Source organism: Leucopleurus acutus, assembly GCF_964270905.1.
Source record: "Leucopleurus acutus genome assembly, chromosome: X".
NCBI lineage: Eukaryota > Metazoa > Chordata > Mammalia > Artiodactyla > Delphinidae > Leucopleurus > Leucopleurus acutus.
This window is the reverse complement of record NC_139148.1, coordinates 80,470,189-80,542,277: the sequence shown is the minus strand read 5'-3', so window position 1 is coordinate 80,542,277 and position 72,089 is coordinate 80,470,189.

Below are 72,089 nucleotides of genomic sequence, written 5' to 3'. Positions count from 1 at the left end.
TCCTGGACTTCAGACTATACTACAAAGCTACAGTAATCAAGACAATATGGTACTGGCACAAACACAGAAACATAGATCAATGGAACAGGGTAGAAAGTCCAGAGATAAACCCCCACACCTGTGGTCACCTTAGTTTTGATATAGAAGGCAAGAATATGCAATGGAGAAAAGACAGCCTCTTCAATAAGTGGCGCTGGGAAAACTGGACAGCTACATGTAAAAGAATGAAATTAGAACACTCCCTAACACCACACACAAAAGTAAACTCAAAATGGATTAAAGACCTAAATGTAAGGCCAGACAGTATAAAACTCTTAGAGGAAAACATAAGAAGAACACTGTTTGACATAAATCACAGCAAGGTCCTTGTTGACCCACCCCCTAGAGAAATGGAAATAAAAACACAAATAAATGGGATCTAATGAAACTTAAAAGCTTTTGCACAACAAAGGAAAACATAAACAATGAAAAGACAACATTCAAAATTGGAGAAAATGTTTGCAAATGAAGCAACTGACAAAGGATTAATCTCCAAAACATACAAGCAGCTCATGAAGCTCAGTATCAAACGAACAAACAGCCCAATCCAAAAATGGGCAGAAGACCTAAATAGACATTTCTCCAAAGAAGATATACAGTTTGCCAGAAAACACATGAAAGGATTCTCAACATCACTCATCATTAGAGAAATGCAAATCAGAAGTACCATGAGGTATCACCTCACATCAATCAGAATGGCCGTCAGGAAATAATCTACAAACGATAAATGCTGGAGAGGTTGTTCAGAAAAGGGAACCCTCTTGCACTGTTGGTGGGAATGTAAGTTTATACTGCCACTATAGTGAACAGTATGGAGATTCTGTAAAAAACTAAAAATAGAATTACCATATAACCCAGCAATCCCACTACTGGGCATACATCCTGAGAAAACAATAATTCAAAAAGAGTCCAGTACAGCAATGTTCATTGCAGCTTTATTTAAAATGCCAGGACATGTATGCAACCTAAGTGTCCATCGACAGATGAATGGATAAAGAAGATGTGGCACAGATATACAATGGAATATTACTCAGCCATAAAAAGAAACACAGTTGATTTATATGTAGTGAGGTGGATAGACCTAGAGTCTGTCATACAGAGTGAAGTATGTCAGAAAGAGAAAAAGAAATACCATATGCTAACACATATATAAGGAATCTAAAAAAAGTAAGTGATTCTGGAGAACCTACAGTCAGGACAGGAATAAAGACACAGATGTAGAGAATGGAATTGAAGACACAGGGAGGGGGAAGTGTAAGCTGGCACAAAGTGATAGAGTAGAATTGACATATATACGCTACCAAATGTAAAATAGATAGCTAGTGAGAAGCAGCCACATCGTACAGGGAGATCAGCTGGGTGCTTTGTGACCACCTAGAGGGGTGGGATAGGGAGGGAGGGAGGGAGCAAGACACAAGAGGGAAGAGATATGGGGATATATGTATATGTATAACTGATTCACTTTGTTATAAAGCAGAAACTAAAACAATATTGTAAAGCAATTATACTCCAATAAAGATGTTAAAGAAAGAAGCTATAAAAAAACCTCACTATCATATTTGTCATGAGATATTATTGAGGATGCAGACTGCTATGGCAAACACTTTTCCCTTTATGTGGATCCATTGGGGAAATACCTCTTGGGTTCAAAGAATTTTAGCTTTCAGAAAATGCTGTGTCTCTCCTGAGCCATTGCTTTGACTCTATATTATAAAGTTGTTGAATCTGGTAATTATTTGCCTCTTTACTCAAAGAATAGACAATAGCGAGCTCAGAGCCAAATATTTGGCTCACTTCTCGCATTTCTAGAGGAATGTATGGTCTTTTAAATATAGACTGTATTGCTGGCTTTATCTCATTTTCCTACCGTGCTTTTCCTGTCATTTCTGTTTCTTCATTCATCTTATTTGTTTTTTTAATAATAAAAATAAGAGTAACGCTAACTTTTATCAACTGTTATGAAATAATATTTTTTAACATCTTTATTGGAGTATAATTGCTTTACAATGGTGTGTTAGTTTCTGCTTTATAACAAAGTGAATCAACTATACATATACATATATCCCCATACTCATTCCTCTTGCATCTCCCTGCCACCCTCCCTATCCCACCCCTCTAGGTGGTCACAAAGCACCAAGCTGTTCTCCCTGTGTGATGTGGCTGCTTCCCACTAACTATCTATATTATATTTGGTAGTGTATATATGTCCATGCCACTCTCTCACTTCGTCCCAGCTTACCTTTTCCCTTCCCCATGTCCTCAAGTCCATTCTGTAGGTCTACATCTTTATTCCTGTCCTGCCCATAGGTTTTTCAGGGCATTTTTTTTTTTTAGATTCCATATATATATATATATATATATATATATATATATATATATATATGTGTGTGTGTGTGTGTGTGTGTGTGTGTGTTAGCATACAGTATTTCTTTTTTCTCTGACTTACTGTTCTACATAGTGCCTGTATCAATTTACATTCTCACCAACAATGGAAGAGGTTACCCTTTTCTCAACACCCTCTCCAGGATTTATTGTTTGTCAATATTTTTGATGGTGGCCATTCTGACTGGTGTGAGGTGATACCTCATTGTAGTTTTGATTTGCATTTCTCTAATGATTAGTGGTGTTGAACATCCCTTCATGTATCTTCTGGCAATCTGTATATCTTCTTTGGAGAAATGTCTACTTAGGTCTTCTGCCCATTTTTGGATTAGGTTGTTTGTTTTTTTGATATTGAGCTGCTTGTAAATTTTGGAGATTAATCCTTTGTCCATTGCTTCATTTGCAAATATTTTCTCCCATTTTGAATGTTCTCTTTTCGTCTTCTTTATGGTTTCCTTTACTATGCAGAAGCTTTTAAGTTTCATTAGGTCCCATTTGTTTATTTTTGTTTTATTTCCATTTCTCTAGGAGGTGGGTCAAAGAGGATCTTGCTGTGATTTATGTCAAAGAGTGTTCTGCCTGTTTTACTCTAAGAGTTTTATAGTGTCTGGCCTTACATTTATGTCTTTAATCCATTTTGAGTTTATTTTCCTGTATGGTGTTAGGGAGTGTTCTAACTTTGTTCTTTTACATGCAGCTGTCCAGTTTTCCCAGCACCGCTTTTTGAATAGACTGTCTTTTCTCCATTGTATATTCTTGCCTCCTTTATCAAAAATAAGGGGACTTTATGTGCATGGGTTTATGTCTGGAATTTCTATCCTATTCCTTTGATCTATGTTTCTGTTTTTGTACCAGTACCTACTGTCTTGATTACTTTAACTTTGTAGTATAGTGTGATGTCCCGGAGCCTGATTCCTCCAGATCCGTTTTTCTTTCTGAAGATTGATTTGGCTCTTAAGGGTCTTTTTTGTTTCCAAGCAAATTGTGAAAATTTTTGTTCTAGTTCTGTGAAAAATGCCAGTGGTAGTTTGATAGGGATTGTGTTAAATCTGTAGATTGCTTTGGGTAGTACAGTCATTTTCACAATGTTGATTCTTCCAATCCAAGAACATGGTACATCTCTCCATCTGTTTGTATCATCTTTAATTTCTTTCATCAGTATCTTATAGTTTTCTGCATACAGGTCTTTTGACTCCTTAGGTAGGTTTATTCCTAGATATTTTATTCTTTTTGTAGCAATGGTAAATGGGAGTGTTTCTTAAATTCTCTTTGAGATTTTTCATCATTAGTGTATAGGAATGCAAGAGATTTCTGTGCATTCATTTTGTATCCTGCTATTTTACCAAAATCACTGTTTAGTGCTAGTAAGTTTTCTGATAGCATCTTTAGGATTCTGTAGGTATATTATCATGTGATCTGCAAACAGTGACAGCTTTACTCCTTTTTTCTGGTTTGGATTCCTTTTATTTCCTCCTCTTCTCTGATTGCTGAGGCTAAAACTTTGAAAACTGTGTTGAATAATAGTGGTGAGGGTGGGCAACCTTATCTTGTTCCTGAACTTAGAGAAAATGGTTTCAGTTTTTCACTGTTGAGAATGATGTTGGCTTTTGGTTTCTCATATATGGCCTTTATTATGTTGAGGTAAGTTCCCTCTATGCTTACTTTCTAGAGGGTTTTTATTACAAATGGGTGTTGAATTTTGTTGAAAGCTTTTTCTGCATCTGTTGAGATGATCATATGATTTTTCTCCTTCACTTTGTTAATATGGTTTATCACATTGATTGATTTCCGTATATTGAAGAATCCTTGCTTTCCTGGGAAAAACTGCACTTGATTATATTTTTCGATCCTTTAATGTGCTGTGGAATGTGTTTGTTTGTATATTGTTGAGGATTTTTGCATCTATGTTCATCAGTGATATTGGCCTGTAGTTTTCTTTCATTGTGACATCTTTCAGGGTGATGGTGGCCTCGTAGAATGAGTTTCGGAGTGTTCCTCCCTCTGCTGTATTTTGGAAGAGTTTGATAAGAATAAGTGTTAGCTATTCTGTAAATGTTTGATAGAATTTGCCTGTGAAACAATCTGGTCCTGGGCTTTGGTTTGTTAGAAGATTTTCAATCATAGTCTCAATGTCAGTGCTTGTGATTTGTCTGTTTATATTTTCCATTTCTTCCTGGTTCAGTCTCAGAAGGTTGTGCATTTCTAAGAATTTGTCCATTTCTTCCAGGTTGTACATTTTATTGGCATAGAGTTGCTTGTAGTAATCTCTCATGATCCTGTGTATTTCTGCAGTGTCAGTTGTTACTTCTCCTTTTTCATTTCTAATTCTATTGATTTGAGTCTTCTTCCTTTTTTCTCGATGAGCCTGGCTAATGGTTTTCATTGTGATATTTTTCTAGGTATTTTTTGATCTCCTCTTTGATTTCTTCAGTGATCTCTTGGTTATTTAGTCGTGTATTGTTTAGCCTCCATATGTTTGTATTTTTCACAGATTTTTATCCTGTATTTGATATCTAGTCTCATAGTTTTGTGGTCAGAAAAGATACTTGATATGATTTCAATTTTTTTAAATTTACCAAGGCTGATTTGTGACCCAAGATATAATCTGTCCTGGAGAATGTTCCATGAGCACTTGAGAAGGAAGTTTATTCTGTTGTTTTTGGATGGAATGTCCTATAAATGTCAATTAAGTTCATCTTGCTTAATGTATCATGTAAAGCTTGTGTTTCCTTATTTATTTCATTTTGGATGATATGTCCATTGGTGAAAGTGGGGTGTTAAAGTCCCCTACTATGATTGTGTTACTGTCGATTTCCCCTTTTATGGCTGTTAGTATTTGCCTTATGTATTGAGGTGCTCCTATGTTGGGTGCATAAATATTTACATTGTTGGGCTTCCCTGGTGGAGCAGTGGTTGAGAGTCTGCCTGCTGATGCAGGTGACATGGGTTCATGCCCCAGTTCAGGAAGATCCCACATGCTGCAGAGCTGCTGGACCCGTGAGCCATGGCTGCTGAGCCTGCGCGTCCGGACCTGTGCTCCGCAACGGGAGAGGCCACAACAGTGAGAGGCCCGCGTACTGAAAAACAAAACAAAACAAACAAACAAAAACAACGAAATATATTTTAGTGGTGTTAGTCTACCTCAGTAATGGTAATCTAGTGAAGGTAATTGATTCTTTGATGATTAAGCCTCTTACAGAGGCCTTAGGCCATTATTCTTCACATAAATGATTTGTGAATATAACTGTACCTGTAAATAAATATGTTTTGAGAGATTTGGTGAGAACATATACCTTTTAGATACCAGCATCTACTAGAGAAAGTACTTTATTGTGTTTTATACGTCTTATCTGCTAGTTACGAACTTACCTCTTCCTCCTAATAACCATGAGACGAAAATGTGATTATTAAGGATTGCAATTAGTTGAGTTTTGGCTAATCAATGTTTTGTTGTGTTATGGTTATTGTTATTTTTGTAGTGATGGAAGAACTGGTTTAGAACTGAACTCAGGTTCAGAAGACCTGTGTTATAGTCCCAATTTTGTATTTTACTAGCCACATGACCTGGGAAGATTACTTAAACTTGGTTAGTCTCAGTAAATGCTAACTAAGTAAACTTGGTTAGTTTAAAAAGTAAATAGATATATCTGGAAAATGGACAAAAATAAATGTATTAGTCTTCATTGCTTTACCTAAGAAGGTTGTTGAGAGGGTTAAATAAGATGATATATATAAAAACCCTATATAATTTATAAAGTATTATGCAATTATAAGGCACTAATTATTAACAATTAAAATAATGAAAATAATAAGATGCAAGTATTTTATCCACAACAGTTTCAAAGAGAATTCCAGGGCATTTGTTAATGTCTCTTTTCCTTCATATAAGCTCATGAGAATCAGCCAACAATATTTATATTCATTTAACTATTTTTTGAAATAAAAAAGCATTTAATTTTTATCTGTATTTTGCTTGGAGAAAATAAATGATGTTTTATTTAAAGAAATAAAATTCCAAGTATAGGTGTTGAGAAGGAGACGAGTTGACATTTCTACTTAATGTGCTTATATACCTGTAAGCACAAAAAGAAAATTAACTGCTCTCTTTTGCCTAATCACTGAACATATAGTACTGCAATTTGGAAATCTGGAAGCACTAGGAATGTGTAGAAACAGAAATCTGTTATCTGGCAATTTCAAAAAATGCTTTTTTTATTTCTTTTCTTTACACTTTGGACATAAAATAATACCTATTTATTAGATAATTTGAGTATTAGAAGGTCTCTGAAATTAGGAAAAATATCATATGGAAGCTAAATTTTCTATGTAGCTAAGTGGCTTATTAGTTTACATACTATGCCTGTAGATAGCATGAGAAGGAGTATTGCATAGGCTCTAGAGGGTAGAGAATCCAGTTGAGAAACTAGCTCCACCGCTTACAAACTGAATGAATTTGGGCAGAGGCTCTTATATTAGTTTCCTCTGGGTGCTTATAACAAATTACCACGAGCTCCATGGCTTAAAACAACATAAATTTATTCTCTCACACTTCTGGAGGCTGGTGGTCTGAAATCAGTGTCACTGGGCTGCAATCAAGGTGTTGGAGGGCTGTGTGCCTTCCTTGGCTGTGTCTGCATCACTCAGATCCCAGCCTCTGCGGCCACATTGCCTTCTCTTCTGTCTGTTCCAAATCTCCCTCTGCCTCCCTCTTATGAGGACACTTGTGATTAAATTTAGAGCCCACCTGGATATGCCAGGATATTCACCCCTTCTCAAGGTCATTGAGATCCTAATCACATCTTCAAAGATCCTGTTTCTGTATAAGGTAACACTTACATATAGCAGGACATCGTTGGGGAGATCATTTTTCAGACCACTACAGAACTTAAACCTGTCTGAGTTTCATTGTCTTCATCTCAACAATAGTGAAGTTAGTAAGCACCCACTCATAGGTCCATGGGGAATATTAAAATAATGGAACAATTTGTGTAAGTTGCCTAACCATGCATGCCATATATATATATATATATATATATATATATATATATATATATATACTATTATCATAGCACAAAGCCTCCATTCCACATAATTTCTAAAACAGAGCATATTCAGAACCAAGTCTGTATTCTTGTTATGGCTGAACACAGAAAAAGTAACAGGAAAAAGAGAGAGGAGGCAGTAAAATGGTATTTTCAGTATCCCTTAAATCCCTGAACATAGTTGCCTGTTCTCCCACAAATTATATTGAATTCAGTTGCTAATACTGAAGATAATGGACATAACATATCAAGACATGTTTTTCTTCTGGCTACAAATACCATTGACAAATGTACATCTCATTGGGTACAGAGTCTTGAATCTGTATTGTCTGCTTTTAAAAAAAAGTAATAAATATTGCAAATTTTTGAATAGCTTTAGATTTATAGAAAAGTTTAAACAATAGTACAAAGGGTCCCCATATATCTCATATTCTTTTCCCTCTATTGTTAACATCTTATAGTACTATTGATACATTTGTCAAAACTAAGGAAACTGTTTTGATATAATATTATTACCTAAAATCCCTACTTTATTTGAATTACTTAGGTTTTTCACTAGCATCCTTTTTGTTTCAGAAATCCATATAGGATATGATATTACATTTAGTCATCATATCACTTAGGCTTCTCTTGACTGTGATAGTTTCTCAGACTCTCCTTGTTGTGATGACATTGACAGTTTGAGTACTGGTCAGGTATTTTGTAGAATATTCATCAATTTGAGATTGTCTCATGTTTTTCTCATGATTAGACTAGGATTGTAGGTTTTGGAGAAGAAGACCACAGAGGTAAAGTACCATTTTTATCACATCATCTCAATGGTACATGCATCAACATGACTTATCACTGATGATAATCACCTCAGTCACCTGGTTCAGGCAGCATGTGTCAGGTTTGACCACTGTAAAGTTATTGTTATTCTTCCTGCCTTTTCATATTGTACTTTTTGAAGAAAAACACTATGTACCATCTACATTTTGAAAAATTGTGATAAAATACATATGACAGAATTTACCATCTTAAACATTTAAGTGTACAGCTGTGTTAAATATTTTCACAGTGTTGTGCAACCAATTTCCAGAAAATTTGCAAAACTGAAACTGTATAACCATTAAACAACAACTCCTCATTTCCCTCTCCTCTGAGCCTCTGGCATCGACGATTCTACTTTTTTTTTTTTTTTTACACAGCAGGTTTTTTAGTCATCAATTTTATACACATCAGTGGATACGTGTCACTCCCAATCACCCAATTCATCCCCCCACACCCCTACACCCCACCGCATTCCCCCCTTGGTGTCCATACGTTTGTTCTTTACATCTGTGTCTCAATTTCTCCCGGGAACCCGGTTCATCTGTACCATTTTTCTAGGTTCCACATACATGCGTTAATATACGATATTTGTTTTTTCTCTTTCTGACTTACTTCATTCTTTATGACAGTCTCTAGATCCATCCATGTCTCTATAAATGACCCAATTTCATTCCTTTTCATGGCTGAGTAATATTCCATTATATATATGTACCACATCTTCTTTAACCATTCATCTGTCAATGGGCATTTAGGTTGCTTCCATGACATGACTATTGTAAATAGTGCTGCAATGAACATTGGGGTGCATGCGTCTTTTTGAATTATGGTTTTCTCTGGGTATATGCCCAGTAGTGGGATTGCTGGGTTATATGGTGATTCTATTTTTAGTTTTTTAAGGAACCTCCATAGTGTTCTCCATAGTGGCTGTATCAATTTACATTCCCACCAACAGTGCAACAGGGTTCCCTTTTCTCCACACCCTCTCCAGCATTAGTTGTTTGTAGATTTTCTGATGATGCCCATTCTAACTGGTGTGAGGTGATACCTTATTGTAGTTTTGATTTGCATTTCTCTAATAATTAGTGATGTTGAGCAGCTTTTCATGTGCCTCTTGGCCATCTGTATGTCTTCTTTGGAGAAATGTCTATTTATATCTTCTGCGCATTTTTGGATTGGGTTGTTTGTTTTTTTTAAATATTGAGCTGCATGAGCTGTTTATATATTTTGGAGATTAATCCTTTGTCCATTGATTCGTTTGCAAATCGAGGGTTGTCTTTTCGTCTTATTTATGGTTTCCTTTGCTGTGCAAAAGCTTTTAAGTTTTATTAGGCCCCATTTATTTATTTTTGTTTTTATTTCCATTACTGTAGGAGGTGGATCAAAAAATATCTTGCTGTGATTTATGCCAAAGAGAGTTCTTCCTATGTTTTCCTCTCAGAGTTTTATAGCGTCCAGTCTTATATTTAGGTATCTAACCCATTTTGAGTTTATTTTTGTGTATGGTGTTAGGGAGTGTTCTAATTTCATTCTTTAACATGTAGCTGTCCAGTTTTCCCAGCACCATTTATTGAAGAGACTGTCTTTTCTCCATTGTATATCCTTGCCTCCTTTGTCATAGATTAGTTGACCATAGCTGTGTGGGTTTATCTCCGGGCTTTCTATCTTGTTCCATTGATCTATATTTCTGTTTTTGTGCCAGTACCATATTGTCTTGATTACTGTAGCTTTGTAGTATAGTCTGAAGTCAGGCAGTCTGATTTCTCCAGCTCCATTTCTTTCCCTGAAGACTGCTTTGGCTATTCAGGGTCTTTTGTCTCTCCATACGAATTTTAAGATTTTTTGTTCCAGTTCTGTAAAAAATGCCATTAGTAATTTGTTAGGGATTGCACTGAATCTGTAGATTGCTTTGGGTAGTATAGTCATTTTCAGAATATTGATTCTTCCAATCCAAGAACATGGTATATCTCTTCATCTGTTGGTATCATCTTTAATTTCTTTCATCAGTGTCTTATAGTTTTCTGCATACAGGTCTTTTGTCTCCCTTGGTAGGTTTATTCCTAGGTATTTTATTCTTTTTGTTGCAATGGTAAATGGGAGTGTTTCCTTAATTTCTCTTTCAGATATTACATCATTAGTGTATAGAAATGCAAGAGACTTCTGTGCATTAATTTTGTATCCTGCAACTTTACCAAATTCATTGATTAGCTCTAGTAGTTTTCTGGTGGCATCAGTAGGATTCTCTATGTATAGTATCATGTCATCTGCAAACAGTGACAGTTTTATTTCTTTTTTTCCTATTTGGATTCCTTTTATTTATTTTTCTTCTCTGATTGCCATGTCTAGGACTTACAAATCTATGTTGAATAATAGTGGTGAGAGTGGACATACTTGTCTTGTTCCTGATGTTAGAGGAAATGCTTTGTTTTTCACCATTGAGAATGATGTTTGCTGTGGTTTGTCATATATGGCCTTTATTATGTTGAGGTAGGTTCCCTCTATGCCCACTTTCTGGAGAGTTTTTATCATAATTGGGTGTTGAATTTTGTCAAAAGCTTTTTCTGCATCTATTGAGATGATCATATGGTTTTTATTCTTCAGTTTGTTAATATGGTATATTACATTGATTGATTTGCATATATTGAAGAATCCTTGCATCCCTGGGATAAATCCCAATTGATCATGGTGTATGATCCTTTTAATGTGTTGTTGGATTCTGTTTGCTAGTATTTTGCTGAGGATTTTTGCATATATATTCATCAGTGATATTGGTCTATAATTTTTTTTTTGTAGTATCTTTGTGTGGTTTTGGTATCAGGGTGATGGTGGCCTCCTAGAATGAGTTTGAGAGAGTTCCTTGCTCTGCAATTTTTGTGAAGAGTTTGAGAAGTCTGGGTGTTAGCTCTTCTCTAAATGTTTGATAAAATTCACCTGTGAAGCCATCTGGTCCTGGACTTCTGTTTGTTGGAAGAATTTGAATCACAGTTTCAATTTCATTACTTGTGATTGGTCTGTTCATATGTTCTATTAATTCCTGGTTCAGTTTTGGAACGTTATACCTTTCTAAGAATTTGTCCATTTCTTCCAGGTTGTCCATTTTATTGGCAAAGTGTTGCTTGTAGTAGTCTCTCAGGATGCTTTGTATTTCTGCGGTGTCTGTTGTAACTTCTTTTACATTTCTAATTTTATTGATTTGAGTCCTCTCCCTCCTTTTCTTGATGAGTCTGGCTAATGGTTTATCAAGTTTGTTTATCTTCTCAAAGAACCAGCTTTTAGTTTTATTGATCTTTGCTATTGTTTTCTTTGTTTCTATTTCATTTATTTCTGCTCTGATCTTTATGATTTCTTTCCTTCTGCTAACTTTGGGTTTTGTTTGTTCTTCTTTCTCTAGCTCCTTTAGGTGTAAGGTAAAATTATTTATTTGAGATTTTTCTTGTTTCTTGATGTAGGCTTGTATAGCTATAAACTTCCCCCTTTGAACTGCTTTTGCCGCATCCCATAGGTTTTGGGTCATTATGTTTTCATTGTCATTTGTCTCTAGGTATTTTTTGATTTCCTCTTTGATTCCTTCAGTGGTGTCTTAGTTATTTAGTAACATATTGTTTAGCCTCCATGTGTTTGTGTTTTTTACATTTTTTTCCCTGTAATTGATTTCTAATCTTATAGCATCGTGGTCATAAAAGATGCTTGATATGATATCAATGTTCTTAAATTTACTGAGGCTTGATTTGTGACCCATGATGTGATCTATCCTGGAGAATGTTCTTTGCGCACTTGAGAAGAAAGTTTAATCTGCTATTTTTGGATGGAATGTCCTATAAATATCAATTAAATCTATCAGGTCTATTGTGTTATTTAAAGCTCGTGTTTCCTTATTAATTTTCTCTTTGGAGGATCTGTCCATTGGTGTAAGTGAGGTGTTAAAGTCCCCCACTATTATTGTGTTACTATTGATTTCCTCTTTTATACCTGTCAGCAGTTGTATTATGTATTGAGGTGCTCCTATGTTGGGTGCATATATATTTATAATTGTTATATCTTCTTCTTGGATTGATCCCTTGATCATTATGTAGTGTCTTTCATTGTCTCTTGTAACATTCTTTATTTTAAAGTCTATTTTATCTGATATGAGTATTGCTACTCCAGCTTTCTTTTGATTTCCATTTGCATGGAATATCTTTTTCCATCCCCTCACTTTCAGTCTATATGTGTCCCTAGGTCTGAAGTTGGTCTCTTGTAGAGAACATATATGAGTTTTGTCGTCTTTTTTTTTTTTTTTCCGTATGCGGGCCTCTCACTGCTGTGGCCTCTCCTGTTGTGGAGCACAGGCTCCGGATGTGCAGGCTCAGAGGCCATGGCTCATGGACACAGCCGCTCCGCGGCATGTGGGATCTTCCCGGACCGGGGCACGAACCCACGTCCCCTGCATTGGCAGGCGGACTCTCAACCACTGCCCCACCAGGGAAGCCCTGAGTCTTGTTTTTGTATCCATTCAGCAAGCCTGTGTCTTTTTGTTGGAGCATTTAATCCATTCACGTTTGCAATAATTATCGATATGTATGTTCCTATTACCACTTTCTTAATTGCTTTGGGTTTGTTTTTGTAGGTCCTTTTCTTCTGTTGTGTTTCCCACTTATAAAAGTTCCTTTAGCATTTGTTGTAGAGTTGGTTTGGTGGTGCTGAATTCTCCTAGCTTTCGCTTGTCTGTAAAACTTCTGATTTCTCCATCAAATCTGAATGCAGTCCTTGCTGAGTAGAGTAATCTTGATTTTAGGTTCTTCCGTTTCATCACTTTGAGTATATCATGCCACTCCCTTCTGGCTTGTAGAGTTTCTGCTGAGAAATCAGCTGTTAACCTTATGGGAGTTCCCTTGTATGTTATTTGTCATTTTTCCCTTGCTGCTTTCAATAATTTTTCTTTGTCTTTAATTTTTGCCAGTTTGATTGCTATATGTCTCGGTATGTTTCTCCTTGGGTTTATCCTATATGGGACTCTCTGCACTTCCTGGACTTGGGTGGCTGTTTTCTTTCCCATGTTAGGGAAGTTTTTGACTATAATCTCTTCAAATATTTTCTCGGGTCCTTTCTCTCTCTCTTCTCCTTCTGGGTCCTCTATAATGTGAATGTTGTTGTGTTTAATTGTCCCAGAGGTTTCTTAGGCTGTCTTGTATTCTTTTCATTCTTTTTTCTTTATTCTATTCCACAGCAGTGAATTCCACCATTCTGTCTTGCAGGTCACTTATCTGTTCTTCTGTGTCAGTTATTCTGCTATTCATTACTTCTAATGTATTTTTCATTTCAGCTATTTTATTGTTCATCTCTGTTTGTTCTTTAATTCTTCTAGATCTTTGTTAAACATTTATTGCATCTTCTCCATCTTTGCCTTCATTCTTTTTCCAAGGTCCTGGATCATCTTCACTATCATTATTCTGAATTCTTTTTCTGGGAGGTTGCCTATCTCCACTACATTTAGTTGTTTTTTGGGGGTTATATCTTATTCCTTCATCTGGTACATAGCCCTCTGCCTTTTCATCTTGTCTATCTTTCTGTGAATGTGTTTTTTTTCCCCCCCACTGGCTGCACCATTTTACTTTCTGTTTATATGAGTTTGACTACACTTGACCCCTCACATAAGTGAAGTCATAGAATGTTTACCCTTTTGTGTGTGGCTTATTTCACTTAGCATAATGTCCTCTGGGTTTATCCACATTGTTGTGAATGGCAATATTTCCTTCCTTTTTAAAGCTGAATAATATTCCATTATATGGATTTACCACATTTTTTTTATCCATATATCTGTTGATAGACATTTGAGTTGCTTCTACCTTTTGGCTATTGTCAGTAGTGCTGCTTCTATGCCATAGGTTGTGCCACTCATATTTAAGGAGTGGGACGTTATGTTCACCCATCTTTATCACAAAATGTCTACATAAATGGTTTGGAATACTCCATTAAAGATTTTTTAAACTCAATTATTTAATCATTCATTTATATCAGTGTGGATTCATGGATATTAATTTTATACTTTGGGTTATAGTCCAGTATTTTCTTTTTTTTGGCTCAAATTGTTCTAGTTTTAGCCATTGAGCATCCTTTCAGTTGGCTTCTGCATTGATATGATGAACTCCTATTGTTTTATTTTTTGTGCACTTTTTTACTTCTGGCAGTATAAGGTGCTCTAAGTTCATTTTACATATTCCAGTCTCTAGTACTAGAATCAGCCTTTTCTCCAAGGAGTCTTGGTTCCTTTCATTGGATAATGGCATAGAAATTAGTATCTGGACACTAGGTATGCTTGTTGCTACTGGGGTGTTGTTGCTTCTAGGTCTTCTCAGTGTACAGAGAGAACTTGGAAATATATCTGTTTATACAAACCCCTTTATACACATGTACTGATAATTATTTGTAATTTATTGATCAGTATCTATAGTAATCTAAACATGAGCTTATTCTGTCTCTAACTCTATTTGAGTATAATATGATTCATTCTAGCTTTCCCCTTTGGTTTATCTGTAAACTGCCATTCCAACAGTGAAAAGCCTGACTTGCACCATCCACTGTTTACTTGTTTATGGAATCCCAGTATACACGTGTAGCAATTTCAGAATTGTTAACATGTATGCCTAAAGGAAATAACTTAATCAACTCAATCAAGAGTACAGTGCTGTGTCTTTTGCCTTTAGTCTTATTCTCTACTCATTTAAAAAGTTACTAAGGTAAGCACCTTTCCCCCATCTCCTTCAATGAGGTTTCATACATTCCATAATACACTTAGATTATTTTGTCACATTCTGCATTTCATCCTGGGATCTGCTGAATTCCTAGATGATATTTTAAATATCTACATACATTAATGTTTCTTCTTTGTATTGTAAATTTCTACAGGTTTTGACAAACATGTAGTGTCATGTATCTACCAGTACAATATCATACAAAATAGTTTCATTCTTTGGTTTCTGATCTTATGTAAGTTATAAACTAATGTCATTCTTTTTTTATGTTTCTTTTAAAATTTTTTTTAATTTATTTATTCTTTAATATACTTAAAATGTATTTTGTAATTTAATTTTTATGTTATATTGGGGTATAGTTGACTTACAATGTTGTTAGTTTCAGGTGTACAGCAAAGTGGTTCAGTTAAACATATACATATATCCATTCTTTTTCAGATTCTTTTCCCATATAGATTATTACAGAATATTGAGTAGAGATACCTGTGCTATACAATAGGTCCTTGTTGATTATCTATTTATATATAGTAGTGTGTATATGATAATCCCAAACTCCTAAATTATCCCCCACCTTTCCCCTTTGGTAAGCATAAGTTCATTTTTGCAGCCTGTGAGTTTGTTTCTGTTTCGTAAACCAGTTCATTTGTATCAGCTTTTCAGATTCCTCTAGGTCCATCCATGTTGCTTCACATGGTATTATTTCATTCTTTTTAATGGCTGAGTAATATTCCATTGTATATATGTACCACATCTTCTATATCCATTCCTCTGTTGATGACCATTTAGGTTCCTTCCATGTCTTGGCTATTGTAAATAGGGCTGCAATGAACATTGGGGTGCATGTATGTTTTTGAATTATGGTTTTCTCTGGATACGTACCCAGGAGTGGGATTGCTGAATCATATGGTAGTTTTATTTTAAGTTTTTTAAGGAACTTCCATACTGTTCTCCATAGTGGTTTTACCAATTTACATTCTCACCAACAGTGTAGTAGGGTTCACTTTTCTCCACACCCTCTCCAGCATTTATTATTTGTAGAGTTTTTGATGATGGGCATTCTGACTGGGGTGAGGTGATACCTCACTGTAGTTTTAATTTGCATTTCTCTAAAAATTAGCAATGTTGAGCATATTTTCATATGCTTTTTAGCCATCTGTATGTCTTCTTTGGAGAAATGTCTTTTTGGATCTTCTGCCCGTTTTTTGATTTTTTTTTTTACATAGAACTGCATGAGCTGTTTGAATATTTTGGAGGTTAATACCTTGTTGGTCACTTTCTTTGCAAATATTTTTCCCATTCTGTGGGTTGTCTTTGTTTATTGTTAGCTTTTCTGTGCAAAAACTTTTAAGTTTAATGAGGTCTCATTTGTTTATTTTATGTTTTTATTTTCATTACTCTAGGAGGTGGAACCAAAATGATACTGCTGCGATTTATGTCAAAGAGTGTTCTGCCTATGTTTTCCTCTAAGCGTTTTATAGTATCCAGTCTTACATTTAGGTCTTTAATCCACTTTGAGTTTTTGTGTGTGTGTGTGTATAGTGTTAGAGAATGTTGTAATTTCATTCTTTTAAATGTAGCAATCCAGTTTTCCCAGCACCACTCATTGAAGAGACTGTATTTTCTCCGTTGTGTATTCTTGCCTCCTTTATCATAGATAAACTGACCATAGGTGCATGGTTTTATTTCTGGGCTTTCTGTCCTATTCCATTGATCTATATTTCTGTTTTTGTGACAGTATCATACTGGTTTAATTACTTTAGCTTTGTAGTATAGCTTAAAGTCAGGGAGACTGAAGTCAGAGTCATCCAGTTCTGTTTTTCTTTCTCAGGATTGCTTTGCCTATTCAGGGTCCTTTGTGTTTCCATACAAATTAATATTTTTTTTGTTCTAGATCTGTGAAAAATGCCATTGGTAATTTGATAGGGATTGCATTGAATCTGTAGATTGCCTTGGGTAGTATAGTCATTTTGTCCATATTGATTATTCCAATCTAGAACATAGTATATCTTTTCATCTGTTTGTGTCACCTTCGATTTCTTTCATCAGCATCTTATAGTTTTCAGAGTACACGTGTTTTGCCTCCTTAGGTTTGTTTATTCCTAGGTATTTTATTCTTTTTGATGCAGTGGTAAATGGGATTGTTTCCTTAATTTCTCTTTCTGATCTTTCATTGTTGGTGTATAGAAATGCAACAGATTTCTGTGTATTATTTTTTTATCCTGCTACCTTACCGAATTCATTGATGAGCTCTAGTAGTTTTCTGGTAACATCTTTAGGATTTCCTATGTATAGTATCATCTCATCTGCAAACAGTGACAGTTTTACTTCTTTTCCAATTTGGATGCTTTTATTTCTTTGTCTTCTCTGATTGCCATGGCTAGGACTTCCAATACTATGTTGAATAAAATTGACAAGAGAGAAGGTAGGAGATGGTAAAGCTGAAGGATCATCAGCAATAGGAGACAGAGGGCAAGCTGCAATTTCACTCATGCCTTATGTGATTGGACATATGAACACACATTTGCATCTTTGAATGTTTGCAACTTGAAGGTTTGTATGTAGGGGATGTACTGTACAAGATTGTTTTAAGTTGCTGGTCTCTTAATTTCAAATGCATTTCCAATATCTTGCATTTGTACTTTCCTCCTTTCATAATTACTGGGTTTGATTTCATATTTGTGTGTGGATGATTTCCTACATTTACTGTATGTTTGCCTTTACCAGTGAGCTTTCCCATGTCCCTGGGACCCCTATAATGCAAATGTTGGTGTGTTTAATGTTGTACCAGAGGTCTCTTAGACTGTCCTCTTTTCTTTTCCTTCTTTTTTCTTTATTATGTTCTGTGACAGTTATTTCTACCAATCTGTCTTCCAGCTCACGTATTCGTTCTTCTGCCTCATTTTTTCTGCTATTGATTCTTTCCAGTGTATTTTTCATTTCAATTTTCGTATTGTTTATCTCTGTTTGTTCATGCATTAAATCTTGTAGCAATTTGTTAAACACTTCTTGTATCTTCAAAGTCTGTACCTCCATTCTTTTCCTGAGATCTTGGGTCATCTTTACTATCATTATTCTGTATTCTTTTCCCAGCAGTTTGCCTATCTCCACTTCACTTAGTTGTTCTTCTGGGGTTTTATCTTCTTCCTTTGTCTGGAATATATTTTTCTGCCTTCTCACTTTTTCTGAATTTCTGTTTGTATTCTCCATTCTGCCTTCTGCAGGATTGTAGTTCCTCTTGCTTCTGGTGTCTGCCCCCTGGTGGATGAGGTTGGTCCAGGGGCTTGCACAGGCTTCCCAGTGGGGAGGAACTGTGTTCTGCCCACTGGTATGTGGAGCTGGGTCTTGTCCCTCTGGTAGGCAGGGCCGTGTCCAGGAGTGTGTTTATAGGTGGCTGTTGAGCTTAGTATGGCTTTAGCCACCCTGTCTGTTGATGCATAGGGTTGTGTTCCCACCTTGTTGGTTCTTTGGCCTGAGGCATTCCAGCACTGGAGCCTGCAGGCTGTTGAGTGGGGCCAGGCCTCAGTGCCAAAATGACGACCTCTGTGAGAGCTCACACTGATGAATATTCCCAAGGACCTCAGCTACCACTGTCCTTGCCCCCACAGTGAGCCACAGCTGACCCCCGCCTCCCCAGGAGACTCTCCAAGACACGCAGGTAGGTCTGCTCATGCTCCTATGGAGTCACTGCTTTACCCTGGGTCCCAGTGCATGTGAAACCTTGTGTGTGTACTCCAAGAGTGGAGTCTCTCTTTCCCCACATCCTGTGGAACTCCTGCTCTGAAGCCTCACTGACCTTCAGAGCCAAATGCTATAGGCACTCCTCCTCCAATGCCAGACCCCAGACTGCGGAGCATGATGTGGGACTCAGAACTCTCACTCCTGTGGGAGAACGTCTGTGATATAATTATTTTCCAGTTTGTGGGTCGCCCACCTGGCAGGTATGGGATTTGATTATATCACAGAAGTGCCCCTTTTACCATGGTGTTGTGGCTTCTTCTTTGTCTTTGGATGTAGAATATCTTTTTTGGTAGGTTTCAGTCTTTTTTGTCAATTGTTGTTCAGCAGTTAGTTGTGATTTTGGCGTTTTTGTGAGAGGAGGTGAGCTCAAGTCCTTCTACTCCACCATCTTGTCTCCTCCCTCCATTATTCTTTCTTAAAATATTGATGAGAAGTATGGAACCTAATATCTTGTGTCCTAAGTGTTTTTTGAGGTAGACTGTTATATAAGTACTACTAATAATATGACATTTATGTTTTACAGGTTCTTCATATATATTATCTCAAACGAGTCTTTAAAGAGTCCTAGGAGTGAGATAGAATATTAGTGTCCTCATTTCACATAAAACCGAGGCTTTGAAAAGTTTGAGAAGGTTTCAAAATTATACAGCTTAAAATAAGAGGGGCTGAGAAAATCAGATCTTCTAGATCCAAGATTAAGCCTCTTCTCCCTGTGTCACACTGCCTATTGCTATTACCGTATTTATAAAATTATTTTGTAAAATTATTTGTATCATACTGTATGTGGTACCACTATTTGGGGGAAGATATAGAAATTGTGCTCTCTGGATTTGGTTTCTATGATCTTATCTACTACCCTTCTCTAACCTGGTTAACAGTTCTGTATACAAAGCCTGTTTAAATAGGTCAGATTCCAGCACAGCTTTGTGAAATCAGGCCCTAAACAATTAATTTATAGCAATTAAAATGAGTGTCTGATGTAAAGGGGAATAGGTTAACTACTTCTTAGAGCAATGTCAAATTATAATATTAGTGTTTTGCCATTGCCTCGTGATATTCCCATAACAATATTTTTAGAATATTTAGACTACAGTTGAAAATTCTAGCAAATTATTGGCCAAAAATTTGACATGAACTGGAATAAAAAGCATGAGACTTTTAAAAGGATAATAATGAACATTAGAGAATATTAAGATATTATTTCACAGTGCTATAGAAAAGACAGGGCTTTTAGACTGAATTTGAATACAGTGTCCCAAGATCAATTCTCCCCCTAGAATTTCCCTTATGACTTTGAAACATATGTTTTCTGCTGATGCATAAGATGACCTTCTGAATTCAAGAAACATATTTGTTGCTGGTTGTCAAGTGCAGCAGTCATTAGTGCTGCTTACTGGCTCTTTTCTCCCAGGCAAATGGTAAGATTGTTATTTTCTTGGCTTCTTTGTGATTCGGTGTGGCCTGAAGACCAGCTTTGCCAGAGGATTGTGAGTGGACATAGCAAGTCTCCATTCTGATCCTAACATTTAATTTTTGTGTGAAACCTTTTAATTATTTCTGTTTTTTTCTGGCATGGTAACCAGTAAAATTCATGACATTGGCTGTTCTGTAAATTCTGAGTGATTATGATGAAAAGATCTTCACTGTGGATCAGTGTGAGGTATAAATAAATCTCTGTTGTTTTAAACCTGTACCTACAACATAATCCAGGTGATTTTGACTGATAAACACATCAGCCATCCAAGCAACATACCATTCAATTGTATGACATGAAGATTCATTTATATATTCATTCCTTCACTCAGTACACTTCTTTTTTATCAGCAGACGCTGTGCTAAGCTCTAATTTGCAAAGCTCAGAAAGACACTGTGGCTATTCTCAAGTAGCTAGCTAATAGTTTGGTGGAAGAGATATGAGTAAACAAGTATATTCAACCTAACACGGAAAGAAATAAAAACCTGTTTGCAAAGTGCTATGGAAACAAATTAAGGAACAGTTAACAGCTTGAGCCAGAGATAAAGGAAATCGTCACAGAGAAAGTGATATTTGAATTGTATCTTGAAAGATGAGTAGGATTTGGCCATGTGAACATAAGTGGGATAAGAAGTATTCCAGGCAAAGGGACAATTCTATGAGAAAGATATGAAAGATCATATAATTACAAGAAAAAGTAAGTATTTTTTTCTTTCAAGTCTTATGAACCATTTTATAATTCCAAGCTAGAGTTCATATTAATGCTTTTTTTGAAAACATCTTTATTGGAGTATAATTGCTTTACAATGATGTGTTAGTTTCTGCTTTATAACAAAGTGAATAATTTATACATATGTCACCATATCTCTTCCTTCTTGTGTCTCCCTCCCTCCCACCCTCCCTATCCCACCCCTCTAGGTGGTCACAAAGCCCCAAGCTGATCTCCCTGTGCTATGTGGCTGCTTCCCACTAGCTATCTATTTTACATTTGGTAGTGTATATATGACCATGCCACTCTCTCACTTTGTCCCAGGTTACCCTTCCCACTCCCCGTATCCTCAAGTCCATTCTCAAGTAGGTCTGTGTCTTTACTCCCGTCTTGCCCCTAGGTTCTTCATGACCATTTTTTTTTTAGATTCCATATATAGGTGTTAGCATATGGTATTTGTTTTTCTCTTTCTGACTTACTTCACTCTGTATAACAAATCTAGATCCATCCACCTCACTACAACTAACTCAATGTTGTTTCTTTTTATGGCTGAGTAATATTGCATTGTATATATGTGCCACATCTTCTTTATCCATTCATCTATTGATGGACACTTAGGTTGCTTCCATGTCCTCGCTACTGTAAATAGAGCGGCAGTGAATATTTTGGTACATGACTCTTTTTGAATTATGGTATTCTCAGGGAATATGCCCAGTAATGGAATTGCTGGGTCGTATGGTAGTTCTATTTTTAGTATTTTAAGGAACCTCCATACTGTTCTCCATAGTGGCTGTATCAATTTACATTCTCACCAACAGTGCAAGAGGGTTCCCTTTTCTGCACACCCTCTCCAGCATTTATTGTTTGTAGATTTTTTGATGATGGCCATGCTGACTGGTGTGAGTGATATCTCACTGTAGTTTTGATTTGCGTTTCTCTAATGATTAATGATGTTGAGCATTCTTTCATGTGTTTGTTGGCAATCTGTATATCTTCTGTGGAGAAATGTCTATTTAGGTCTTCTGCCCATTTTTGGATTGGGTTATTTGTTTTTTTGATATTGAGCTGCATGAGTTGCTTGTATGTTTTGGAGATTAATCCTTTGTCAGTTGCTTCATTTGCAAATATTTTCTCCCACTCTGAGGGTTGTCTTTTTGTCCTGTTTATGATTTCCTTTGCTGTGCAAAAGCTTTTAAGTTTCATTAAGTCTCATTTGTTTATTTTTATTTCCATTTGTCTAGGAGGTGGGTCAAAAAAGACCTTGCTGTGATGTATGTCATAGAGGGTTCTGCCTATGTTTTCCACTAAGAGTTTGATGGTGTCTGGCCTTACATTTAGGTCTTTAATCCATTTTGAGTTTATTTTTGTGTATGGTGTTAGGGAGTGTTCTAGTTTCATTCTTTTACATGTAGCTGTCCAGTTTTCCCAGCAGCAATTATTGAAGAGGCTGTGTTTTATCCACTGTATATTCTTGCCTCCTTTATCAAAGATAAGGTGACCATATGTGTGTGGGTTTATCTCTGGCCTTTCTATCCTGTTCCATTGATCTATTTTTCTGTTTTTGTGCCACTACCATACTGTCTTGATAACTGTCGCTTTGTAGTATAGTGTGAAGTCAGAGAGCCGGATTCCTCCAGCTCTGTTTTACTTTCTCAAGATTGCTTTGCTATCAGGGTCTCTTTTGTTTCCATACAAATTGTGAAAATTTTTTGTTCTAAGTCTGTGAAAAATGCCAGTGGTAGTTTGGTAGGGATTCCTTTGAATCTATAGATTGCTTTGGGTAGTATAGTCATTTTCACAGTGTTGATTCCTCCAATCCAAGAACATGGTATATCTCTCCATCTATTTTTATCATCTTTAATTTCTTTCATCAGTGTCTTATAATTTTCTGTATATAGGTCTTTTGTCTCCTTAGGTAGGTTTATTCCTAGATATATTATTCTTTTTGTGCAATGGTAAAAGGAAGTGTTTTCTTAATTTCACTTTCAGATTTTTCATCATTAGTATATAGGAATGCCAGAGATTTCTGTGCATTAATTTTGTATCCTGCTACTTTACCAAATTCATTGATTAGCTCTAGTAGTTTTCTGGTAGCATCTTTAGGATTCTCTATGTATAGTATCATGTCATCTGCAAACAGTGACAGCTTTACTTCTTCATTTCCGGTTTGGATTCCTTTTGTTTCTTTTTCTTTTCTGACTGCTGTGGCTAAAACTTCCAAATCTATGTTGAATAATAGTGGTGAGAGTGGGCCACCTTGTCTTGATCTTGATCTTAGAGGAAATGGTTTCATTTTTTCACCATTAGGGATGATGTTGGCTGTTGGTCTGTCATATATGGCCATTATTATGTTGAGGAAAGTTCCCTCTATGCCTACTTTCTGGAGGCTTTTTATCATAAATTGGTGTTGAAGTTTGACGAAAGCTTTCTCTGCATCTATTGAGATGATCATATGGTTTTTCTCCTTCAATTTGTTAATACGGTGTATCACATTGATTGAATTGCATATATTGAAGAATCCTTACATTCCTGGGATAAACCCCACTTTATAATGGAGGATGATCATTTTAATGTGCTGTTGGATTCTGTTTGCTAGTATTTTGTTGAGGATTTTTACATGTATGTTCATCAGTGATATTGGCCTGTAGTTTTCTTTCTTTGTGACATCATTGTCTGGTTTTGGTATCAGGGTGATGGTGGCCTCGTAGAATGAGTTTGGGAGTGTTCCTCCCTCTGCTATATTTTGGAAAAGGTTGAGAGGGATAGGTGTTAGCTCTTCTCTAAATGTTTGATGGAATTCGCCTGTGAAGCCCTCTGGTCCTAGCCTTTTGTTTGTTGGAAGATTTTTAATCACAGTTTCAATTTCAGTGCTTGTGATTGGTCTGTTCATAGTTTCTATTTATTCCTGGTTCAGTCTAAGAATGTTGTGCATTTCTAAGAATTTGTCCACTTCTTCCAGGTGGTCCAATTTATTGACATAGAATTGCTTGTAGTAATCTCTCATGATCCTTTTTATTGCTGCAGTGTCAGTTGTTACTTCTCCTTTTCCATTTCTAATTCTATTGATTTCAGTCTTCTCCCTTGTTTTCATGATGAGTCTGGCTAATGGTTTATCAATTTTGTTTCTCTTCTCAAAAACCTGCTTTTAGTATTATTGATCTTTGCTATCATTTCCTTCATGTCTTTTTCATTTATTTCTGATATGATCTTTATGATTTCTTTCCTTCTGCTAACTTTGGGTTTTATTGTTCTCCTTTCTCTACTTGCTTTAGGTATAAGTTTAGGTTTTTTATTAGAGATGTGTCTTGTTTCTTAAGGTAAGATTGTATTGCTATAAACTTCCCTGTTAGAACTACTTTTGCTGCATCCCAAAGGTTTTGTGTTGTTGTGTTTTCATTGTCATTCGTTTCTAGGTAGTTTTTGATTTCCTCTTTGATTTATTCAGTGATCTCTTGGTTATTAAGTAGTGTATTGTTTAGCCTCCATATGTTTATATTTTTTACAGATTTTTTCCTGTAATTGATATCTAGTCTCATAGCATTGTGGTCGGAAAAGATACTTGATCCCATTTCAATTTCCTTTAATTTATGAAGGCTTGATTTGTAACCCAAGGTGTGATCTATCCTGGGGAATGTTCCATGAGCACTTGAGAAGAATGTGTATTCTGTTGTTTTGGGATGGAATGTCCTATAAATAACAATTAAGTACATCTTGTTTAATGTATCATTTAAAGATTGTGTTTCCTTATTAATTTTCATTTTGGATGATCTCTGCATTGGTTAAAGTCGGGTGTAAAGTTCCGTACTATGGTTGTGTTACTGTCGATTTCCCCTTTTATGGCTGTTAGTGTTCACCTTATGTATTCAGGTACCCCTATGTTGGGTGCATAAATATTTACAATTGTTATAACTTCTTCTTGAATTCATCCCTTGACCATTATGTAGTGTCCGTCTTTGTCTCTTGCAATAGTCTTTGTTTTAAAGTCTATTTTTTCTGATATGAGCATTGCTACTCCAGCTTTCTTTTGATTTCCATTTGCATGGAATATCTTTTTCAATCCCCTCACTTTCAGTCTGTATGTGTCCCTAGGTCTGAGGTGGGTCTCTTGTAAACAGCATATATATGGGTGTTGTTTTTGTATCCATCCAGCCAGTCTGTGTGTTTTGGTTGGAGCATTTAATCCATTTCATTAAAGGTAATTATCGATATGTATGTTCCTGTTCCCATTTTCTTAATTGTTTTGGGTTTGTTATTGTAGGTCTTTTCCTTCCCTTGTGTTTCTTGCCTAGAGACGTCCTTTAGCGTTTGTTTTAGAGCTGGTTTGGTGGTGCTGAATTCTCTTAGCTTTTGCTGTCTGTAAAGGTTTTAATTTCTCCATTGAATCTGAATGAGATCCTTGCTGGGTAGAGTCATCTTTGTTGTAGGTTTTTCTCCTTCATCACTTTAAACATGTCCTGCCACTCCGTTCTGGCTTGCAGAGTTTCTGCTGAAAGATCAGCTGTTAACCTTATGGGGATCCCCTTGTGTGTTATTTGTTGTTTTTCCCTTGCTTCTTTTAACATACTTTCTTTGTATTTAATTTTTGATAGTTTCATTAATATGTGTCTTGGCATGTCTGTCCTTGGATTTATCCTGTATGGGACTCTATGTGCTTCCTGGACTTGATTAACTATTTCCTTTCCCATGTTAGGGACATTTTCAACTATAGTCTCTTCAAATATTTTCTCAGTTCCTTTCTTTTTCTCTTCTTCTTCTGGGACCCCTATAATTTGAAAGTTGGTGTGGTTAATGTTGTCCCAGAATTCTCTTTGACTGTCCTCAATTCTTTACATTCTTGTTTCTTTATTCTGCTCTGCAGTAGTAATTTCTACTATTTTATCTTCCAGATCACTTATCCGTTCTTCTGCCTCAGTTATTCTGCTACTGATCCCTTGTAGAGAAGTTTTAATTTCATTTTATTGTGTTGTTCATCACTGTTTGTTTGCTCTTTAGCTCTTCAAGGTCCTGGCTAAATGTTTCTTGTATTTTCTCCATTCTATTTCCAAGATTTTGGATCATTTTTACTCTCATTATTCTGATTTTTTTTTCAGGTCCACTGCCTATTTCCTCTTCATTTGTTAGGTGTGTTGGGTTTTTGCCTTGCTCCTTCATCTGCTGTGTGTTTCTCTGTCTTCTCATTTTGCTTAACTTACTGTGTTTGGGGTCTCCTTTTCACAGGCTGCAGGCTCCTAGTTCCTGTTGTTTTTGGTGTTTGTCCCCAGTGGCTAATGTTGGTTCAGTGGGTTGTGTAGGCTTCCTGGTGGAGCGGACTAGTGCCTGTGTTCTGGTGGATGAGGCTGGATCTTATCTTTCTGGTGGGCAGGTCCACATCTGGTGTTGTGTTTTGGGGTGTCTCTCGTGTTTTTATGATTTTAGGCAGCCTCTCTCCTAATGGATGGGGTTGTGTTCCTGTCTTGCCAGTTGTTTGGCTTAGGGTTTCCAGCATTATAGCTTGCTGGTTGTGGCATGGAGCTGGATCTTGGCATTGAGATGGAGATCTCTGGGAGATTTTCACCATTTGATATTACGTGGAGGTGGGAGGTGTCTTGTGGGGCAGAGTTCTGAACTTGGGTCTCCCACCTCAGAGGCATAGCCCCAACCCCTGGCTGGAGCACCAAAAGCCTGTCCTCCACATGGCTCAGAATAAAATGGAGAAAAGAAAGTAAGAACGAAAGAAGAAGATAAAATGAAGTAAAATAAAAGAAAGTAAAATAGAATAAAATAACGTTATGGAAATAAAAAAATTATTAAAATTTTTTAAGTAATTAAAAAGAAAAAGAAAGAAAGAAAGAAGAGAGCAATCAAACCAAAAAACAAATCCACCAATGATAACAAGTGCTAAAGCTATACTAAAAAAAAACACAAAAAACGGACAGACAGAACCCTAGGACAAATGGTAGAAGCAAAGCTATACAGACAAAAATCACACACAGAAGCATACACATACACACTCACAAAAATAGAAAAAGGGGAAAGTGTATATATATATTGTTGCTCCCAAAGTCCACCTCCTCAATTTGGGATGATTCATTGTCTATTTAGGTATTCCACAGATGCAGGGTACATCAGGTTGATTGTGGAGCTTTAATCTGCTGCTTCTGAGGCTGCTGGGAGAGATTTCCCTTCCTCTTCTTTGTTCGCACAGCTCCCGTTGTTTAGCTTTCGATGTGGCCCCGCCTCTGTGCGTAGGTTGCCTGAGGGCGTCTTTTCTTCGCTCAGACAGGATGCGGTTAAAGGAGCAGCTGCTTTGGGGGCTCTGGCTCACTCAGGTTGGTGGGAAGGAGGGGTACGGAGTTCAGGGCAAGCCTGCGGCTGCAGAGGCCAGTGTGACATTGCACCAGCCTGAGGCGTGCCGTGTGTTCTTCCAGGGAAGTTGTCCCTGAATCACGGGACCCTTTCAGTGGTGGGCTGCACAGGCGCCCAGGAGGGGAGGTGTGGTTAGTGACCTGTGCTTGCACATAGGCTTCTTGGTGGCTGCATCAGCAGCCTTAGCGTCTCATGCCCGTGTCTGGGGTCCGCACTGATAGCCGCAGCTCACACCCGTCTGTGGAGCTCCTTTCAGTGGCGCTCTTAATCCCTTCCCCTTGCACACCAGGAAGCAAAGAGGCAAGAAAATGTCTCTTGCCTCTTTGGCAGCTCCAGACTTTTTCCTGGACTCCTTCCCAGCTAGCTGTTGCACTATAGCCCCCTTCAGGCTGTGTTCACACAGCCAACCCCAGTCATCTCCCTGGGATCTGATCTCCGAAGCCCGAGCCTTAGCTCCCAGCCCCCACCCATTCTGGTGGGTGAGCAGACAAGCCTCTTAGGCTGGTGAGTGCTGGTCGGCACCAATTCTCTGTAAGGGAATCTCTCTGCTCCACCCTCCACACCCCTGTTGCTGCGCTCTCCTCCGTGGCTCTGAAGCTTCACCCCTCCACCACCCCCAGTCTGTGCCCACAAAGTGGCTTTCTAGTGTGTGGAAACTTCTCCTCCTTCACAGCTCCCTCCCACTGGTGCAGGTCTCCTCCCTATTCTTTTGTCTCTGTTTTTTCTTTCTTTCTTTTTTTTTTTTTGCCCTACCCAGGTACGTGGGGAGTTTCTTGCCTTTTGGGAGGTCTGAGGTCTTCTCCCAGTGTTCAGTAGGTGTTCTGTAGGAGTTGTTCCACATGTAGATGTATTTCTGATGTATTTGTGGGGAGGAAGGCGATCTCCACGTCTTACTCTTCCGCCATCTTGAAGCTCCCCCCATATTATTACTTTGATTGACTTGAAAGATAAAACACTTATTGGCATATATATTATATACATAGTATATCTTTGCATGCATGCTTACATATATATACCTGAAAGTAAGCAATTCATTTTTTTGGTGACACTCGAGTGATGTGGAGTTTTATGATACACTCATGTGTCTCTCTCCCTACTATTACTGTAACCTCTACAATATCAGGGAAGAGTCTCCATTTTTTCAACCTTATGCGAATAGCCATTGCTTTGCACAGTGCCATCCCATAGTAAATACATAATAACTGTTGAATGTCTAAGCATTCCTGATCCTTAATGAAATATGTCATCTAATATCACTACTAGTTTATGGGATCTTTGAAACTCTTCGAGCCTTTCACCTTGGTTGTATTTTTGAAACATCTACTTCATGTTTTAATTTCTTTACCTAACCTACTGAATTACCATCCCTTCAAAATAGTTCTTCAGTGAGCTCTTCCAGTGCCCTTATCTCATTTACAATGAAGCTAGGACATGAAGCTAGAAGTGTTAGTTATGATAGTAAACATATGGTCTTATCAAGTACTTACTCTGTATTGAATCTGACAAACATATCCAGGAAACTGAAGTTTGAAAGCAAAGAAGTGACCAAGTGCTCACAATTGTATATTTCTTACCCTCTGCTTTATTTTGACTAAATTTTAATCGAGTTTCTTTCTTCTCCATAAATTCTTGGACTTTGGCTCCCCCAAAGTCTGAACAAGCACTAAAATGTAAAACATCCCCCCTTAACAGCATGTGATGCTTAATTTTATGCATCAACTTGGCTGGGCAATGATACCCAGATATTTGGTTAAATGTTATTCAGGATGTTTCTGTGAAGGTGTTTTTGGATGAGATTAACATTTAAATTGGTAGATTGAATAAAGCAGATTACGCTCCATAATGCGAGTGAGCCTCATCCAATCAATGAAGACTTAATAGAACAAAGACTGGTCTTCCCATGACAAGAAGGATTTCTGCCAGAAGCTTGCCCTTGGACTCAAACTGCCACTCTTCCCTGGGTCTCCATCCTGCCTGGCCCACCTTGAAGATTTTAGGGTTACCAAGCCTCTGCAATCACGAGGCAATTGTCTTTCTATGTATAAACATCCTGTTGGTTTTGTTTTTCTGGAGAACCCTGACTAATACACAACACATCCATAGAATTGAAGTGGGCAAACCACAGTGAGAAACATTTTCTGTCAGACCACCCTGAATATGCTATCTGCTTACTCACTCCTTTGACTAGTTTCCCCTCAAAAGTTTCTGTTGGCTCTGATGATCCCTCCCTACATGAGAAAATCCTTTTTCTGTTTGGTTTTGAGACACGTGCAGATCCTGAGGTTGGAATCTTCTCCCGATTGCAGTAGGTATTTTTGGAAGAAGTTTCATCTTACCTAAGTCTGGATTTGTTTTTATTTGACACAAGAAACCATTAAGGAAGAACAGGAAGATTAGAATATAAAAATAGAAACGTGTTTAGGAGAAGTCAAGGATAAATGCAGGTGAGCAACACCAACAACGAAAGGTCAGAAAAAAATTGAAGATGAGAATACAAATGAATGTAAGGTATGCACAAGGAAGAAGAGAATAGATAAAATGATAAAAACAACTAAGATTAAAGAAGTTAAGATAGTTGTTTCTTGGTTGCTAAAGTGTACTTTTTTGTTCACTAAATAAGCATGATAGATGGTCAGTGAGAGCTGCCCAAAGGAAATATGTGTTTAGATTATATTTAGAGAATTGTTCCTGAGATTATTAGCTGAATATATCTGTAGCTCTCTTTCTAATAGAAATCTATGGTAACAGAATCATTAACCTATTGGTTAATATCTTAATCATAGTATCCTCAGTGGAATTAAAGTAGAATTCTCTTAATCATCACAGAAATCATGCTGGCATCCACATTCTGTACTTAAAATAGAAAAAACTAGAGAAAAATCCTTCTTCTCTTCTGCCACACTCAGCAAAATACCTCAGATTTCTTTAGACAAACAATTAAAAAAACACATATTTGTGTTATATGTTTAGTTTCTATCTTACAGATTGTAAGTGGAATGGAGGGAAAGATGACAATAATTGTGCAAAAGCTAGGAGGAGACTTCTCTCTAGTATATAAACTGAGTGACTTTCTAGGCCATAGCTATCCTACTACACATGTGCCCACCTGTCAGTGGGCATTACTCAGGTGGGAATGGATGCATCCTGGGTAGGAATTCCATGCTTAAAACTGGCCTCAAGAAAATGTTTGATTTGGAGTTGTTGACAATCTTTGCTAAGCCCATTACAAGAATGTAGTAAAAGAAGAGTGCAGCATTAAACTCATTAATTACTTTTCTTGTATATTTCAGGGAGGGCAAAATGTCAGACATAGTAATTAGAAGAGGATTTTATTTTTTCATTAACTCTAATTAATATTGACTCTTCATGTTTCATTAACATTATTTCTGCTGACTAGGGAATTTATCAAAAGTATTGGAAGGATGATCAGTCTACACTAGATAATGTATTCCGGACATGGGAGAGTAGATGGTTCTTTGAAATATATTTTTCTCTAGAATCAAGTGAAGTTCAATTACCTCAACCACAGAAAATTGTTAAGGGTCAGAAGAAAACTTGGGAAGCAGTTGTCTCATGGTCTTAATGTTAGGGAGTCATTTCTATCATTTTAAAAATTATCCAGTTAATGCTCTGTACTTATTGAAGAATCCAGCATTTCTTATCTTCAAAGCAACAGCTGCAGGACAACACATTTGCTTAATGGAAATCTCTGTGGTTATCATCAGTGTCTGTTTTTGTTTTTGTTTTTGTTTTGGTCAGTGTCTTCTTTATCAAGCGTGAGTAATGTTCCCAGTGTACTTCTCTCAACACAGGGGGAAAGAATGATCCTTTGTTCTCCTTCAGTTGCTGCTGCATTTACACTGGGCTGCATGGTTCCTGTAAAGGTTGAAGGACAGAAGCCTAAGAGAATGGAAAGTTCCAGAATATAGGCAAACAAAGAACCTCTTTTGAATAAGTTAATAGCTAAAATCTAATGAGCTTTTACAATATGCCAGGCACCATTTTGCATGCTTTACATAAATAACTCATTTGATCACCACAATACCCAATCCAATGATGTAGGTATTACTGTTATACTCAATTTGCAGATGAGAGAACCAAGGGATAGAGTTTTAAGAAAGTCACCCAAAGGTTACAGAGGTATTGACTGTGAGAATCAACATTCAAATCCAGGTGATTGAGCGCCAGAGTCCATGTTCCTAACTGATAATACTATTTAATAAGTGCAAAGTGTGGATAAATTCTTGGCTTTAGAGTAGATCTGGCAGAATGGGATGGTCTGTTTAACTAAATCGTTGTGGAGACGGTTTCTTTGAGGTACAAAATGGGAAAGGAAAGGATGTGGTTTTCTGGATCAGGGAAGGAGAGAGTCTCCATGCAGGTGAAAAATTAATAAATAATCAAAATTAATAAAAGGCAAGCAAAAAAGCTAAACATAGGAGACAGCAAGAGGGTTTTTGTGAGCTATTTAAGTCATTGAACTTGAATGGATTTTTATCATATTCTCTTCCCACAGATGAAATATTCACTATACACCTTTGTAATGAAAATAGAGCTGGTAAATTTGTCAAAATGCATTGCATCCCCATACAGGAAAGGCAGTGACTAAAAACATTGATTTTGAAGTCAGTTGGACTGGGATTGATTCTAGATTTCATCATTTATTAGCTGTGTGAATTTAGGCAATGAGGTGAATTGCACTTCCTTAGTAAAATGGTGATAACAATAGTATCTACCTCATGAGCAGTTGTAGAATGAGATGTCGTTTTTAAAGAAGAGAGCAAATACTCCATAAATGGCAGTTATTGTGAAGAAAGGAGGAGGAAGAAGTGAAAGAAGAGAAGGAGGACTTCTGCTATTAAGGCTGTCTTAATTTAGGTTGTGGTACACCATGGCTATAGGTAACTAACTCTTCCTAAAAGAAAAAAATTAAGAGTTTTAAAGGCTGTAATTTTCAAAGGGTATACCTGCATCCTTTGTCATATAAGACAACTTCAAATTATTCTTCATTTTCAGTCAACTATTTTCAAATATAAATTGAAATATACTTCTTCAATCGAAGATGTATTCCATAATTTGTACAAAACATGAAGTATTATCATCTGTGTAACCACAGTTTTTCTTTTCTCTCAAAATTAGCATGTCACTTAGTATTCACTTACACTATGCTTTATTGTGATAAAAGATAAGCCAATTAAATGTGACAGACAATATGAGATTTTTTTTTAAAAAAACTGAGCTCAAGTCTAATTTATTTAAAGATTATGTGACCCATGTCTCTTTTTGAATTATGGTTTTCTCAGGGTATATGCCCAGTAGTGGGGTTGCTGCATCGTATGGTAGTTCTATTTTTAGTTTTTTAAGTAACCTCCATACTGTTCTCCATAGTGGCTGTATCAATTTACATTCCCACCAACAGTGCAAGAGGGTTCCCTTTTCTGCACACCCTCTCCAGCATTTATTCTTTGTAGATTTTTTGATGATGGCCATTCTGACCAGTGTGAGGTGATACATCAAAGTAGTTTTGATTTGCATTTCTCTAATGATTAGTGATGTTGAGCATCCTTTCATATGTTTGTTGGCAATCTGTATATCTTCTTTGGAGAAATGTCTGTTTAGGTCTTCTGCCCATTTTTGGATTGGGTTGTTTGTTTTTTGGATATTGAGTTGCAATAGCCAGGACATGGAAGCAACCTAAGTGTCCATCGACAGATGAATGGATAAAGAATATGTGGCACATATATACAATGGAATATTACCCAGCCATAAAAAAATGAAATTGAACTATTTGTAGTGAGGTGGATGGACCTAGAAACTGTCATACAGAGTGAAGTAAGTCTGAAAGAGAAAAATACCTTATGCTAACACATGTATATGGAATTAAAAAAATGGTTCTGATGAACCTTGGGGCAGGACAGGAATAAAGATGCAGATGTAGAGAATGGACTTGAGGACACAGGGAGGGGGAAGGGTAAGCTGGGATGAAATGAGAGAGTAGCATTGACATATATACACTACCAAGTGTAAAATAGGTAGCTAGTGGGAAGCAGCTGCATAGCACAGGGAGATCAGGTTGGTGCTTTGTGACCACCTAGAGGGGTGGGGTAGGGATGGTGGGAGGGAGACGCAAGAAGGAGGGGATATGGGGGTATATGTATACATATAGCTGATTCACTTTGTTATACAGAAGAGACTTAAACATTGTAAAGCAATTCTACTCCAATAAAGATGTTAAGAAAAAAACCCAATTCTTGGAAGTCTATCAATGAGAAAGAAATACAATTTCCTGAATTGGCATTCTCTCCTAATTACCTCTGTAATTGCCCTTTCCTATTATTTTGTACCCTTGTAATACAATACTCTCTTAACTGGTGCCTCTAACTTTTGTGTCTCCCTTCCCCAGTCTTTATTCCACATAGCAAATAAAAAATTATGTTTGTGAAGCACAAAAAAAAAATGTGACGAACAAAAATAAGTAAGGAAAACTTTAAGGTATTTTCATCTTTATTCGTTTTTACACAGCTTTGAGCTGTATTTCATATACAATAAAATTCACCCATTTAAAGTGTGAAGTTCAGTGCTTTTTAGTATATTAACAGAATTGTGGAACTTTTACTACAATTTAACCTTATAACATTTTCATTAACACCAAAATAAACTCCATACTCCTTAGCTATTATCCAACAACCCCCATCCTCTGTGGATTACCTATTCTGGACATTTTGTAAAAATGTTATTGTAGTGGATTGGTCAAAAAGTTCGTTCGGGTCTTCCCTGGTGGCGCAGCGGTTGAGAGTCCGCCTGCCGATGCAGGGGACACGGGTTCATGCCCCGGTCCGGGAAGATCCCACATGCTGTGGAACGGCTAGGCCTGTGAGCCATGGCCGCTGAGCCTGTGCGTCCAGAGCCTGTGGTCCACAACGGGAGAGGCCACAACAGTGAGAGGCCCACGTACCGCGAAAAAAAAAAAGTTTGTTGGGTTAGTGAATACATTGTTCAACAAAGTTCTTGGTGAAGATGAAAAAAGTCTTTTATTTTTACATAAAACCGAACGAACTTTTTGGCCAGCCCAATATATGTGGTCTTTTGTCACCAGCTTCTTTCTCAGTTAGCATGTTTTCAAGGCTAATCCGTGTTGTAGCATGCATCAGTACTCCATTTCTTCTTAGATTAATAATATTCCTTTTTATGGATATGTCACATTTTATTTACTCATTTATCAGCTGATGGACATTTGGATTATTTCCACTTTTTGGCCATTATTAATGCTGCTAGGAACATTCTTGTACAAATGAGTGTATATATGTTTTCATATCTCTTGGGTATACACCTAGGAGTGTGATTGCTCGGTCATATGGGAACTGTATGTTTAACATTTTGATGAAGTACCAAACATTTTCCCAAAATGTACCGTTTTACACTCTCATCAGCAATATATGAGGGATCCATTTCTCTATATCTTTGCCAACACTTTTTATTATCTAGTGATGTTGAGCATCTTTTCACATGCTTATTGGCCATTTTTATGCCCTTTTTGGAGACACGCCTATTCAGATACTTTGATCGTTTTTTACTTGGGTTATTTGTCTTTTTATTATTTTATTGCCTTTTTACTATTAAATACATGTTCTGGATACATATTAGTAATATGATTTGCAAATATTTTCTCCCATTTTGTGGGTTGTCTTTTCATATTCCTGATGATGTCTTTTGAAGCACAAAAGGTTTTAGATTTTATGAAGTCCATTATCTAATTTTCCTTTTGTCACTTAAACATTTTGGTGTAATGAAACCATTGCATAACCCAAGGTCATGAAGATGTATTCCCTTGTTTCCTTCTAGGAATTTTATAATTTTACCTCATACGTGTAGGTCCCTGATCCACTTTGAATTAACATTTGTGCATGGTGTGAGATAGGGGTCTAATGTTATTCCTTTGCACAAGATATCCAATTGTCCAAGTACCATTTGTTAAAAGGACTGTTCATTCTCCCATTGAATGGTCTTCGCACCCTCACTGAATATTGAGTGATCATATATATATATAGATTTATTTATGGACTCAATTCTGTTACATTGATCTATCTATCCTATGCCAGCACCACAATGTTTTAGTTACTGTAGCTTTATAGTAAGTTTTGAAATTGTGAAGTGTGAGTACTCCAGTTTGTTCTTTTTCAGGATTGTTTTGGCTATAGGTACATTCACTTTTTTTTTTTTATAATCTTTTCTTACTTTTGAAAAAAATTTGTTTATTTATTTATTTTAGTTTTTGGCTGCATTGGATCTCCATTGCTGTGTGCAGGCTCTCTCTAGTTGAGACAAGCGGAGGCCACTCTTCATTGTGCTGTGCAGGCTTCTCATTGTGGTGGCTTCTCCTGTTGCAGAGCATGGGCTCTAGGCATGTGGGCTTCAGTAGTTGTGGCACACGGGCTCAGTAGTTGTGGCTTGTGGGCTCTAGAGCCCACGAGCCTCAGTAGTTGTGGTGCATAGGCTTAGTTGCTCTGCGGCATGTGGGATCCTCCTGGACCAGGGCTCCAACCGTGTTCCCTGCATTGTCAGGCAGATTCTTAACCACTGCACGACCAGGGAAGTCCCTACATTCACTTTTTTTTTAAAACATCTTTATTGGAATATAATTGCTTTACAATGATGTGTTAGTTTCTGCTTTATAACAAAGTGAAACAGTTATACATATGTCCCCATATCTCTTCCCTCTTGCATCTCCCTCCCTCCCATCCTCCCTATCCCACCCTTCTAGGTGGTCACAAACCACCGAGCTGATCTCCCTGTGCTATGCAGCCGCTTCCCACTAGCTATCTATTTTACATTTGGTACTGTATATATGTCCATGCCACTCTCTCACTTTGTTCCAGCTTACCCTTCCCCCTCCCTGTATGCTCAAGTCCATTCTTTAGTAGGTCTGCATCTTTATTCCCATCTTGCACCTAGGTTCTTCATGACCATTTTTAAAAAAATTTTTTTTAGATTCCATATATATGTGTTAGCATACGGTATTTCTTTTTCTCTTTCTGATTTACTTCACTCTGTATGACAGACTCTAAGTCCATCCATCTCACTACAAATAACTCAGTTTCATTCCTTTTTATGACTGAGTAATATTCCATTGTATATATGAGCCACATCTTCTTTATCCATTCATCTGTTGATGGACACTTTGGTTGCTTCTATGTCCTGGCTATTGTAAATAGAGCTGCAGTGAACATTTTGGTACATGACTCTTTTTGAATTATGGCTTTCTCAGGGTATATGCCCAGTAGTGGGATTGCTGGGTCGTATGGTAGTTCTCTTTTTAGTTTTTTAAGGAATGTCCATACTGTTCTCCATAGTGGCTGTATCAATTTACATTCCCACCAACAGTGCAAGAGGGTTCCCTTTTCTGCACACCCTCTCCAGCATTTATTGTTTGTAGATTTTTTGATGATGGCCATTCTGACCGGTGTGAGATGATATCTCATTGTAGTTTTGATTTGCATTTCTCTAATGATTAATGATGTTGAGCATTCTTTCATGTGTCTGTTGGCAATCTGTATATCTTATTTGGAGAAATGTCTATTTAGGTCCTACATTCACTTTTAAACTGAAAAGAAACGCTAAACATAAGAGACCTATACATTTCTAAATAAATACAAAGATGCTTATAGGTGTTGTGCCTTGTTTCTGGTTTTCCAGCTTTTTATAGTGCATACCATTGGTTAATAAAATATTTTCTATTGAACCAAACTCCTGTAATAGGCAATGACTGAATCAATACATTTTAATTGAATATAATTGTGTTAGCCTGGGCTTCTGTAACAAAATGCCACAGAGTGGGTGCCTGAACAATGGACATTTGTTTCATACATTCTGGAGGTTGGGAAGTCTGAGATCAGGGTGCCAGCATGGTTAGGATCTGTTGAGAGTTGTCTTCCTGGCTTGCAGACAACAGGCAGTTTTCTTGCTGTGTCCTTAACACAGTCAGGTTGGGGGTACGGTGCGGGTAGGAGGTGAAGTGGGGGCTTGAGGGAGATTGAGGGGAGAGACTAGGAGAATCTAAGATGTTTCTCCTGGCTGCAATTTGCTTGCTATTGCTGAATGTTCTTTTAGGATGACCATTTGCTTTCCTTCCTCCCATAGGATGAGAGTAAATCATAGTAGTTCATTGAGCACATGAACTCTGAAATCAAGAGAGAAGTGGGTGGAGCACAGGCTCTGCCTCCTTCCGTTGTGATACTGGCAAGGTCTTTAACCTTTCTGACACCATACATCCTCATTTGTAAGGTGGGATTAATAATAATAGTGCCTTACTCATAAGATTGTTGTGACAATTACATTGCTAAGTTATGTAAAACCCATAGTATAGGGCCTGGCCTATAGTAAATGCTCAATAAATTCTAGCTATTATAATTTATTGTAACATAAACTTTATTATATTTAGAGAAAATTATCAATTTAGATACCTCAAAAAGTAACAGCCAGGATTCCAATTTTGAATTCCTTTTTGTGAACGGTAAGCTGAGTAAGAAGTCACATATGCACTCAGAATTGTTCATTCAGAATGCTCAGTACTGCTTAAAAAAAGATGCACACACAGGGTTTTGCTTTCCCTATTCTCCTCTTGACAGATTTTTCTCTAAGAAGGTAGCTGACCATGGAAACCAATTAATCTCTCTCCTGAGGCAAAGCAATCATTTGCAAAAGAATGCACTGAAGTGCCACCCCCAAATGCTCCAGAACAGCTAGAGGGGAGGAGGCTGTTTTTTCTTTGATTTTCAAGGCTGATGAAAGCAGTTATTTAGGAAGTACATGAGCGTGGACGCACACACGCATGTGTGTGTGCGTGTGCGTGTGTGCGTGTGTGTGTGTATGTATGTAGTGGGAGAGGACATAATTCAGTCATTACTACACAGCTTCATGAAGCATTATGTGGGTTATGAGAACTTGTCTAGACACAGACATTTATTTATCACACATTTTGTGTCTTCCTTCATGTTCATGGATCTATTTTTCCCTTTTGGCTTCCCCGGTGCCTGGTGCAGTATACAGCACATAATAAGCAGAAAACATGCATTACTGCACAGAAATAGTTTGCAGTATAAGGTGGTTCAGTACATGGATCTTGGAGTCAGGAGCTGAATCCCAACTCCATCAATTACTGGCTCTGTGATCTAGGGTAAATTATTAACTTCTTAGAGTCTCAGTTGCTTTACTTTTAAAATGTAATTAATATATAAACCATAGGTTGTTTTGAAACTTAAGTGAGGAAGTATGGGCAGAGTATCTAACAAAGTTCTTGGCATGTTATAAGCACGCAGTGAATGATAGTTATAGGAACCAAAGAAATGTTTGTCAGTTGAATGAATACATAGTCATTTACTAATCATTTAATTTAGGATTGATTTATTCAATATATATTAAATAATATCTACTATGTACCAGTGTGCTAAACGTCAAAATACAGAGGTAAGACACAGTCTCAATCCTCAATGAACTCCCAGTAGAGTAGAGAATATAGCAAGGTAAAACAACTAAAAGCTACAACATTTGAGAAGTTACTGTGGCAGAAGTCTGTATAAAGGCACAATAGGGGCCCATAGGTGGACTTCAGGGTACAGTTGAACTTGACTGAAATAATCGTAATTTTTCTAACATTTCACTAAGAAAAGTGTCAACCATAGAAAAAAAGCTGAAAAGAATTGTACAATAAGAATCTATATACCAGCCACCTATAGTCCCCAACTATTGAACTTTAGTTAATAATATGTTTTCTGAGGAGTAAAGCACACTATCTGCATCGAACTTTGAAATGCATTAAAAATTTGAAAGACTGGTGGGTGGATAGAGTTTTAGATATGTGATAAGTGAAAAACCCTTCTTGACTATATTTCCACATGTGATTCTCTACTTAAACTCATGAAAACGTTCCATTTTTAAAAGAAATTATGACGGATGATGAGAAGTGGATACCGTACAATAATGTGGAATGGAAGAGATCATGGGGCAAGCGAAATGAACCGCTACCAACCACACCAAAGGCCGGTCTTCATCCAAAGAAGGTGATGTGTATATGGTGGGATTGGAAGGGAGTCCTCTATTATGAGTTCCTCCTGGAAAACCAAATGATTAATTCCAACAAGTACTGCTCCCAGTTAGACCACTGAAAGCAGCACTTGATGAAAAGCATCTGGAATTGGTCAACAGAAAACGCATGATCTTCCATCAAGATAATGCAACACCGCGTTTCTTTGATGATCGGGGGGAAAAACTGTTACAGCTTGACTGAAAAGTTCTGGTTCATCTGCCATATTCACCAGACATTGCACCTTTGGATTTCCATTTATTTTGGTCTTTACAAAATTCTCTTAATGGAAAAAATTTCAATTCCCTGGAAGACTGTAGAATGCACCTAGAACAGTTCTCTGCTCAAAAAGTTAAAAAGTTTTGGGAAGCTGGAATTCTGAAGCTGCCTGAAAAATGGCAGAAGGTAGTGGAACAAAACAGTGAATTCGTTCTTCAATAAAGTTTTTGGTGGAAATGAAAAACGTGTCTTTTATTTTTACTTGAAAACCGAAGGAAGTTTTGGTGAACCCAATACTTTTTTCTATGAATTTGCCTACTTTAGATACCTTATATAAATGGAATCATACTGTATTTGATTTTTGTGACTGATTTATTTCACTTACATAATGTCCTCAAGGTTCATCAATGTTGTGGCATATGACAGAATTTCCTTCCATTTTAAGGCTGATTTATAGTCCATTGTATGTATATACCACATTTTGTTTATCCGTATCTCCATCTATGGACACTTGGGTTGCTTCTACTTCTTGGCTATTGTAAATATTGCTACTATGAACATGGGTGTGCCAATCTCTCTTTGAGATACTGGTTTTTAATTATTTTGGATATATAGCCAGAAGTGGGATTGCTGATAATTCTATTTTTAATTTTTTAAGGAATTGTCATATTATTTTCCACAGTGACTGCACCATTTTATATTCTCACCAATAGAGCACAGCGTTCCAATTTCTCTACATCCTCACCAGTACTTGCTACTTGCTGTTTTTTTTTTTGATAGTAGCCATCCTATGTGATTGAAGTGATATCTCATTCAGTGGTTTTGATTTGCATTTCCCTAATGAGTAATGATGTTGATTATCTTTTCATATACTCATTGGCCATTTGCATGTAATCTTTGAAGAAATGTCTATTTAAGTCCTTTGCTCAATTTTTACTTGGGTTATTTGCTTTATATTGTGGTTGAGTTTTAGGAGCTCTTTATATATTCTAGATATTAACCCCTAATCATACAGGTAGTTGGAAAATATTTTCTCCCATTCCATAGGTTGCATCTTTAACCTATATTGATTGTGTCCTTTGATGCGCAAAGGTTTTTGTTTGATATAGTTCTATTTATCTATTTTTGATTTTGTTGCCTATGCTTTTGGTGTCATATTTAAGAATGCATTGCCAGATCTAAATCCAATGTCATAAAGCTTTTCCCCTGTGTTTTCTTTGAGGAGTTTTATATTTTTCAGTCTTTGATCAATTTTGAAATATTTTTTGTATATGATGTAAGGTAAGGGTCAAACTTTATTCTTTTGAATTCGGATGTCCAGTTTTCCCAGCACCATTTGTTGATAAGATTGTCCTTTCCCTATATGATCTTGGCACCATTGTTGAAAATAATTTCACCATATATGTGAGAGTTTATTTCTGGGCTGTCAGTTCTATCCCATGGTCTATATGCCTGAGTTTACACTAATACCACACTGTTTTGATGACTGTAACTTTGTAATAAGTTTTGAAATCAGAAGTGTGAAACCTCCAACTTTGTTCCTTTTCAAGATAATTCTGGCTATTTGAGTTTAGGTATGCATTTTAGGATGGAGTTTTGTATTTCTTCAAAAAATGCCATTAGCATTTTGATAGGGATTACATTGAATCTGTAAACTGCTTTGGGCAATATTTACATTTTAACAATATTAAGTCTTTCAATCCATGGACATGGGATGCCTTTTCAATTATTTGAGTCTTCTTTAATTTCTTTAAGTAGTGTTTTGACATTTACTTCCACACATGGCACCACCCCCCCATTTACATGGTCTGGCACACACACTTGCACACCCAATCTCTGATGCCATCAAACTTTATTCCACATATGCTATTCAGCTCTTAAAGTGGGAGAAGTTGTATAAAGGTACTGTGTGGTTGTTAGACTCCTGGTTATATGAGTTGACACATCGCTAAGGGTAAGTGATGCACTGACTATACCAACCTGCTCCAAAGTCACTTTAGGAAAAACTGGAAAAAGAACTCAGAGCCCGAACTTAGGTCACACAAAAGGGATTTCAGAGTAGTGTCATATGCATAATACTTAGACTTGCTGCCCTAGTGTGGCTCTAGAGGGCCTTGAGCAATTCTCTAAAAGAGTAATTCCTGGGATATCTGAGCAATTTGGTAGCTATTTTACAGTTCAGCAGGGACTTTGTTATGCATGAGGTGCCTCCTAGTGGCCTCTGAAGGAAACTGCCCAACTGCTCATGGGAAAGGGAGGTTTATGAACTGGAAGAGGTCAGTCATTCAATAGTAGCTGGACCTGAGACTGCACTTGGAAGTCGTGAAAGAAGGTGGTGAATTGCAAACTAAAAGGAATGTAAGGAACTACTAGATATTAGGCTAAGGAAGCCCTTTACTGCCTGGAAGCCTAAGTCCTGCTCTGTCACAGCAGGGATTACCTGCAGGAGAAGAAGAGATGTTTTAACCTGGGAAAGCAAATTAGATTTAATTATTAGATTCTAAATCAATATTTACATTACATGCTTCATCACCAAGCCTGATACCTGCAGAGACCTCATTGGCAATGCATCAATTTCACAAAGATAACACTCATCCTAACAGGAAATAGGGTGTTTTATTTCACTATGTCTCTTATTTTCTTCTGGATTACTTTCTATCCTTTGTCTCAAGGGGAACCCTTGTGAGAGGAAAGATCATGAGGTTTCTGAATAGTCCATCTGCTCCCTTCCTTTTTTCCCTCTAGACAACCTGGTTGCTTTCAAACTGATACTGAAACAAGACAGGCATCCAGGTTTACCTAATGCCAGAAAGCCTCAGCATTGTTAACATAAGTCAAAAGGTTATGGATCACAATGGGAAATTAATTCATCTGTTAAAAAAGTAGAGAATGTATCTGCAGTTTATATCAGGGCTAGAAATTCAAGTTTAAAAGCAGTCTTTGAAATTCTTATTATTCAAAATCAACACAGGCAGTAGTAATCAGCCAGGTACATTTTGTTAGCTCCCACAGGGTGTACAGGTGCTTAAGTCAGAGGCCATTTAGACCCCTTTTGTTGCCTGAATCCAGAAAACGCCACAGGAATGAAAGGCATCTTAACTAGAAGAGTTGATACCTTAAGCCTGTAGCTTGCTACCAAGGAAGGTTATAGAACACGGGATAGTGCATGGAAGGAAAACTGTCATTGAGAGATATAACCCCAATGTACAGTGAATGGTCCCTTCCAGAACTTTTCTGTTTCCCTAATAAATTCTCAGTAGGAAATATCTCTGTCACCTTGAACAACTATCAGGCGAATTTAAGAATTAGGAGTTTGGGCTTGATAAGTGCTTGTCTTTACTCATTATAACTTCTCCTTTTATTGTATAGGAAAGAGTGACCTTTAAAATATAGCTGATTCACTTTGTTATACAGCAGAAACTAACACAACATTTTAAAGCAATTATACTCCAATAAACATGTTAAAAAATCTAATCTTTCATGTTCTTTTAGACACAGAAAGATGTAAGTTGTTCAAAAGGATATTAAGAAGTTGTGTTCAATGTTAAAAACATAATAAAGAGGTATTTTCAGAACATTGCAACTGTGCTACCTAGTCAGGAAATTTATATAACTGAAAAACATTCCTCGGGGTCCTCTCCAAATGAAGTATATTCACCGTTCCTGCAAGGGATTTGGGGGTTACTCCAGCCAGCATTGTGCCTATTCTCAATTTTCCTAACCTTTCCCCCACACATAGAGCCTTAACAGGTTTTAAAGCCCAGGGCACAAATGTCTGTCTCTGTTTTTCCATTCAAATTTTGTCCATCTTAATTAGCTAGGTTTTATCATTTTCATAAGTAAAGACTTACTAGGATTGAGGACTCCGTGGCCATATGGCCATTCCCTCCACGGGAACCACAGAACAAATCTGACAAGTGAAATGTACTTATTTTAATAGAGTATTTCTGTTTGTGACAGTTAGATTTTTGCCTGCAGCTTGCCCTGTAGGGTGTTGGGAGTAGGTTGGTAGATATCCCTTCACCTCTGAATGAAAATCTCTTCATCAAATAGACCCCTTTAAAAAAGGGGAAAATCTTTAAGGCAATAAATTTGATTTAATGAGTCACGCAATCTTCAGTGGAGACAGTGTGCTTATAACACATTGTGATTGCTGAACTGAAAAAGTACTTTTGTGCTATATAGATGTAGCATCATTCTCTGCAGTCCAACTACTTCTCTTCACTTTTTATGGGAATTAACAACTTTGGTACCTGCTACTGATGAGATGCCATTTACTATGGTTGAAACCAACAACAGAATTGCTTTACCCACCATCTGTCTTATTTCCCAACTTAAATTTCTTTCCATCCTACAGGAAAATGACTGCATAATGCACAAGTATCACATCAGTATATTTAATCCTTTTCTGTTCTACAATATAATCACACATAGAAAATCTCAAATTACAATTGCTGACAGGCCAATAGTTGCTAGGTGATAGGACAGATATAGGTCATCTTGGAGGAGGTGTTCCAAGGCATTGAAAGCATTGGCATATATTGCTAGAGGAATAGCATTATACAATCATGGTAATCCATTTTCCTTCTTTTATTTTTTAATTTATTTTTTAACATCTTTATTGGAGTATAATTGCTTTACAATGTTGTGTTAGTTTCTGCTGTATAACAAAGTGAATCATGTATATGTATACATATATCCCCATATCCCCTTCCTCTTGCATCTCCCTCCCACCCTCCCTATGCCACCTCTCTAGGTGGTCACAAAGCACCGAGCTGATCTCCCTGTGCTATGCAGCTGCTTCCCACTAGCTATTTTACATTTGATAGTGTATATATGTCCATGCCACTCTCTCACATCATCCCAGCTTACACTTTCCTCTCCCCGTTTCCTCAAGTCCATTCTCTATATCTGCATCTTTATTCCTGTCCTGCCCCTAGGTTCTTCAGAACCATTTTTTTAAAAATTTTAGATTCCATATATATGTGTTAGCATACAGTATTTGTTTTTCTCTTTCTGATTTACTTCACTCTGTATGACAGTCTCTAGGTCCATCCACTTCACTGCAAATAACTCAATTTCATTTATTTTCATGGCTAAGTAATATTCCATTGTATATATGTGCCACATATTCTTTATCCATTCATCTGTCGATGGACACTTAGGTTGCTTCCATGTCCTGGCTATTGCAGCTCAATATCCAAAAAACAAACAACCCAATCCAAAATGGGCAGAAGACCTAAATAGACATTTCTCCAAAGAAGATATACAGATTGCCAACAAACACATGAAAGGATGCTCAACATCACTAATCATTAGAGAAATGCAAATCAAAACTACAATGAGATATCACCTGACACCAGTCAGAATGGCCATCATCAAAAAATCTAGAAACAAACAAACAAACAAAATCTAGAAACAATAAATGCTGGAGAGGGTGTGGAGGAAAGGGAACCCTCTTGCACTGTTGGTGGGAATGTAAATTGATACAGCCACTATGGAGAACAGTATGGAGGTTCCTTAAAAAACTAAAAATAGAACTGCCATACGACCCAGCAATCCCACTACTGGGCATATACCCTGAGAAACCCATAATTCAAAAAGAGTTATGTAACACAATGTTCATTGCAGCACTATTTACAGTTTTCCTTTTTTGAAGGCCTCACAGAAATTCACCAAACTCATGAAAGTAAAATTGTGACTAGACCCACAACATGAAGGGAAAGGATCACCTACTTAGAACACTTTGAAAAAAGTTTGCAATGGTCACAAATCCACTGGAAATTTCAGATCATTTGTATATTTGTACGTGATTCTGTTGTGCTTTGTTTGATAAACTTAGTGTGAAATTTCTTCTCACAGGAGAAATCAAGGTTAGGACAGGTGGTGCTTCTACCAAACAAGGGTTCATTCATACAAGGTAGATATTGTGAATGATGTAATTGTGTATCCTTCTTTAAGGCCCTTGACTGACAGAGCCAAAATTGTGGCTCACTTTTTCCATTGTATGGGACTTCATGAATGTTTCTACTGGCTAACGTGACACACTGAACTCTCTCCTACTTTACAGCTTGAATTTTCCTTTGCCTTATGTCCCCATTTATTTATAATTTATTGCATGTTACTGTATTATATGCATCTTTGAACTGCTATGCTGCCTTATAATTTTTTTGGAACAAGGCATGGTAGGGAGGTGAGGGCAGAGTTGGGGGGAGAGGGGGACAGACAGAGGGAGGGAGAGGGAGAGAGAGAATATGAGAGACAGAGAATGATTGATTGTGTGAAAGCGGCCTGGCTGATCTATACAACTATCTCAGTGGTGAATTCAAATTGCTGACAAGTACACATGATAGCAATAAGACTGAAAAATAAAAATAACAACACCGAATCAGGCCCACTGCTGTCCAACCTGCCACCTAAGTCAACTGCAAGTTCTTGATAAAACCCAAATCTTGGACCATATTTCATGTACTGTAGTTAGATTCACCCCACCACCTCCTCTGCTACATTGATTGTTGTTGCTTTAAACCCTTAATTACTCAGACTCCTCAATTAACTGCAATTGATCTTCATTTCTGGGAAAATGGAAGATAAGAAGAAAGTAAGATGATTTCCATGATTTGTTTCTTAAAACTTAGCTTCTACTGCTATATGGTCTTGTGTGTGTTACCATCAACCCATTGTTCGTGCCATCCTTGAGCTCTGTATTTAGAATTTTCTTTGCTTGGAATACACTACTCCCTCATTCAATACATTGGCAAACTACTATTCTTTCAAGCCTTAGCTCAAGTATCCTCTCTGGAAATCTTTATGAACCATCTTCAAGCTGGGTTGGATACCTGCCTAAGTACTACCATAAGATCTTGTGCCCACTTCTGTTGGCCCACACTGTATTTAAATCTATGTCTGTCCTTCTACTAGAATCTGAGCAACCTGAGAGGGAAAAAATGTGTGTCTTATTTATTCATTGTTGTGTCCCTAGCACCTTCCATAGTATATCCTTCTAACAGGTATTCAATTAAATGAATTAATAGAATAATTGTCTGTATACTTTGTTTGGCAGTCTAAATGACCAGAGGTTCACATGATCTAAGCATGCTTAGAAAATGATGCTCTTTTTGACCATTTTATGATTTGGTTTATTTTGAAATGGAAACAGCCAGAATCCCACCTCTAAATATATGTCTATATGCCTCATTTAGTGATTGGGCAGCTGAGAAAATCCTGTGATAGCCCTTCGTTGTTAGGGCTTACAAGGGCATTCTTCAGTGGGTGACAGCTGTCCCACAGAGCACCTGCCTTTAGCCTATCTTCACTAAACCCCAAATGACTAGGTAATTTTCCCTCTGGTGTCTGCCCACATTGAAAAACCCTCGGTAATTGTTTTCAACCCTGTGGAGGCAGTTAAACTCTTCAGTTGGTAAGGACACAACCCAATTATAGAGAGAACTGCTGAATCTTTTTTTTTTTGCGGTACGCGGGCCTCTCACTGTTGTGGCCTCTCCCGTTGTGGAGCACAGGCTCAGGACGCGCAGGCTCAGCGGCCATGGCTCACGGACCCAGCTGCTCCGCGGCATGTGGGATCATCCCGGACCAGGGCACGAACCTGTGTCCCCTGCATCGGCAGGCGGACTCTCAACCACTGCGCCACCAGGGAAGCCCGAACTGCTGAATCTTTTAGATAAAATCAGTAATGCAGAGACTAGGCACTGGGTGCTTAGATTTTGCACTATACTCCAGATGAATTTCTTGTTATTCTTAATACAGTGTTATCAGATCCGTTTCTGAAATGCAAATGTCATGAGTGACCTGATGTGCCAAGTCCTTTAGTATCACCAATTTTAAATGGAATTAAAGTTATAATCTAAAGCTTTAAATGGCTCATGCAAATAGACTAAAAATGGCCCTCATTAATTTAAAGCTAGCTCAAATAGGCCAGGTGTCAGAGTTCATCTGCTTGGTGAATTTCATAAAACACTTGTCATTCACCATGGTCAAATAATTATACTGCTAGAAAATAATTTTTTTCTGAACATGTGGCAGAGAAAATTATTGCATAGGAGGGGGTTAATGAAATTGTCTTCCAGTGGAGTAAGTAATCGAGGGACAGAGAGCTGGGCATTAGGTTGATTAGAGGCTTGGTGCCCTAAATTATGCCTTGTTACAGGTAGGGCATCAACACATTTTAAGTGGAAACAGATGACTTAAATTTAAGCAACACCGCACACCTAATACTTTGATGACTGAATTTGTGTTGTTTTTCTCTTATATTTTGTGATTAAAGCTGTAAATTGTAGTACCACTTAAACACTTTCTTTCTAATCCTGTCATAATCTATCCACTGTGATATGAGGGACAACTTTTTTGAGACATTTATAAAAACACCATGACATATATTCTGTGAAGGCCATATTTTTCAACTATGTATTTCATAATTTTCAAAACCAGAGTGAAAAAAGTATGTAATTCAATTATAATTGAATGTAAAATTCCACATAAAATTATTTAAGACTCAGAAAGTAAAGAGTCACATATTTTAGAGCTTAAATGGACTTAGAAATCCTCTAATATGCCCTCCCCTCCCCCCATTTTATAGATGAGAAATTGGAAAGTAAGAGAAGGTAAATGTCATTCACCAAGTCACACAGCTTGCCGGTCCCAAACAGGCAGTCACGTGATAAAGTTTTCTTTCTTGACACGTACTTTTATTTCTTTCTTTGCTTTTTTATATATATTTTTAAGTACCATTCTTCTAGCCCTCTATTAATGGGGAGGCCCTAAAGCACAAGGGTAATATCAGTGAAGAAATGCAGTGTCAAAATACATATTTGATTTATAGTATCAGTACAGTATTAAAATGAAAATTTTAAAGGTCCTTGGATTATGTCTGGAGAGAAGAGCAACTTGAAGGATGCTTTAATATCTGTCCTATAATCTCCAAAGGTGTTTTAACTTGAAGAAGAGTAAGCAGTTGTTCTCATATTTTATTGGGGATATAAGTGTTTTCAAGGAAATTAAAATCAACATCAGTATGGAAAATTAAGATATGATGTGAAAGATTTGCTGATAGTGAGATATTAAATATTACAATGAGTTAGTAAAAGAAGATATGTAATTGAGGGACTCATATTCAAGGAAACTTTTTATCTATTTGGGATAAATCTCTCTACATATGTCACTGAAATAGTATTTTTTTCATATACCTACATAGAGAAAAAACTGACTGAACAATGGTTTGTACTAAACATTTAACAAATAAATGAAATTGCTTTAATGTTTTTATGAAAAAAAATCGTATTCTGTGACTTCAGGGGCCAATTAAAGAGTTAAGGGAGAGAGCATGACATAGCTAAGCAAATATGGGCTTTTGTGAGAGGCAGACCTGTGTTTGATATCTGGCATGGATAAATAATACTTCTACAATCACAGGCAAGTCATTTAACCACTCTTGAATGTAGTGTCTCATCTGTAAAATGGAGGTAATAATGCCAACAGTGTGTTGTTGTCTTCAGGTTTAACACTAATGCATGTAAAGTACTTGGTTCATTGTAAATGATCAATAATTGGTAAATGTCATTATTTGAGAAGTAATAGGAGCTATGGTTTAAAAGGATGAAACTCCATGAATGCTAGTGGTTCAAAGGAAATATAACATCAGGAGATTCTGTCTTGGGGGAAGAGACGAAGGGTAGGTCTGTAACAGAAAAGAGAAGCCACTAGTTAAGCTGAATAGCTACAGAACAACTCATTCATTCAACAAATATTTATTGAGTTCCTACTCAAATAGTGGTATACACTGTTCTGAGTCCTAGGAATTCAGCAGTGAACAAGACAGAAAATTGTCAAATTAGCAAAGAGGGAATCTACAAGGCATTTTTCTTGATCTTTTTTTTCAGTGTTGGTAAGTTGTGTAACTTGTAGTTTTATTAAGAGATATCTATTTAGAGGAAAACATTTTTCAAAGTAGGAGCCTGAGTTTTTATGTCTGAAAGTTAATTAGGTATCCCTGAAATGACCAAATTCTCTTGGCTATTATTCCAGAAAAAGTTACCTCCACCATCTCATGGCAAGTACCCTAAATTTTAATAAGATGGTAACTAGAGTGGGTCATCCTTGTATTGATATATTCAACAAATTATATGTTTTAAGTGCCTTCTAAGGTCCAGACTGGATTTATAGTGATGAACAAAGAGAAATAATTAGTATTTTACAGTGTATTTTGGGAAATAGATATTAACACATTAAATATAAGTGTAAATTTTATGAAATTATATGAAGGAAGAAAATCAAAGTCTATGAGAAAGAATAACAAGCAGGCGCTGATTTCATAGTGCAGTGGTGAGCAAAGTCCTCTCTGAGGAAGTGCTATTAAAACCGAGAATTGAAGGATGAATAGGAGTTAGCTAAGCAGAGAGAGCGAGAGAGAGATTGAGAGTGTCTGTGCCCTGTAGGATGGTGGTGGTGGGCATATTCTGGGAGAGGGAACATACGAGTGAAGGAAAAAATAACTGGTTTGAAGAACTCAAAGAAAATTAGTATTTTAGGCAGTACCAGAAGAACAAAGTTGACCTATCAACATGACTTCAGGAACATGAACAACATATTCTCTCTAACTTTAAAATTTGGGGAAACAGCTCTTTAGTCAAGCTCATCCTGAAATTTAGATGTTGGGTAGGCCCATTCACTATCTCATGCCTCTTCATATTAGTGTAGGTCATGCAGTGTCCTGTACCTAAATTATACCTGGACGGTATGATGTTGAAATTAACTATTCCCACAGATGCAAAACACTTCCAACTGCTTTCCCCCTCATACCGTGTTGTTGCAGCAAATATTTGAGAAATTGGAGAGTTTCTCTTATTCATCTCTTACAACTACTAGCTTGACTATGCCCCTTAGACTTTTCAAAAGAATATACTTGAGAAAACTAGTTATTTTATCCCGGTAGCAACTCCTACCAACACACACACGCACACACACACACACACACACACACAAGTTTATTTTTACTGTGACATAGTAGGAGACCCGTAAAACAAACTAGACCTGTTCAGGGGTCACTTTCTGAATGTGGCCTCTAAAAGGGTATCTTGGATTTGTGATAATGGATCACAAAAAATGGACTACACAAATAGAAATATAATTTTTAAACTAAACTGATCACTTGATGGAGGGATTGGGCACGAGGAGAGGGAAGATGTTGAGGACAGTGTAATAAGACTTTTTAACATCAACTAAAGCCTTGATTATGAAAATTGGGGTGAGGGTAAGGGGAAAATGAAGGTCTCACCAATTTCACAGCCCAGAATACCGACCTATTTTTATTTTTAGGTTAAAGCTGTTTAAAAGCTATTTGAGAAGACTGGAGTAATATATTATCCAACAAAACTTGAGAAAAATGTGACAGTGAACAGATAAGGCACTTAGATAATAAGATGTAGGGAGAGGTACAGCACCTTATTAGTTATTCTTCAGGAGACCTTTCCCTTTTGACTGATGGGGCAAATTGGGGAAATTGTACTCTGTTTAATATCTATTCACTATGCTCTATGCGTAAGGCTTTTATGCCTATTATTCTGCAGTCTAATTTCATTAAAATTTTCTTTGGCTATCTACTATGAAACACCTGGCCTTTCTGTTGAGCTTGGCTGCAGACTAGAAAAAGTAAAAAGACAAATCTAATATACCAAAAAGGAAAACTTGCAGAACTATGTAGCTGGGGGGGGGGGTGGGGGGAGTCAGCTGTAGATGATACACACCTGGTGTAAACCTGGAAGCTTATGAGATGCAGTAGTTATAAAGCAACATGTCAAACCTTTAGAAGCATCATCACCACTCCCTGAAACCCAACCCCCTTCCATAAGCTTAATTCACCACTGGAATATGTAATGCTTGATACTTATTTCTGCTCTTCTTCATTCCTTAAGGTCTTTAAGAATTACCAAATTGCTAAATATACATGTACATATAAAGCCTTATATCAAAACATCTCCAAGGGTAGGTCAAACAAACATTTCCCAGAACATGTAAATCTGTTTGAAGGAGTTAACCTAATCATCAATATGTCTGTCAGACCTCAAGGAAAGTGATAAGTAAATCAAGTAATTCCATGAAATACGGACTTTTACTTTGCTGGCTTGACCTTCCTCTTTGCTGTTTAACCCTTCTAACCTTCAAAACTCAAAGAATGTGTGTGCAATTAAGGTTCTTGTAAAGTTCTCTTCTGTTGCATCAAGCAGGACTAATGCATTATGATTCTTCCAACAATAATGATTTGGAAGTAAGACAGTGGGATGAAACTAGAAAACAATATTGCTGATCTTGAATATTTGGTTATTTCACAGATGCCATCATTAAATCATGGAGATCAGGAGCACTTTAAATAAACTGACAAAAGATGTTATAGAAAAAAAAAACAGAAGAGGAAACTTAATTGGGGAACATTTTACACAGCACATTTATATTTCCTGGAATATAAAACTGTGTTGCTGTGCATTGTAGCTTGGCAGTGTTTACTTACATTTTGTTGCTGTTTAATGTTTTTGAATGTAGTCTTAAGAAGATGAACAAGAATGCCTTGCTTTATTACAATTATATATATACAAGTGTGGGTTTGCTACATTCACAGTGCTGCCAAAAATATAGTGTATTGTGTGTCTTTATGTTCTGAATATTTGGAGTGAACAAGGAAAGAAAGAATACGTGAACATGATTCAGTCACCGCTTTCTGAAACTTACCTTAGACTTGCCATAAGGGTAAACCACAGCTCTTGATTTGAGGCAGAACGCACTGAGTCCTAGCCCACAACCAAATGGGTGCTTCAGCGTGCTGCCTCACATTATTTCGGAGAAATCAATGTCTGTGAGATCTGATTCCTATGGGGCAGTAGAAAAGTCATTTCATATATATTAGAGAGCAACTATGGTAGTTTATTTTGAAAATGGGGAACAATGGACAGTTGTAAGTTCTTAGAAATACAGACTATTTTTTATTCCTAAATCACTGACTTTCTAAACAGAAAGACAGCAGAGATTGGAGAGTCAGATGGTCCTGGGTGCAAATTCAAGATTTCCTATATACTAGCTGTGTGATCTTCAGTGGATTACTTGACTGTTATGAGCTGAATTATGAATCTTCCTCCCCAAATTCATATGTTGAAGTGCTAACCCCCTGTACCTGAGAATGTGACTATATTTGGAGATAGGGTCTTTAAAGGGGTAATTAAGTTAAAATGAAGTCATTAGGGTGGGCCCTCATCCAGTCTGAGTGGTATCGTCACAGAAAGAGGAAATGTAAACACAGGTATGTACAGAGGGAAGACCATGTGAAGACAGGGAGAGGATGGCCATCTGCAAGGCAAAGTGAGAGGCCTCAGAAGACACCAAACATGCTGACACCTTCATCTTGAAGTTCTAGCCTCCAGAGGTGTGAGAAAATACATTTCGGTTGTCTAGGCCACTCCATCTGTGGTACTTTGTTAGGGCAGCCCTAGCAAAGTAATATAGATTGGATCCTTGTGAGTTTCAACATTCACGTTAAATAAGGATTGTAAAGCACCTGGCCCACTTTAGACACTCAGTGAATTCTGGTTCTTTTGTCATTATGTTTCATAGATACAATCTTTTTTCTTATTTTTTTCTCTGTTCAAAATGGATGATATGCTTAATGGTAATAAGTCTGTGAGACTGTTCTTTGAAAATCATAAAAGAAAACTACGACTCAGGACATATGCACTGAAATTGGGTTGTTAGAACCAAATATCCTTGATCTCTTCTACAGGGCTTGCTCTTAACCTTTTGATTGCCAGTTTACTGGATTGCTCCAGAACTCAATGGAGCAAACTCCCTAATGGTATAGAACTGTTTCATAAGTTAGCAAATTATAGTTGGGAAAATTACAAGTGCTTGAGACTTGAAATACAGATTATTAGGACAAAAACAAACCATTTATCATATAGTAAAAACCATTCCATATCTTTCATTTTACCTTGGCACAGGTTGAGGAGATGGTAAGAAAAAAAAGATTCTGCTTTTTGCATCCTCCATTTAGCCCGAAGAAACCACTACTTTGTCATCATACTAAGAAAAATAAGCTTTTGGTACTCAATTAGTTGGCTAAGTAGAAGACCAGATATAGAATCCAGTGAGCTTCAATAATTTTCCACAGTGCAAGAAAAAGGACAGAAATCTGGGCAGGCCAGAAGAAACTCAAGAAAAAGTCTGATATTAGTTGTATCACAACACTGATATATGATATTACAAAGACCTTTTATCATATATAATGCTTTGAGAGCCAACTCATTCCAGTTTGAGCTCTATATTGATAATAATTACTTATGGAAAATGTTTTATAGTTTTGATCTATCTAAATTTAATTAAATGAAGAGAAAGAGAAGGTCAGTATGCTACAAAAAAAGCCAGATTATCTTTTTTAAAAAAATTTATCTTATTGAAGTATAGTTGATTTACAATGTTTTGTTAGTTTCTGGTGTACAACACAGTGATTGTTTTATATATATATATATATATATATATATATATATATATATATATATATATATATTCGTTTTCAGATTCCTTTCCATAATAGGTTATTACAAGATATTGAGTATAGCTCCCTGTGCTATACAGTAGGTCCTTGTTGTTTATTTTATATATAGTAGTGTGTATGTATAAATCCCAACCTCCTAATTTATCCGGCAACCCCCCACCTTAGTAAAGAGTTCCTAACAGTACCCAGCACAGTGTTTTGCACTGAGTGGACTATCAATAAATTATTGTGTGAAGAAAAAGGAGGAAAAAATAGAGGTAGCAGAGTTTCAAAGAGGTTTACCTGACAAATTAAATTCATGTACATTGACCTCATATTCATACTCTCTTTAGGCCATTTAGCTGTAGATCCTGGGATCTGAAATGGAGGGGCTCAGTTGTTGTTGTTAATAGTCTGAAGATCAGTTTGGGAAATATATTCATCTGCAGGATCAACAGAAGCCAGAGTATTAGGCAGTCTATAATCAATAAGTTTGGCTGGTTAATAAAATGAAGGAACAAAGCTTTCACATCCACACAATCTTGGAATGTGTGGGGAAGTATAAATACAGTATTTTTTTTTAAATATTGTGATTATCTGTTTGGTGTATTTGTTTAGTGTTGCACTTATTTATTTTTTTAAATGGGATAAAGACCTCTCTAATGCTGAATATCATAGGCTTTCTGCAGCATAGAATAACTGCCCTCCTTTCCTACATAGTGTGATTCCTCTTTTCACATTATTTAGATAAAAGTAGATTATATTGAATTGAATTGTAGCAGGTGTTGCTGACAGGTTCTGACCTTTTGACTCAAACTTTTCTATTATGCTTTTTTTTTTTTTGCTGTCATGTGGATGTTCTTTTTTCTTTCATGATGCTTCAAGACTCAGCTACTGCTTTATGATATTTAATTCATATCCTTTAAAAATATGTTCCTTCCTATAAACAAAAGACTCAAATATGTGGAGTCATCTATATAATATTAATTACAATTTTTAGTCCTCGCCTTTTTTTATTTAAGAAAATACACATATACAAGTCACTTTGGGGTTATATTTTTGGAAGATATTTTACTGAGAGTAATATAAGTATTTTCAACTTTTCATAAAAATAGAAATGTAATCTCTCTCCTCCCCTAATGCACACTATTGTTTGGAATGGAGTGAACAACTTGTTTCAGCTTAAAATACCTTTATTGGGGAAATAAGCTAAAAAGAAAAATATTAGTTGCTCTGAAATATATCCTTTTCAAACATGGCTTTATTTTATTTACAGGGTACTGTTTTTTCTTTTACGTTCAACTTTAGTCTTAATTTCTACCACCTATAGGAAAAGAAAGCATCCTGGTGGTAATTATTTGACATCAATTTCATAGCTTCACATAGTGATTGGTATTTTTGATGACATGGATGATAGTGGGGGCATATTGAAAGATAAATTCACAGAAGATAAATGACTTGAGTTTTATCTATATACATGAACTATACCAGTTGAAGGTTAAAAGGCAACCAAGCAGCTCCACTAAACTAAATTACCATTCTGACTCATTTTTTCACTAAATTGTATACTTTCTTTAACCTTATTGAAATCGCCAAATCAATCATCCTTTGGCATCATGTAGACACAGTCATAAAATATTTTCCTGGAGAAATGAGACCATTTTAATAGATTCATTTTTCCCCTTCAGTAAAAAGCACTCATTTGGACTGTGAAAGAGATATCTTCCTCTTATAAATCCTTCAGAATTCAAAATATTAGAACATTCAACTGTCACAGTGTCACTTCCATCTACACCTTTCATTATTGTGGTGATTTTTATTGCCAAGTAAAGATTAACACTAGATACTCTATAGAATTATTTTTTCAGTTTTTTTGTGAATGTAAAGGATATTTTCAAGTGTATTTTTGCAGAATTATATTGCAGTAAGACCTAAGAGGTATTTAGTAACTGTCTTCAAGAATTTGGTGTATATTTTCATGAACAGTCAGTCTGAAAATATACTATTGTATTATGTTGAGGTAGTTAAAAGCAAAGACACTGGTGCCTTATCAATTCTGAAAATAAACAATTATGTGTACTAAATAGAATTGTTAAATTTTAATTGAAAAAATAAAACTATTGGAATAGCTTTTTAACTCATTTCATCAGAGTAAGAAATTAATTTGATTCATGAATAAAAGATTTCCAAACCAATTACTGTAACAAGTAGCTGCCTCTAGTGCAGCAATAGCTTGAAAAAATGACTTTTATTTGAAATTTCAGAATAAGGAAATATTGATGAAATTACCATCATTAATATGTCCAAAAGAAGTAATGCTATTTACCTGTAACAAAAACCAAAGTGCTTATAAATTGTAAATACATCAGATAGCAGTAAAGAGCACAAGCTTTAGGTTTCACAGGCTTGGACCAAAATCTTGGTTCTACCACTTATTAACCGTGCAGAAGTTGCTTTGCCTCTTTGATCCTCAGTTTCATTGTCTGTGAAATAAGGATAATAGTTTCCATTTTATTTTTTTTAATTAATTTATTTTATTTTTGGCTGCATTGTGTCTTCGTTGCTGCGCGCGGGCTTTCTCTAGTTGTGGCAAGTGGGGGCTACTCATGTTGCATTGCGTGGGCTTCTCATTGTGGTGGCTTCTCTTGTTGTGGGGCATGGGCTCTAGGCATGCTGGTTTCAGTAGCTGTGGCATGCAGGCTCGGTAGTTGTGGCTCATGGGCCCTAGAGCGCAGGCTCAGTAGTTGTGGCACACAGACTTAGTTGCTCTGTGGCATGTGGGATCTTCCCAGACCAGGGATCGAACCCATGTCCCCAGCATTGGCAGGCAGATTCTTAACCACTGCACCACCAGGAAAGTCCCCAATAGTTTCCATTTTAAAATATTGTAAACAATTATGTATATTATGAAAAGGTATGTATATGTTAGGTTCTCGATTAAGAGCTCAATAAATATTAGATATTATTACAAGCACCATAATTGTTTACTTGTCTTCTTCAAATTTATATTAATATAAAGATATATAGTTTATAAAGTATAATGGAAAATCCATATGAATTTTAAAGATAAGAGGTGTGTGTGTGTGTGTGTGTGTGTGTGTGTATTGGTCCGTGTCCTTATGGATGTCTATTTTAGGCTATATCCCTTAGATTACTAGGGACAGGAGTTTACCTTCCTTTGTTGTTAAGAATATGTTGATGGAATAAATTTTGTCATTCATAGGTCTGAATTTAACAAGTTTGGATAAAACATTAGTTGATTTTTGGATATACAGCATCCACTCACTCTTCCTAAATGCAACCCAATGTCCTTTTGAGGAATTACCTCTTCCCTACAGTTTGGTGGTACTTTAATTGGGCCTCTCTTTTCCTAAATAAAGGGTAACTGTAACCCAAGCTGGACAAGTCAGAAGCTCCATTCCTGGAACTAAAATTTTTAACGGAGGGTAACAAAAATGAAAATGAGTTGACATTCATTCACTCCTAACAGTGGTGAGGCACTGACTAGATTGTTTCTGCAGTCTGCTTCCAAGCTCCTTTGTTTCCAGTTCTTTCCAAGATTAGATCTCCAGTCTCCTGTTATCCTGCTCTCTTTTTTAAAAAAAAATTATTTTGCCTAAATTACACAGAGCAATATTATGTTACTTGTGATCAAAAAATTGTAACTGATAGAGGATAATAGCTAGATTACAAATGGAAGGGACTGTGCTTTCCCAATGTTGGCTGTTATTGCTGTGGCTTGCCATGGTGTCACTCACCAGCAGGGTGTTTCTAACTTAGTTACTAGAACTTAAGCACAGTGCCTGGCACATAGAAGGACTCAATAATGCTTAACTGATGAATTGCCCTGAAAGCAAAGGAACTAACTTCTAAAGGTGGTTTTGTCACTTCAGCACAGTATAGCATATATGTGCATGCACTCACATGTGTGTTTGGTGTGGGCAGCTCTGCACGTAGGTTCTCTGCATGGACTTCAGCACTGTTCTGAATTATATTCAGATGAATTTGATGTTCAACAACCCTATTTTCCATTACTTCCCAATACCAGCGCCCTGTTTCAGGGATGCCATTCTTCTCACTGTTCGCCAAACACACCCTTCTCATTCACAGGTCCAAGTTAAGACATGCAATTTCCTATACTGATCTCTTCTACCTCTTGAATAAAATAAGCAGAAGAGTTGTCATGTGTATCAGCGTAGCAGAACACTTAAGAGATAGAACTCTAGAACCAGTGTACCCTAGGTTCAAATCCCAATTCTATATCATTTATTAGCTTTTTGACTTTGGACAAGTTCCTTAACCTTGCAATGACTGTTACCACATCTGTAAAACAGGGCTAATAACGGTGCCTAATTCATTTTCTGGGGGGGAGGTGTAAAGTTAATATTTATAAAGGACTTACCTAGTGCTTGACACAGTGTTGTAGACATTACAACTGTTCAGCAATATTTGGTTCCCTTCGACCTCTGGGCATAGATGAGGACCACAGTTCTCTGCTGTTGCTCACACCACCTCTGCCACCTTTAAGTTGATCTGACTTGCTCTGACAGGCAAGAAGAAGTGCCCTAAGACATTCTAGAATTCTAGTCATCTTGTCAAAGATCTCTCTTCTGGAAAGTCACCTAGACCTGCAGTAGCCTTTTAATGGGTTACGTCACAGTGTCAACTAGCCTATCCAGGTGAATATGCATACTACTATACTACAATACTATGAAACTGTTAGTTGATTTTGCTATATAGTCACCTATTCTGGCAGTCACTTCTGTAAGTTCATATATTTTTAGGTTTGTATCTTATATCTTCCCAACAACGTGTTAGAGGGGAGATATCATAGCTTACGGTATCTTCTGTTATCCTTCCCCAGTGCCTAATACCATATGAGTACAAGGCACCCTGTGAATATTAATCAAATGAAGATGCTATTTCAGTATCCTAGCTCTAAAGGAGAATTTGTAGTTTCCCCATGGGATCTTTTAAAAAGGATGATAACAACTTATGGGAGAGGATTGTAGCAGGTATGTATAAATGCATAATCTCCAAAATCTTTCTCTCAGTCTCAGTTTTTGTATCCACCAGGGATCTGAGCCAGAAACCTAAAAGTCATACTTGACTCCTTCCTCTTCTTCATCTCCCACATCCAGTCTCCAAGTCCTGTCATTTCTACTTCCCAAATATTTCTCAAGTCTGTTTCTTGCTCTCCATTTCCTTAGCAAATATTTTAGTTCTTTTCACCATAATTTCTTTTATGAAAAATTGAAGCAGTCTCCTAACTGTTCTGATTTCTAGTCTTGCCCCCGCCCATCTATTTTGTTTTCTTCATCCAGAGTGAACATTTTACAAAACACATATCTGATCATGTCACTTGCCTGCTTATCATGGGTCTCCAATTGCTTTCGTGATGAATTCCAGATTCTCTAATTTGGCATATAATGTCCTCCACGATCTCCTAATCTTTTCATCATGATTCCCCCACATTACTCCTCTCAAGCACTATGCTTCAGCCACATAAAATTATTCACAGTGCTTAAACCCTATTTTTCTCTTTACTCTAGGTCTTCTTATAATTTTCTTTTAGCCTGGAACAGTCTTCCTGTTCCCAGTTTGCTTAATTAACTCCTGTTTGTCCTTCAGGTCTCAGCTAAGATGACCATCTCCTCTGGGAAGTCTTGCAGACTTCCCCAGAACTGTTCATCCATAGGACCACATTGACTTGTGGTCAGACAGATACGGGTTTGAGTATCAGCTTTGCCAGTTATTTGAGGAGTGACCTTGGGCAAATTACGTGGTACATCATGATAACAACAGTATCTCCCTTGTGTGATTAGGATCAGAGGCTTTTAGCACATTGCTAGAACATAGTAAATGCTTAATAAATGCCAGCTTCCTTTGTTGTTGCCTCACTTAACACACTGTCCCCCAGAGTCTTAAGTGAACCATCGTACTTTCAGGTCTGAGAAACAAGTTTCTCCTCTTTCCACCTTTTATAAATGAATGAAAGCAACCTTAGTTTTTAGTGACAAATGGAGAGTTAACATCTGTTTCTCCTAATACTACTGAAGTTCTCCCTTAGTGCCTTTGGGAAAATGTTTAGTGAATCAGAATGAGAAGAACTTTGCATAAAATTTTCCAAAAATATAACTATTATCTTCAACTCTTAAATTTTGAAGGGCTTAGATCATTGTATCTCCTAATCATAGGGATGCCATTTAAATAGTGAAGGCATTCTGTTTCTCATGCAGGGATGTTAGGATGCTGTGCTGAGTGATTGCCTTGGTGCATTTCCTGGGTTGTCTGTTTTTTAAAGAATAATTCCCCTGTGCAAATCTACAGAGGCTCTGTTTACTGGGTCTTTAGAAACCATCTGGTGGATCAACACTCAGGAAAAGTCTGTATCTAAATGAGTCAAGGATGTTTGTCTTACTTTTAGAGATTGAAAATGGAAGGGAATTCCTTTTAAGATATACTCCCTTTGCTAAAAGTTAAGCACATCTCCCCAGTGTGCTCGTTCTTTCTAATTTCCATGTAATGAATAATTTTAATGGTGGAAGTGAGTTATTAAAATTGTCCTATGCTCTCAGCCTTCTGAAGATGACATCATATAAATTATTTTGGTTGTTTACCATCCCAAAGTTCTTCTCTGAGTATAATCATGTGATTCAATACTAGAGAACAAGAGTCATCTTTGTACACATGTGTAGCATTGCTTGCTTTTTAAAGAACTTTAAAGATTCTTATTATAGCATTTCATCATTAATCTCTCATAAAAGAAGTGTGATTAATGGCATTGGGAAAGGATGAAGTGATAAAAGGAGGAAGGTTATAAATAAGTGGGATATTTCTAGAGTTCTGAGACTCAAATTTCTTCTATATGCAATGTATCCTCTTTCCAAACTTATTCTCAATGTAGATATGATGCTTGGCATAGATATGAAGAATAGTGATGCAGACTGACTCTCTCTCAGAAGAGAAATTCAGGCTTTATCGACTGATTTGAAATCAGCAAGAGCCTATTAGTGAACCCCTTTCCCCCATCTGGGGAGAAGAAGTAGTTTCTCTAAATTGTTCCTATTCAATCTGTGTATCACATCCCTACTAAGTGGGAGCAAACCCCAGAGATCCACATTCGGATTACCCAGGTACCAGGAGTCGGTCTCAGCCCCCTACTCAGATTGCGAGTAAAGGAGTTACCCTTACAGAGATGAGGACTACAGATAGTTCTAGAAGAGAATCTCTATAATCACTACCTGGTAGCCCCTCCATCCACTCCTTCAGCTTCACTCCAGGCTATATGTTAAACTTATCAAATGTAGGTCTTTGAAAATGAGGACTGATTTGCTATTTCCTTAGGAAGGACACAGTTGCCCTATAGAAGCTTTCTCTTTATGTGTAGAGAAGAAAGAAGTCTTGCCTCATTCTTCCTTTAAACAAGCAAACTCTAATATAAAAGCCCGAATAATCCATTTTTGTTTTTTATTGTGGTTCCCAGATCTAGGGAAATGGACTTACAAATAACTGCTGCCAAGAACACATGAATAAAATACTCTGAATGAGAAAATAGTGAAAATGATTAAATATTGCTTTTTTCCTAGGGATAAAGAATTCTAAGGGCAAAAGTATGGATCTCTCTCTGCTGTCTATCAAACTTCACTAGGACGTGAAGTGAGCTTTAGGCATATTTCTATCTTAAAGTTCTAAAACCCGCAATATTTATGATTTACCAGTAGGTGGCACTATAAGATAAGGAAGATGAATTAGCCCCAAAATAACAAAAAAGTGTTAGAGAAGATAATGTAAGTAAGGAAAATTCAGAAATAAAAAGGTGATTTCTGTATTTAAATCTTATTCTTCTCCTAGGTAGATAAGGCAAAAATATTTTCTTCTGGAAAAACATTCTAAGATATGAGGAAATGTACATTTTCTTTCAGAAATTAACAGTAGTACTTGTCAGTACTGAAATTCCCTGTACTGTGGGTGATTTAAATTTCTACACAGTATTATATCATCTAGAGCTCTGTATGGAATTTCAGCAATTTGGAACATACTGGGCTTTTGAAAATGTGGGACTAAGAAATGAACACAGATACACATACACACACACACACACACACACACACACACAGTGTCAAAGATGACCTTGACATTGGCAGCTCTGGCATTCAAAATGACTTACAAGTTAAGAGATGCAGGTAGGAAAATGTGTTAGGTAGTCATCCATTTCTATAGGACATCTTTTCTTTCCTTTGTAATTTGAGACGAGTTTTTCGAGAGTCAGATTTGTCCCCATTTATATTCTACATCCTCTTTCCTTCTCCACGAATTTATTTACTTGTAATCATCATTTAACCAGTCAGCTTTGTTGATTTGGTTCACATTATTTGAAGAAATATGTAATCAATAAGATGGAATGTGCTACATATCTTTGAAATTTGTTTCTTGCCTATATTCTTAGCAATAACGCCATTTAACTGAAAAGAATCCGGACAAAACATACTTCATGCTGTGGATGCAGGCAGCTAGCTGTTTATATAACCCAGCACTGAAAAAAAAACTCATTCATGACGAATACTGATAGAAAAGTAGCCTTAGCTTAAAAACCACTTTGTGATTTTGGTCCTGTGACCTTTCGGCTTATAAGAGAGCTCTCTCTCTCTCTCTCTCTCTCTCTCTCTCTCTCTCCATTTTTTTCCCCTTGGTATGGCTCTTCAAATAGCTCCTTTTTTCTTATTGCATCTGGGAAATTTGGCATGAGAGAAAAAAGTTAAAACAACTTAAATAATTAAGTGTTTAACCCTCTTAAACTTCTAAAAATACACTCAGTCTATTTCCTTATATTACTGCACTGTTAAAAGGGGGAAATTTTATCCAGTTTTGGAAAGACATGACAAAATGTTAACATCTCATATGGTTTTATATTCCCAATCCTTCAGGCACTGGGTCTTGGGAGATTACTTCCTTGGAAACTTGAATTGAGATAAATTGCGGTGACCATTCTAGCTGGTTCCTTTCATCTTGTGCTGCCAATCCTCAGAGGTACCATTCTGCTCTGGGAGCAAGAAAGAAAAGAGAAGCATCTTGTGTGTAAATGGCTTCCCTTTGTCTACTTCTACCCCACATGCCCTGATGCAAGTAGCTGTTTGAGGGCAGGTACTTTGTTTTCTTTTTTAACAGGATTTTTTAAGTTCTTTATCCTTGTCACTTAAGACAGTGTCTGGCACAGAGAAGTGGCTTAGTAAATGACTGATAAATGAAGGTGTAAATGAATGAATAAATGCCTACTCCTCCCTCAGATCAAATTTTTGTTGCAAAGAGCTGATGTTATATAAGTGGTTCATTGATAGCTGGGGCAGACAAGAATTGGTGCACAGTGAATATTTATTCAACACACATTGCCCTCAAACACATCCAGAAATAGAAATATAAACAGAGCCAGTCCTCAGCAAAATTGTAAATTTCGTCAAATTGGCCTTCGCCACTTCATCTTGTCTACCAAGACCCATTTCTCTCTACCTAAGAAACAAAGTGGTGTCATGGAAAGATGCATGGACTTTGTGACCAACAGGTCTGGGTTGGATTCCAACTATTGGATTCCAATTGCCACTTGTAGCCTTGAGTAACTTACTTCTCTCTGAACTTTAGTTTCCTCATTTGTACAAAGAATGAGATTGATGCCTATTTTATAAGGTTGCTGAGAGGACTCAGAACCGAAGTGCCTAGTACAATACCTCGTATACCAATGTTCAATAAATACTGTTCCTTTCCTGTACTTGCTGTTACTTTTCCTCAACACAACTTCATGAGGTAAGTATTGTTCTCATTGTTACGGTATTAGAGTTGAGGAAATGGAGGCTCAGTGAGGTTAAGTAACTTACCCAAGTATGTAGAGGTAAAAGATGGAGGAACTGGGATTCAAAGCTCAACTCTCCAGTTTGTGCTTTTAACCACTACACTATATTAACTAGGAATTTTATTTTTCTTTAGCATGAGAAAAGAAAGGCATGACATATTTATTATTATGTTATCTTTGAGACTTGGTGCACACATGTGTGTGTGTGCATACATGCATGCTTCCACACACACATATACACACATGCATGCACATACACAGATATATAACCAGGCAAAGAAACAGTATAATGGTTAAAAGTGCAAGTTGTGGAGTGGAGTCACACATCACGTTGTCTGGGTGAAAAACTTGGCCTGTTACTTATTAGCTGTGAATTTAGCCAAGTCACTGGCTTTCTGTACCTCTCTACTGTCAGTGTTGCAATGGGGATATTAATGGGTCTCACTTCATAGGGCAGTTGTGAGGATTCTGTAAAACACATGTAAAGTACTGTCCCTAGCACATAAGTGCTCAAGAAAAGTTTTAACTATTATGATTATTATTGGGAACAGAACTATGAATAATAAATGGTAGATAACCAGGAAAATATTCTCAAAGATATTTCCAAAGAAAGCTTGTGTACATTTTTATAGATAATATCATAACATTTAATACATTAACATGTTATTCTTAGGAAGCCTCTCTAAAAATATTCTCTCTACTTTGTTAGGCAACTACGAACCTAGCCTAAGTTATTGGAAATTCAAGCTAAGTTAGAATATCATTAACATTCTCTAGCTCAACTCCATTGGTAACATCTTTTAACCCAGTAACCTAATGCACATTCCTTGCATAAATTTATTGAGGACAGACTTATGTAAACTAAAATTACATCACATTTGTTTATGGGAGTGTAAGGTAGCCATTAGGCAAACCAATCTAATTTGGAGAATGTTGAAAGATCAAAAGTTTAGGACTGAGAATAAGTGTGATTCAGCAAAAGAAGAGACTTGCTAGTAAAGACAAGATACTTTAGAAATAACAGACCCATTCATTATGGGTTCTTGAATGTTTAAAAGGTTCTGTTTAAGAATATCTAAGCTTCCAGATGATTGTTTGATAAAAGGGAATGGAACATTAAAAAATAAACACAAACATTTAATTAGCATAATTATGGATCTATGAATTTTGCAATTAATGGTTCTATGAAAGAACAGACCAGTGAATTCCAAAAGAACAAATATAGAGGGCAAATTTCTGGGCTGTCCATATGGTTTTATAGTGCAATTCCATTATGACTGTGCTGCCAGAAATCACACTTCTAGTCAGGAAGCCTAGAGATAAAACAGTAGAAGCATATTCATCAGTAATAAATTACTGAGTTAAAAGAACAACTTTTTTGTACACTTCATAGGACAGTTATGAATATTCTACAAAATATATGTAAGTCAAAACTGGATATGTGCAATCTAAGTGGGTTAGAGTAAGATGTTGAAGATGGAGAAGGAGTGTTTGAGGGGAGACTTGCTTCTCTTTGCCAAACCCTAAATTAATTAACTCACTCTTTCTTTTAGTTATAAGGCAGAGAGTGATAGATTTAAAAGTCTAAGAGATTGGGATTGATGTATATACACTAATATGTATAAAATAGATAACTAATAAGAACCTGCTGTATAAAAAATAAATAAATAAATAAATAAAATAGAAAAAAGAAAGTACATCTGCCTGATCCTTTCCATTTTCTATCATCTCCACCCCTCGATGAGCTTTCTTCCAATGATTTTATTGGACAATATTCCTTGAACTTTTATTCTGATTGGAGTTTTGGAGGAGTGCTAGGGGAAGTTTATTATAGAATTTAGCCCTGTAAATTTTATTAGATTAAATAAAAGATCATGACTTGCTCAAGATGACCTGTCTACTTGGGGGCTGAGGTCTTCTGACTCAGCACCCAGTTCTCTTTGCCTAAGTAGAGAATAAATATTAGTAAAGTTTTTGTCACATTATTAATGACTTGACCACAATATTGCTTTTAATAAAAATTCTTCCAACCGCAACACATTATCTCTATTTTGTAACAATTTGCATGTTTCCATTTTAAAGAATGTAATAATGATCACTTAATAATGATTCTGCTTTATTAAAGTTTGATTTATATGCAACCTCCAGAAAAAAATCTACAAAGACATGTCAATTTATAGAGAGGTCAGGCCATAAATTCAGTACAAAAAAAAAAAAAACTCTAAGAGATAGATATGAATCAAATGAGTTTTTCGAAAAAGCCCTTAAGTTTCCTACTCAAGATAATAGTATTAATCAGGTAATATCTGTTCTGGTTTCTCAGGTTTCTCCTAGTAATTTATCTTTCTTTGAATTACTTCAGAAATTCAAACACTAAAGACACCTCTGCTATACCCCACTCTCTGTCTTAGGTTGGCAGACAAAGGATTATCTTTGAACTCAACCTAGTCAGTGCTTCCTAGGGAGCAAGTTCATCTTCTTTCCTTTTAGCACATGAGAGTTAATTGACAGTGATATCAGGTACTAACAGCATTCTCTTTCTCACTTGGGGCTTCCTCTGGTCTCTAAGAGAAATATTACGAAGTAAAAGTATGCAAATATTCTCAGAACAGAGAACAAGATGTTAAGATTTTGAAGACCATGTTAGGTTTTTTCTCTCATGATTATAATATTAAGCTATCAGTTGTGAGTGAACAGCTCATTTATGTAGCCTTCTTACTGACAGTTTATTCAGTCCATCTATTTTCCCAGATAAGGAGAGGATTATCACATGGCAAATGGCCATGAAGCCATGGCTTGTAAGATAGTATTTCCCAAATGTCTCCTGGCACAGAATGGTAAGAACTTTTGAAAGAGAGTTCCTGCTTGATGACAGAATAGAGCTGTAAAAACTTGCATTCTGTTTAGTTTTACACTCTGCTCTTTATCTCTAGAGGACTGGACATTTTACCCACATCAATGCTTTTGAAATATAGAAAATGTCTTCATAATGACAGTTGTTAAAAATGACATTTTAAAAAGGGTACAAATGAACTTATTTACAAAACAGAAGTAGAGTTACAGATGTAGAAAACAAACTTATGGTTACCAGGGGGTAAGGGGGGGAAGGGATAAACTGGAAGACTGAGATTGACATATACACATTACTATATATAAAATAGATAACTAATAAGAACCTACTATATAACATAGGGAACTCTACTCAATACTCTGTAATGGCCTATATGGGAGAAGAATCTAAAAGAAGAGAGGATATATGTATATGTATAACTGATTCACTTTTCTGTACACCTGAAACTAACACAACATAGTAAAGCAATAATACTCCAATAAAGATTAATAAAAATTAATTTATTATATTCCTTTTGTCTATATAAGCTGAATATGCCAACATATGAGAACTGTTTATATTGATGCTATATCTTTTAGCCCAAGCTACTTTATAGGTGCTGTAGCTGTTTTTGTCTGGGAAAACCTTAGATTTTATTGGCCACATGGTTTAACTCATGTCATGAGAGTCAAGCAATGTCTAGGACAAAGTCAATACATTTTTTATACATGTAGAAAATACTAGAATTATTGAATGTTAGTTCTATTATCAGGATATTCCCACTCTTCTGTTAAGGTTCCTGCTGGATGAACCTTCTTCTGTTCCTTGCCAAAATATTGTATTTCCACCTCATTCTGCTACCAAGGCCTTCCCCATTCAATTCTATGACTGTTTTGTTAAAGACTAGGGAGCCTCCATAAGTTCATCTATCGAGGTTGTCCATTAAGGGCCTTCCATCACCTTATCCACTTGAGCCAAAAGAGGGAAAGATCCCTATTTGCCCTAGGGGTAGATAGAATAGGAACATGGGGAAATGGTAAAAGAACAGAAGAGACTGATGACAGAGTGAAGTACAGAGAAAGACAAAGCACTGTTAACAAGACTTGTGTCAAATCTTGAAGTTTATGTTAGAGGGGAGTAATGATTTTTTCCAGCTTCTCTGGATTTGACGAGGAGAGAATTTTCTAGACACACTCCTGGCAATTCTGCACTCCTTTTAATCACTGTGCCCCAGGTGATTTGGAATGACATGAGATTGGTAGACAAGTGGCACACTTGACTAAGCTCCATCTTCTTCCTTTTAGGGAATAGGCCTGCCTACAGGCCTAATTGTGCTCTGCCCCTTATGGGGAAGGGGGTGCTGTCCTGGTTCAGTGACACTGATTCAGCTGCTATGAATCAGTGAATTTGCCTGTCTGATTTCAGGGTTTATTATAATAAGTCCGCCTGGTTAATAGAACTAAAGCTACATCTTTCAGTTTATATTCCATTAATAATCAAGGTGATATGTTGGTTCTCTACCTCCCTCTCCTATGTTTTATTTTTCATTTTGTTCAGAACCTGGGCAGGGAGCCTTTTGGAGACCTCAAAAGTAGGCAAGAAAGCGGGATTAAAAAATCAAATTAATAACAAATTTTATGGTTGTCTTTACAATCACTACACAATTAAAAAAAGAACAGATTCCAATTTTAACTTTACTGTCTGCAAAAAGTGTCAGAAAAATAGCATCTCCTATACATAAAATACTTGGACAATTCAAATAAATGCTGGTTCTGGAATTCTGATCATTCTAATTATCATTTGAGCTTTGTGTTGTGTTGAAATTTCACATATTTTCATAGGTAAATGAAGTAAAATAAGGGTATATTTGTTTGAAATATATATATATCGTGCCATTGATCATTAATATTTTCAGACTTCCTTTATGTAAAAAGGGAAGTAATTCTAATATTAGAGAGGTATTTGGTTTTTAATGGAGATTAATTTTATAACACTGCAGGGTATGAACAAATATAACCTCCCAAATTCCATAGAATAAATTTTAGTTTTATAAGTAAATATGTGTCTTAGAGTATTTTTGAGGGAGCAGTGTTGGGAAATCAAATAATCCCATAGATGTACTCAAATTTCTGAAGAATTGCAGCTCACTCTTTTAAATGATAATAATGAGGAAAAAAGATCCTCATAGTGGAGAAAAAATATTTCTTCTATGTGACAAGATGTGAGCAATACAATTTGATACTATTAGAAATTGTCAACAAAATGATGTTGACCCATTCAACAGTGACCTTTCTTGAATGGACTGACAGGCAGAGAAATCAGAAAAAGAAATTTCACCACATGAGTCATCAGCTAGAATGGGGAAACTTTTTCATTAAAGCCTAAGTCAATATCCATTTCTACTCACCCATCACATACCCCCTCTTGGGCTTTTTGCATTTATAGATGATTCAAGCAGATATTTTCATGCCAGAAAAGTTACCCACAGTGGTTCACTTACAGATTTTGAAATCCTTGTTAAGCAACCTTACAAACATCTGCTTTCTAGAGTAGTCCAGGGCTTAGCTGCCTTTTGGGTGATGCCAGATAAAGAATGGCAACATTTTAATGGTACTGTCCCAGAGAACAGCTTAGCTTAGGCACAGAGCATGTCTGCTTCACCATCTCATAAATCTCTATTATTATCTTTTTAAGTTTAGCTGACATATTAATTCATGTTATAGAGAGCACTGAACAAGGATTCAAGAGAACTTGATTCTAGTCCTGGTTATGTTATTATTGAACTATATAATCTTGGGCTAACCACTTAGAATCTTTGAGTTTCAATTTCCACATGTATAAAATATGAGAGATAAGTTCTTTAAGATTCTTTTCCATTCTGAACACACTAATTCCATTAATTTACTCATTGTGGGACAACAAGGAATATAAACAAAGAAAAAATTATACAATTTAATTATTGATAAAAATGACCCATGGGAATCTGTGGGTATATATCTTCCACTGATCAGATTAATTTCATGGCATTAAAACTGGGTCTGCCCAGAAGATGCAATACCTCTATATAGCTCTATTTATATGCAAGAGGTTTTACAGACATAAGCATTTGGAGGATACTCAGGAACTCCTTGAATCTATCACTATTAATTTAAATTTTTATCCCTAACCTTTCATCTGCATTTTGTTCAAATGGAAATTAAAACACGGTGTTAGTGGCAGCAATAACTTAATTTTACCTTTTGTAAAAATAAATTAAGCATAAGATTTATAGGCAATTAAGTGGAAGAAAGTTAACTATATAGTAGAAGCCCTCCTCCAATATGTTGAAACACCTTAAACTATTAAGTTTAGAAAGTAAGAATGGTATTTCATTATTGTCCATGCTACAAACAATAGTATATCAATTTACGTCTCCCTTCTAGCTCCAGAGTGTGTATACCCATACCAGTGAACCTTTCAGTGCTGCAGAGATACTAAAATTATTTCTCTGTATGCTATCCTGATATCCCTTTTATACTAGTCTTTAAATATCTGGATATTATACTATGGTAGGTTTACAAAAGGAGAAACACAAACTGGTTTGAGCAATACTGGACAGCCAGCTTAAGGGGCAAATGTTTGAATTCAATAACTCTTTCAAATCTGTGTTGACCCTTTCTTCTTCCCTATGTTTACATTGGCAGTGCTTCTGTAGCTCTTGAATATCCTAAATTTCCTTATTTATGGATAGAACTACCTGCTCATGACCTGCATCCCCTTTGGCAATGCATGTGTAGTTTATATTTTCTCCTAGGTGTATAGTTCTAGTATTTGTCTTATCTATAAGTATCATATATTGGTAATGATATGTATGGTTCTAAGCCAAAGATATGCAACCAGTGTGCCACTAGTATGCAGCACAGTGGGTCACAGATGAGCTGGGATATCATTTCTCTTGGTCCTGGGGTGACTGTATAGAGCCTAGGGCAGCCAGATCCCCTAGAGTCCAGTTGTTTCTTGCTAAGAGTAGCCTTATCCAGAAATGGCAGTGTGCTTTACAAATATATATTTTCATTTTCTAGAAATAGGGAAACAGTGATCTTGGCTCTTGCTGCGCAAAGTATAGCCTTCAACAACCAGCAGCAGCATCATTTGGGTGCTTATAAGGAAAGCAAAACCTCATTTCCCACCTAATGAATCAGAATCTGTAATTTCATAAGATACTCAGGTGATGCATATACAAATTAGAGTTTGAGAAGCTATGGACTAAACTCTATCCTTGGTGCCCAGATGGTTTGCAAGCTTATCTGTGCCTCAAAATCACCTGGAGGGCTTTTACAAATCCTAATGTCCAGACTGCACCACAGACTATAGAATCTCTGGGGCTGGGTCTTAGGCATAGTGGTTTTAAGATATCCCCTGGGGACCTGGGGACTCTAATATGCAACTAATGTTGAGCACCACTGATTAGCAACACCTCCACTTCTAGTAAGTGGGCAGTACATGTCATGAGATAACCAAGAATCCAAAAGAAATGTATAATATGGTAATCAGCTACTCATTATGCGTTGTATAACGCTGATGTGTGTGTGTGTGTGTGTGTGTGTGTGTGTGTGTGTGTGTGTTGGGGGCAGAGGGAATTGTGTACCATGGAGATGGGCATAATTCACATAAGTGTGTGTCTACAACTTTGAGTTGGGTTTGAGGTGTCATACTGTCGATCAAATAATCTAAGATTCTACCTCAAACAAACAAACCTTGTCTCTTTTCTTAATTGTATCACCCCTGGGTCCATAGCTACTGGTGCCCTAATGTGAGTTCCAGGTTAACATTTTCAAGCAATGCTAGCTCTAAATACATTATGTTTCCTTCAATCAACTTAGGTTAACCCTTGCTTTTATCTTTCATTTTGTCTCTGTTGTCAATTTTTAAAAGCCATAACTCATTTTTCTTGGAAAATTATCTTCAAAGAAAAAGTCTAGTTTGATAGCCACAACTGAGATATATCTTTAAACTCTTTATGTACACAGAAGATTCTGTCAGGTAGAAAAGAACATAAAATAAAATAAGAAATATTGAAAGCTAACAGCCATGGAAATGCGAAGAATGAATATATTTTATTCTGGCTTCAGAATTCTTATAAAAATTTTATAATATCCCTTAGGAGCAATAATAAATGTCCAGAGGATCCTGGTTTCTTGTATCACCACCAGCCAAGATTTAAAGAGATGATGTTTCAGGGTTATGACCTTAAGAACTCAGCTTTTTCTCCTTTTCTCACTCGTAGTGACTTAGCACCCAGATCAGCTGTTGGTCATGTTAAGATACTTGTATAAAG